We start from the raw sequence: 62,290 nt of genomic DNA, 5'->3' as shown, positions 1-62,290 counted from the left end.
GTCAAGGAACTTTTTCTCAAATGCTACAGACATGAGTTATTTGATATAAAAAATTACAAGTAATATTTCCGCAAGACTTCCTATTCATGATAAAGAGAGACTTGATAGGTCTTCTGAAGGGTGTTTTAAGAAGATTGGGATCTCTTAAATCATATCACCTCAATCAACGAGGTATGGGAGATGGACAAAGGTAACAGCAGAGGTAAGAATTTTAAGTATGATTGCATTAAGAATTTTTCTAAAACTAGTGATTTAATGATATTAGTACCAAGTATGGTCATGATTTTGAAGTACCTGTCAATCTTATTGAATCTTTTTCTTATCATATTAAGATTTGTAAAGCTAGTTGGGAACAATATCATGAAACTTTTAAAGATATTTCTAAGACAAGTAATTCTTTTGAGAAAGAAATTTGTGTAAGTAATATCAAAGAGGTAGATCTATTGCATATGCTGAAAACCCACCTTTTCAATGAAAATCAGAGAGCATGTGCTAGCTTCTTTTGTTAAAAATAAGAGTAATAATAAATGCACTACTTCTTATGAACAAATAAAGGCGTAGCCTAAACTCTCTATTGTCAAAGAATTAAACATCAAAGATCCTGAAGAAGAAATAGTGTGCTTAATGGAACCTGCTTCTAACGTGATATAATATGTGTGGCTATCATATTGTCATAGTTTGAGGATATATATGCACTACTACTAGAAGCATGCTTGTACTTCCATCTATGCATAGAAGTGTGGAATAAAAACCTAGGAAACATGTATGCTATGAAGAAATGCCATCTACACCATATGTACATAGAACATACAAAGCATTGAAGAAGCATCAGTACATATGAAGCACCTAAGATGTGGGAAGTATGCATGATTCTCTCTAGCAAATTTTTATTCCACCAAGACATAAATGCGAGTAATTAAAAGCATAGAAAATTATAAATGCAAATTTATCATACGTGACAGAACTATCCAGGTGCAAAAAATTGTTGTGTACAAATTTCATCTAACCAACTTGGAGGATCAATTGCTAACTTTCAGAACTACTAGTTACTACTTGGAGATGGCAAAGAAATAAAAATCCAGATCAAAGCTTGGAGATCCTCACTGGTTGTTTGGTGGTTGGACTTGAGGGCGCGGGTCATGGAGTCTACGTGAAGAGGAGGTGGTGGCATTGGCAATGGAGTTACCAGGGTGCATTGGAGACTCCTGGGTGGATATGAGGTCTTCGGTGAGGAATCAACGTGCGGTTTACATCCAAAAATTTTGTAAAAGGTTTGGAAGACACCTCAAGGTCTATCACTAGTGGTTGAGAATCACATTTGTTGTGATATCTCAAGGAGAATAGGATGGGTCTTCGCGTTGTTGGTGTGCCTACGTGTAACACCCACTCCTCCAATGGTGATTAGATTCCCTCCAAGAAAGTGAACATTGGGGTACATCCTCGTCTCCGGAATTTTGGTTATCCCTAACCCAAGTACTTGTTGTCTACTTTGATCCCTTGACCTTGCACATGTTATAATATTGTGTTGTTGCACTCACCATGTCATTGTTATCATCGTATGCTAGAACTTGTCTCACCATAGTAATTGTTATGCTCATCTTTATATTCCGCACTCGGCTAAAATTGCTAATAAGTAATTAAAATTTGCAAATGTACCTATTCATGCCCTCACCCTCCCTGCACGCCTAGGTCCGTCTTGATCCTTTCACCGGATACCACCAAATCCGCATGAAAGAGGAAGATGAGGCAAAGACCGTGTTTAAAACAAACCATGGCCACTTCAATTTCGCACCATGCCTTTCGGTCCGACAAATGCGGCGACGACCTTCCAATGCATGATGAATGCCACCTTCCATGTGTACACCTATAAGTTTGTTTATAGTTATCTTTGATGACATTCTTTTCTACAACGCCACTCTCCATGATCATGTCGACCACTTGCGTCTGGTGTTCGAGCTGCTACGTGCCCACAAGCTATACACCAAGGTGTCGAAGTGCTCATTCGCGCGCGACCACATTGATTACCTCGGTCCATATGATTCCGCGGGAGGGCGTCGTCCCCAACAAGAACAAGACCTAGGTGATGGTATAGTGGCCCACACTGACGAACGCGACGAAATTTCATGGCTTCCTCGACCTCACGGGGTACTATCGCAAGTTTTTCCCATGGTGTAGGATCACCGCCAAGCCCTTTACTCAACTTCTCACCAAGAAGGGATTCGCGTGGAATGACCAAACACAGATTGCCTTGACTTCTCAAGATTGCCATATCACCACACAGTGATGGCGCCGCCAAATTTTGACTGCCTCTTCTCTATTGAAACCGATGCCTATGACACCAACATCGGTGCAATCCTAGTGCAAGATGGTCACCCGGTGGCGTATTTCAACAATGCGATGGGTGCGTGGAACCAGAAAGACAGAATTCCTCGCAGTTATGATGGTCATGGACAAGTGGATGTCGTAGTTGCAACAGGGACCATTCGTGAACTTCACTGACTACAAGAGCATTTGCACCCTCAATGAGTAGCAGTTGGAGACCGAGGTGCAGCACAAGGTGATGTCAGAGTTGGCGGGTCTCCAATTCTGCTTCCAATACAAGGGTGCTATCGACAACGGCGCGGTGGATGCCCTCTCTCACATGGGCAATTTGCTCAATGTCGCCACCCTCTCCTTGTGCAATCTGGCATGGGTTCAGGAGGTGGTCAACCATCCACCTACGAGACCAACACGGATGCGCAAGAGTGAGTCCAAAAAATCTCCATACGCAGGCCCGACGACGACGGCTACGATCTCCACATCGCACTCATCCGCCGCTGTGGGCGCCTATGCATTGGCGCGAACACCTCCCTGGCTCCATGGCAAACACCAAGCTCATCTCGGCTCTTCATAATAGAGCCATGGGATACCACTGTGGCTCCACGGCGACGTACCACCGGGTGAAGAAGCACTTCGAGCGGCACGGCCTGATGGATTTCGTCGAGGGCCTGCCAAAATCCAAGGGCTACGGCACCGTGATGGTGGTGGTCGATTGCTTCACCAAATTCGCCATTTTGTGCCGCTTTGTCACCCAGTCACGGCGACACAAGTGGCACACACATGCTGGGACAACGACGTTAAGCTCCACGACGTCCCGACTTTGATTCTTCAGCAATGACAAGGTGTTCACGAGCAATCTATGGCGAGAACTTCTCACCAGTGCCGGCACCAAACTATTCTACTCAACATCCTCATGTGAGCCTCACCAGTTTATACACTTTTTTGTGGTGCTTATGGAAAGCAAGAAATGATGCTCTTTTTGGTAGGAAATTTTGCAAACCCTCCCAGATATTTCCAGCTGCTAATGCAATTATGCAGGGTGCTAAATTTGAGAATATGGAGTCCTTTGAAGATCACCGCTCTACCTGCTTTGCAGTACATCAACTAGCACCACGACAAGACCCATCTTCGGTTCTAGGTACGGTCATTTTCTGTGACGCGGCTTGGAAGATTGAAAGGGACATGGATTCAGCACCAGCGGGCATTGGAATCATAATCAAAACTGATATCAATCAGCATTTCAAACAGTTGCATGTTTCAGCCTTATCTCCACCAGCATCATCTCCTCTTCAAGCAGAAACTTTTGGTCTGCTTTTAGCGACCATTTTGGCTGAAAAGCTTTGCATTAAGGAACCAACTTTTTTCACAGATTCCGCGATATTGGCTTCGAAGGCGGCAACTACATCCATCTTCAACACGGCAGGTCATTGGGTCATCAGACCACTTCTTGCAGCTATTCAACAGTCTGCAGTTTTTTATCCAACTAGAATAGCTCATGTTAACAGGTGCTTCAATGTAAAAGCTCATCATCAGGCCCAGTTAGCTATCAAAATTCAGTCTAGATCTCTCGCGGTTAGGTGCCTCTCTTCAGGTTCAGGTCAATGTCCAGTGAGAGATGTTCTCCCATTATTCAGTGTGAATCCCTTCACAGTTCTCTCCGTAAAATGTTGCTAGATGAATAAAATCTTTTCATGTTCAAAAAAAAAAACTATTCTACTCCACCACCTACCACCAGCGGACGGATGGGCAGAGCTAGAGGGTGAACCAGTGCATGAAGATGTACCTCCGATGCAGAACATGCCACATCAAATGGCATCGCTGGCTGCCACTGGACAAATTTTGGTATAACTCTACCTTCCGGTCGTCACTGCCATTGGAGGCGCTCTACGGCAAGGAAGCTGATCTTGGGGCCATGGCGTCCTGGACAGATGCGGCGTTGGCAGGAGAAGACCTGGACTTGGACTGGGCGGCGCACACCACCCACATTCGCGCACACAAAGGCATTTCAAGAAGCAAGCGAACCGCAATTGCACGTAACGCACTTTCCAGGTGGGCGCGCGAGTCCGTTCTCCTGAAGCTCCAACCTCATGTCCAGCAATCGGTGGTCAGCCGTCCATGTAGAAATTTTCCGGCCCCTTCACTGTCCTTGAGAAGATTGGCTCATTGGTCTACAGTTGCCATCGTACGTGTTCGGCGGATACGGTTCCGTTCGTCGCACACGTCCCCGGCTTCAACGTTTTCCTTCTGGAGCAGGTGAGGCGCAGAGAAGAGTTCACTCGCTAAGAGAAGAGTTCGCTCGCTAAGTTGGAGTATGTACAATCTGTTCAAACCGCCTGCGTTTCCTTACAGTTTTTTTTTTCCCTGCAGCAGGCGACTAGTGTAGGGTGAAACGCGGCATGCTGCGGTCACTCAGACCACGGCGCGTCATCATGGACCGGTACGTGGCTTTCTCTCCCACTCCCAGTCAAAATGTCGATCGACGGACGGGGAGAGCCGAAACAGGGCCACAGTTTACTCGTACTGACGAAACATGATACATCGAAGAAGATGGCGAAAGCTCAGCACCTTTTAAGAATGGCATGTCCTATCCCGTTCCCGTGAGGTTAACCATGTCCAGCGTGATATACTACTATACAAGCTAACCAGGTGTTTTCCCAGCACCGACCCTCGTGTCTGCTAATTTTTAACTACAGCAAGTACGTATACCACCTGGCGCTCCAGTCACATATGTATGCAAAATTATCATCACAGCTAGAATGGTAGTACCACTAGCACAGATAAGTTTGGGAATATCCTCAGCATTATCACCGACTTCATTTGCTTGCCCTACAACCAGCTCGCTTCTTGTGTTAGTTATCTATACCACCCACTGCATTTGCTCCTCCCTATGTCGCTTCATTTGCTTCACCTTAATCAGTCTTTGACAGGATCAGCCACCCCTCACCAGTGTCCTTGTCAAGGTATGTCCTGCAATGATAGACATGTGTAAACTGGTAAGTAAATACGTAATGCACTTGATCACATTTGATCAATAATAAAGGGCAGTTACTCAACGTTCATTTCTCAGTTAGATACTTCTTCGGCAAATACATGCATGCTCTTCACGTTTGTGTCTCTACAGCATAGTATCCCTATCTAGAGACAACAGGCTGTCAGCATGAGCACAACTATTGCTAACAATAATGCCCTATTAAAGGCTTTATTAAACCAGGGAAGGGAATGACTAGACAGTTTCCTGAGGAGAACAGGACGCCAGCTCACAAGACCAGCCATACTAAACAGCTAGAAAACAGCAGAACGGCTACACTCCCACACTACAGCAGGGCTCAGAGATCAACAATACAGCCCGCTACTCTCCAACTCTGAACATCCTCAGAAATGGCCTCAAAAAACACGGTCAGGACTACAGCAGCGCCGAGAGATCAACAATACAGCCCGCAGCAGAACGCAGTGCTGGAATGGCGCAGGTTAAGGATCCCCAGACCACCATGCTCCATGGGCATAGAGACCTGCGACCAAGGTAGGAGACAGTGGCCGTCGTTCAACCTCCGGTTCACCCTACCAAATGAAACTACAATATCACTGGTTGATAATTTCCATAACCCACACCGGGAGATGCAAAAACCAAATGAAAATGCAACTGAAGCGCCGTCAGAACTGTTGAACCGGTATGGCTCTTGCCCATCCTCACTTAAGCCCATGTGGACCAGGCCCATGGCCATGACCTAGAAGAGGTTGTGCCAGCCGCCAGCCAGTGTCTGAGAGGCAGCACCGCCACACACATGCAAGACAGAAAAGGTCCGATCCCTCTCAAACCCTCTCGATTCAACATGGTATCAGACGCCAACGATGGCGGGCCTGAGGAGACAGCGGCGGCGGCTGGCAAGGCGGCGGCAGATCTGGACGAGCAGTGTGCGAGACGAACTCATGGCATGGAAGGGTGTGCAGGTGACAGCCGTGCTAGTTCTTTGACGGTCGGGCTGGTTCTCCCTCTCTGTTCTGCTGTGCCTCTCATGGGAGAAACGAGGAGGAGAGAGGAAGAAGCGGGAGGTAGAAGAAGTGGAGCGGCTGGGTGAAGTGGAGCTGCTGGAGGGCTGTGTCTCTCGTAGAGGAAAGGAGACGGAGAGAGGAAGCAGCGGGAGGAAGAAAGGAAGCAGTGGGAGGAAGAAGTGGAGCTGCTGGTGCTGGATGCTGCTGACTGGCTGCATCTGCGCATAGACTTGCTGCTGTAACTGCTGTTGTGGCTGCATGTGGAGGCTGCTGCTGCAGATTGCTGAAGGAGAAGGAGGCAGCGACTGGAACTGCTGCTGTCGCTTATTGCAGAGGGAAATGAAGCAGCGACTGGAGCTGCTACGGCAGCTGCTTACCAGGGGGAGAAGGCGACGTTGCTGATGCATGTAGCTGGTCAGACAGATGGGTGAACCAAAAGGCCTTGCTGAGGCTGTCGAGAAGCTCACTTCGTTGCTCGCGGGCTCGAAATCTGGGGCCATCGTTCCTCGGCAGGAAGTGGCTCAGAAGGTCGAGCTGTCACCCACGGACATCAAGCTAGAGGGGCTATCAATTATCTGAGCTGGTCTCGGAGGGCATTGCTGGCTGTGGAGCAGAAGGAGCTTGATGGGCACTTGTTGGGTATTGTTGTAGAACCAGGAGACAACACTAGTGCAGACGGAAAGAGGTGGAAGGTCATCAACTCTATGCTTATTGGGTGGTTGTTAAACTCGGTGGTGCCCTCTATTGGACGCTCTGTGGAGGGGCTATCCACATCTGCTGAGATATGGAAGAATCTGTCCACCCAGTACTCTGGCAAGGGCAATGCCATGCTCATTGCTCAGATTGATAGGAAGATTAGTCGGCTGCGCCAACATGACATGTCAGTGATGGCATATGTGGCAGAGTTGCAGGCTTTGTGGGTAGCCCAGGATAACTGTGACCCTCGGCTTGCATCAAGTCAAGGCACAAGGGGATGGCACACAGGTGTGTGCTGAAACTTTTGGAGGGCCTCAAAGGGTGCTTTCATGGCAGGAGGCATCCCTGCTGCACCAAACTCTCCTGCCTACTATTGATGAGGCTATTGCGGTGACTCAAGAGGAGTTGTGGGCATCTCTTGAGCAAGCAAACATGAAGGTTGTAGCGGCTTCGACGATTGCAATCACAGAGCACATGGAGTGGAGAGATTCCAGGGGCTGTTATACCTGTGGGGAGGCATGTCACTTGAAGTGGGACTGTCCAACTCGTGGCAGAGGCAGGATTGCTAGAGGCAAATGTGGACATTCAGGGAACTCAGTGGGTCAAACTACTAGAGGCAGAGGTGGATACTTGGCAAAATCAGGGGGCCAAAGGGCACACATGGCAGTTGAAGGAGACCATGGGTCATGGGATGTCGAAGGGCAAGGAAGAAGTAGATGATACTGCCTATGGAGACTTTGCTCACTGAGCCTCCATTGATGAAGGTAATCCGGAAAAAGGCATCTCTTGCTACAAATAAGAATGTTCCAGAGTTGGTGCCATGGACTAACTTGAAGTTCTCCTGGCTGCCACGATTGCAAGTAAAAATGCTCTGGGCCGGCAAAATTAGAGCAAGCGGCAGGGGGGCGAGGCGAGCAGCCAGCAGCGTGTCAAAAAAATTGGAGAAGCCATGGATCAGGGAGATGGGCCTGAAGTAATTAATATTAATATCCAAGGGGTTTCCCGTTTTGGGCAGCAGCATCATGACAAAGGAATTTAGGTGACTCAAGTTAAGGAACGGTCCCTTAAGGAGATGATCAATAGCCCTCAGAAGATCATGGGCGATTATATCCCAACGCAACTTGAAGAAGAGACAAGAGAAGCCATCAGGGCCTGAAGCACAGTCAGAGGGCGTGGCAAGAATGATTCTCTTGATTTACTCACGAGAGAAGGGACTTTCAAGGGCATGGGCCTCCTGAGCCAAGAGTCGCCGTAAATTCAAACCATCAAAGTTCAGCAAGTGTTGACTGGCAGGAGCAGTGCCCATGATGTGCGAAAAGAAACAACGAGCCAGGTTGAGCTTATCGCCCACCGTGGATGCCAATCTGGCTTCCCTTTACAGGTGTTTTTTTTTGACAGGTGTGTTGCTGTTTACTTACTTGTGATGTCCTGCTATAACTATTTAGCAAATGATTAATACTTTAGTTCATTAATAACTGTGCTGCGACATGGCTATAATCTGCTATATAGATAGCTTGAAAGGCTTTAGTATTGATATATTCCTATGTTATGCCTACTGAGAACAACTTCCCAGCCATCCCAACTGCACCTCCTATGCCTGCAAAATCACCCGCCGTTAGAGACGGCCAATTCGTGGTGACAGTTGAGTGTTACTCCAAAGCAGTATGTCTACACCATGCATCTGGTGCTCTGTCGCTGTCCGGCCATCCATCAAACTACGTGCCAACTGCAATGAACAATGTTGCGGCACAAGCGATCATATATATGGATATCATTACTTATACCTGATCAAGGTGCGAAAAGACTACAACTACGCCTCGCTGAAAAAAGACAAAAGAGACAAACTTACAGCTAACCGTTTTGGTGAACAAGAAAGAGAAGAAAGGCAAAGGGCAGGATATAAAGATTAGAGAGATCAGTGAAGGCTGGGCTGACAGCTTGGATGATGTGATGCTTCTGGCAAAATCCACCGACTAAAATCAGTCTATCCCCAACCAGTTCTACTGATGACAGTGCCCTAAAAAAGGCTCTACTCTATATCCATGATGCTATTGGTGACCTTATTATAACTCACAGTCGTGCTCATGATATTGGTAGTGATCATTTTGTGGTTCAACTTTACTGAAGCAGTATAGGTCTGCATTTCTAACTTTTATAGTACATGAACAGTTCATCACTACAATAACAAACAATAGTATCTGTATCGTGGAGCACGACCACAATGTTCAGAAAAGAGACTTTAGGGGGCAGGGTAGCATCAGTAGAAGGAGAACATGCATGACAAGGAGTCATGGATGATCCACCTCTATTTACCTGAACATGGATAACTTGTTCATCGATCCAGAAGGCATGTCTCTTCAGAGAATAATATTCAGTTTCAGCGGTTAAAACTGTTTCTTTCTTTTAACTGCATTTTGCTCTAATCAGCCTAACCTCAGAACAGAGAACAACTCGGTCTACTGCTATTGCAGCAAGCAAAATGAAATTCAATCAAAGACAGAAGATGGTATAGAGAGCAAACATGACATGATAGATATAATGCGACAGATCGGATAACTGGTACAAGGTAACCACAACCAATGTTAACGCCTATCCAACTACAGATGACAGTACTATAAAAGTGCAACTTTCCTTGACTGCGTTTTGCTGCAGTTAGCCTACTTTGTATTTAGCATACACCCTCAGAATGGCTTGGTCTACTGCTATCGCAGGAAGCAAAACGAAAATTCAATGACAGACAACAGACAACATAGAACAAAGATGAAAGGATGGATATGATGCCAAAGATTGAAAACCTGGGTCAAAGTGATACAGATCGCAACAAATCTTAACACCTATCAAACTACACATGGGCAACTCCCAGTTTGTCGACACACGAAGTATACCACAACCATATAATGTACAAATGATGCAATATATAAAGTTACATACCTCGAGGTGTGGTTCATCCGTCTGCAATATCCTGGTCCCAGAAACCATTTTTGAACAGAAGAAATATTGCTCCGACAAAATCCACAGCAAATGAAAGAGTATGCCCCCACAAGATGCGATTGCATAATAACGGAAACTCTTTAACCGCAAAAAAGCTTATCTTCGAAAGACTGTTGAGAAGAAAGTTTGCTGTATCATTGCTTCTATATGCCATCAAATTAAATTCTTGCCTGATAACAAATGATTTCACAGCCCAAACCACGAACATCATCAGAGTTGGGGCAGCTATCTTCTCGATCCCCCATATCAAGAACTGGTCTGGCTCCCGTGCATTGGGTGGGGCCGGAGCAGCTGCCGATGGGGCCGGAGCGGTTGCCAAATCAGAGCTGCCACTTTCTGTGAATCGCATAGACAGGAGAAAGAGTATCCAATGCGACAGAAATGAAACAGTCACGTTGCAAGCGAAGGACATCATCATTCTCCCTTTGGATCTACGGATTTGCTCCATTCTCCTCTCCACAAGAAGATCTTCCAGTTCTAATTGATGCTCCTCCGGTAAACGCTCATGGAACTTAGTGAACATCGTCCGCACATGTGACCAGCGCTGATCATTCAGCTCCACGATTCCTTCAGTACTCACCAGGAATGCAACTAAATTATTGACATGCTCAATCAAAACTCCCTGTTGATCATTTATGCTGCAATATAGTAAACAGAACACTAAAATTAGCAATGAAAATAACACAAGACCTGCACAAATGATATAGCGGGCATTGCTAAAAATAATATAGATGGAATGTTATAATGCTTCACTGCTTCTCCTGATTGCAGCCAAAGGCAATTCTAGAAGTACCATTAGACATGGTTGAGAAGTGAAAGGTACACTAGCAAACATGTAAACCACTTTACACATTGTCACCTCCATGTTTTTTTCTCAGATATGAATCTTTGATGATGCCATTTCCAGTTTATTGTTGCCCATAAGATTGTATCATGTTCTTAGACTCTTCCTTTTCCATTATATTACTTATTTAATTATACATGAGCTACAGTTTTCTGTTCTTTAGTGAGACTAGCACCGGTGGCATGTGGATTTTATCATGTATTACCCCCTTTACTGACAAGCATGTCTTGAAATTTGATATTCTCTAATTTTTCTTTTGGTCTGCCATTAGACCGAAAGATAGGTAAGGAGTAAATTGACTGCATTTTGGGAGCAACGTTTATCTTCTGGAATCTGCTACCATGTGATGAAAGATACATACAATAGATTTGAACTAATGGGAAAGGATGCTAAGAGACAGAAAAAGTTAGGGACGCTACTCTGAAAATGTGGCGTCTACATGCTTACACACTTCAAAAGGTCTAGTCTATCATGGGTGATAGGACATACTTTCGCCTGTTGTTTCCGCCGCCAACTGCAAGCTGGTCCTCGGCAAGTGGAGGTAGGTACTCTTGAGCATCCCCATCACTACATTTCAACCAGCAGACAGGATGAGTAAACCAGCGATACGTAGAGAATGAGAAAATCAGCAACCAGCGATATGCAGAGAATGAGAAAATCAGCAACCACTGCATTCATGTCCATTTGCAGGAAAGGGAAAATATAAAGTAATCTAACTAGAATGAATAAGTTGGCTCAACAATTTGTTTTATCATAAACAAACTTTCCTAACAACATAATAGGCATGCACACAGTCAGTCAAGCACAAATCATGCACCCAGCCAGGTCCTCCGCTGGTCCGCCTCTGTGGTATGAATCAGCGGTAGGAACTCATCAGTTTCCCCATCTCCCTGTTACCATGAGTTCACACCATACTCCACTAACCACTAATACCATGACCACTTCTACGCCCACTAACATACCAACTCCACGCGTGAAGCTAGCTAACAAACGACATGCATCTAACAACTAACTAACTACTGCCATGTTCACCACTTGCGTCAACCTCTCAACGGCCACGACCCAGCCAACATAGTATGCATGCAAACTAACACAACAGGCCAGAGCTTACTGGATCACCCAGCTCAACCGGATCGTATAGGCTGTCACGCTTCGACCTTAGTCACGGCTTGCCGCTTCTAATACTCCCCATGTCCTCCACGTTGTGAAACATAGGATTTCCTTCCCCATCCTCCAAAATTTCTACAACAATTCCTATGAACCAACTGCAATGTTCCAGTGGTAACCCAAGCCGCACCTCTCGGCCAATACTCTGAAAAATGTGGTGTCTACATACTTAAACATTTCAAGGAACTAGTCTGTTAATGTGGCATGGGTGATAGGACATACTCTGCTACATTGTGGCCACCCCCAGCTGCAAGCTGGTTGGCACCAACTGGAGGCACATCCTCTTCATCATCTCCAGCATTTGAGCCGTGCTCGCTGCATTTCAACCAGCGCACAGGATAAGTAAACCAGGAATACGCAGGGAATGAGTAAATCAGCAACCACTGCATTCATGTCCATTTGCAGAAAAGGAAAAATATAAAGGAATCTAAATACAATGAATAAATCGGCTTAACAAATTGTTTATCTGACACAAACTTTCCTAACAACATAATAGGCACGCGCACAGTCAGTCAAGCACAAATCATGCACCCAGCTTGCCACTTCATGTTGGAGCTCAATCGGTCAGCCCCTCTTCTTCTCTCTCAAACACCCTATCATCTCTCATGGTATCTCTCATGAACACGAACACATGGTGAGAAACCACACACACACACACACACAATGCATGCATCCACCAGGGAAGAGGATCACAATGGCTTTGCCAAAAGGACTTCCCTGGTGACCAACCATGGCTACATGGTTTCTTCAGCCCTCACAGCTCCTTCTCACTAACTCAAAAGTGACTATTTGTACAAAGTTTGGCACCTGGCCACACAACCCATGAATTCACGCCATACTCCAGTAACCACTAATATCATGACCAGTTCTACGCTCACTAACATACCAAGTCTTCAGCCTTAGGACTTGAGTGAGAATAGCAGATCGGGATGGGATCGCTTTACGGCCAGGGGTGGGCGTAATGGGATTCGTATAGCAATGTAATTCGCTTACGCGGTATTCGATAACAGCCTAACTCAACCAAACACGGGGAGCGGATTTGGATAGCGCTGTAATCAGGTACCGGCCCAAAAACCATGAAACAAACACGTCCTTAGTCACGGCTTGCCGCTTCTAATACTCTCCATGTCCCCCACGCCGTGAAACATAGGAATTTCTTCCCAGTCCTGCAAAATTCCTACAGCAATTCCTATAAACCATCTGCATTAGTTGTTCCAATGGTAATTCAAGCCGCACCTCTCGGCCAATCCAACTCCCCAAAACCTAACCTCTACCCAACCCCCTTCCCTTAGCGAGACGATGACAGACCATTTATTCCCACGGCACCTTGCCCAGAGCCACCGCCCTGGCATCCCTGAGCGGGGGCTACCACCGTTCTTCTTCGACCTACCCCTTTCCTCTCCCGCAAGACAGACTCCTACCAAGTACTCCAGATCGAGCACCTTGCCTCCCATCACTACTCTTACACACTGCCATGGCATCTGGTGAGCAGCCCCTCGCCGCCCCAGCCGAGCGAGGCCACCCCCAGCGCCCCCTGTAGCAGAAACAGAGCCAAATGACTAAGAGGACATACCTCGCATCAGGGACAGGGAAGTTGTCTGGGATATCGATGACGATGTAGTCTACATGGATGGCAGGAGCTGGTGGTAGGCCTAGCAGGAGAGGGGCCGGTGCGGGTGCAGCGGGATCAGGGCGGCGTACAGACGATACGACGAACACATGGCGGATGTTCTCTCGGGTGGCGTGGTCCACCGTATCGAAGACGGCGACCAGGCGGAGCAGGACGCCGTCCCGGTCGATGTTGAGGAAGGCACGGGCGCGTCTCTCGCCGCCGCGGTCGACGAAGTCGACGGCGACCACCCCGGCGGCGGCGTCATCGACGCGCGTCACCGTCATATCCCAGGAGCCGTCCCCGTAGCCGAATGCCACCGCGGCCCGAATCGGTCGGTCGCGGTCAAGGAGTAGACCCGCTAGGAGCGGCGGGCCTCCGCCTCCGGTCGCGGCGGCGAGAAGCCACGAGCGGTCCATGGCGGCGCCGCCGTTCGCCGCGCGCGGCCGGCTTGATTTTGGGGAAAAGGGCGCGGCGGGCGGGCGGATTTTTGGGGGGCTTTTCCCTTTTCTTTTATTATTATTATTATACTGCCGGTGCTCGCAGGGACTTACATGTGGGTCGGCTCGGTGGACTTTGTCAACCCGCCGCCGTGGCCGTGGCCAGCGTACCTGGATGGGAGTATGCGTGATATTTTTTAAAAAAAAAACAGAGGCAAAAAGGCTTGCCTCATTCACCAGAACATAGCCTGTCCCACAACAAAACATCTTTTTTTTTAGCATCAGTCCAGAAATAATGCGAGCACCAGGATTTGAACCCTGGTGGGTTTCACCTAACCATCTCAATCACAGGTTGGTTCGCGCAACAAAACATCTTGAATAAGTTTTTCAACTATCATTTTTCTCGTTTCAAATGACCCAACTGACAAGCATGGTAAGAAACGCATGTCCTTCCGGTTTGTCATATTGGACTTCAACATGTTAGTCAACCACCGACTTGACGTTGCGTTCCGCCGCGCATTGATTAATCTCCTATAAAAAAATGCCAACGGGGGTTAGCCCTTGGGTTGGTCTCATTTTTTTTTTAATCTCCAGAGCCCCTAAGCCAAGCCACTCCTTGAACATTCTCCGGCTATGCAACGTGTACCAGGACCGAAAGAAAGAGGTGTGCGGCAGTCTCGTTGGCCCTTCTGCAAAGGGTGCATAGCCCAAATTTTCCCAACCTCGCTTCTTCAATATGTCCGCCGTCCAAATCATGTTTTGAATCGTCAACCATGAGAAGAACTTGATCTTAGGAGGAGCCCAAACCTTTCAAGTAGTATTGTTCATGGTGGTCGACATGGAACTAAGCATAGGCCGCTGAATACTCTTTATTCGCTTCAAATTTCCAAGAGATGTCATCATCAATGCCCGGTTGAAGTTGAAACTGTTCAAGACGAATCCAGAGGTCGACAAACTCAACAATGTGGGTGATTGAGAGGTTGATGGAAGGCTTGATCTTGCGCACCCAAGCATTATCTTGCAGGGCATCCCTCACCACCCACTTCTTGCGCTTGGAGACCGCCAAGATGATGGGCTGATATCTTTCGGCTTTTTTCCTCTCAACCAAGGTGCCTCCCAGAAAGGCGTCTTCCCTCCATTCCCCATTGTAATGAAGGTGGAAGCGTCGAAGAGTTCCATATCCACATCTGAGTATAGATTTCCCAAGCCCACCACAGTCTAGTTGGGTCCTTCCACGCAACCCACGACCATCTCAACTTGAGAGCCCTAGCAAATTTTTCGAAGTGTAGGATCCCAAGCCCACCGAGATGCGTGGGGTGGCAAATAGTCTCCCAGTTGACCTTGCATTTCATGCCTAAAGTTTTTTCCTTAGTTGACTAGAGGAAAGCACGCTCAATCTTGTTGATGATGTGTAACACAACAGGGATGATGTGATAAATGACTTGCGAAGTGAGGACCGATTTAACCAAGGCCGCCCGGGCGACTGTGGTGACGTTTCACCCTTGCCAAGAGGAAGCTTTGCAGCGACCTTATCCTCAAGGTGTTATAAGTCAACCCTCTCCAGGTGAAAAATGGATAGGGGGAGGCATGGGTACTTCAACAGGAAGGACGTCCGCGAGACGGGCAAACTATGGAGAACGTCGTCAAGGTTTAGGAGCCCACATGAAAATGCGACTACGGAGCTCTTCTAAAAGTTATCACTCTCCAACATTTCTATAATTTTTTGACTATTGAATGCTATTATATTATCACTTTTGTATGCTTTCTATATCACTTTTACAGACTAACCTATATCATTTTTTGACTATTAAATGCTAGTAAACCTTCAAACGACCTTCAAAATTGTGTCTTCACCAATGCGGACATAGTTGTCAACGACATCGGCGAACACCCATAGGCCAAGACTCGAACAGCCGCAATGCACTTCATCAGAAGGCTTGTACTTATCTATCCACTTGCATTTCTCCGGAGCTTGAACCAGTCATCATACTTTGTAACGACTTTTGCAATGGTTAGAAAAAGACTTGTGTGCATCTGAAAGCGCCGAGTAAATTACTTCTCCGGATAGGTTAGATTTGGAGCAAAGTAGTCTCTTATGATCTTGGCATGACCATCCGCTCTATCACGGTTAATGTGTATGCGGCTAAACTGTGATCCTCTCCTAGGCATTGAATATCATCATTGAAAATCATGCCTAAAACAGTTTCGAAGTCTCCGTCATCTTCTTCCTCTTTGAATGACGATGAGTCCTCGAAGACCATCTCTGTCAACCTCTTCATCTATAATTCAAATGGCTTGGTTCAATCCAAACGGCTCGGTTCAAAAGGAAACGAACGAAAAACTCACCTAGGCAATACACTAAACACTTGCACTATGGTGGTGATGCACCGGCCAGCGTGGGAGTGACCTGCAACGGCGCGCAAGCAAGGTCAGATGCGGCGGCCGCTAAAGAGGAAGAAAATAAGAAGCAATCCGATGAGTCAGTAATGGTGACGGCGGCGGCATTTCACCTTGATTCCGGCCGCGGTGACGAGGGTGGAACGGGTTCGGCGTCGTACAGAAGAGTGGCGAGGGCCAAGGGAGGCAACGAAGTAGCGGCGGGGCCAACGGGCGGTCGCCGACGAAGAGGCAGCGGTGGAGGGAGAGGCGAGAGTTTTTCCTCCGAGCGGTAGCGTCAGAGTAAATTTAGGGACGGGATAGGCGCGGGAGGATAAATTATCTTCCGCTATTCGGTTTAGGGATCGGTTAGGTGCCGGCTAAAGGAGAAAAACCGAAATTATCCTCCTCTAACACCGAATAGGGGATCAGTTAGAAATGCCCTACACGTGCATGTTTTCGTTAATTAGCATGAATTGGTGCATCATGCCTACATGTGACGTGTATATCTGCACAACCATTCCGATTAAGTGAATGTTTTCTCACTTTTTTGACTAGATGATGGTACAGGTTGCATTCCGTAATTTTATATTAAGACATGTAATCCATGTTAGTTTGAAACAAAAAACATGTAGTTGGATAGAAAAATCAGATACTAAAAAAGAACCATGTTCACACATACTATAATTTTAACTATTCTCATAAAAATCCAAATTATTTTAGTGCCGTTAGAAATGACTAGCAAAAGGACCTGGCCCGTGCATTGTTACAGGTGAAAAAAATAAATCATAATCTCCAAGGACCATGATCACATTTTACTGCATCACCGAGATACATTATCACTCTCAATTCCATGAAATCACGAACATTTTTTAAACTCGTGAACATATTTGAAATCATGAACATTTTTCAATTCATGTACACTTTTACAAATTTTCGACCATTTTCTAAAATCAAGCACATTTTTGAATTTGTGAACATTTTATACTATTTGCAAACATTTTCTTAAAATTGTGAACATTTTGTTAACATTTTTTCTTGAATCGGCGAACATTTTTAGAATCGACAAACATTGTTTTGGAAATTGGTGGAACAAAATTTAAAATTCATGAAATTTTTTTGATTTAACGAACATTGTTTTAAATGCATGATCATTTTTTGAATCAGCGGACATTTTATGAATGAATAAACTATTTTGTAAGTCATGAAGTTTTAGAATTTTTAGGATATTTTTCCATTCATGAACTTATTTTGAATTGGTAAAATTATGTTCAATTTCATTAAAATTTTCTAATACATGAACTTAAAAAATAATGAATATTTTTTATTCCCCAGACATTTGTTTTCAAAATTTTGAATATTTTTTGAATAAGCAAACATTTTTTTATAAAATCGTGAATATTATTTGAATCAACAAACATTTTATGATTTACTAAACATTTTATTTTAAAATTATCATTTTCTAATTTTTGAATTTTTTGGAACTCCCACATTATTTAAATTAGAAAAATAGAAAATAGAAAAGAAAAAAACTTTAAAATAGGCCGCCTGGACATGGGCTTCCCCGAACAGAAGTGATGTGTCTTCTCCCAGCGTGCAAAACGCAATACAGGAGGTCCCTACTGCATGGGCCGGCCCAGGTTGGGGATTCCCCTGTGTGAAACGTTTTGTTATCACTTATAGGTGGCATTGATGGGTAATATTTTGCAAATTTGAGGAAAATTTCCATGACGTACCGCAAGAAGAAATAGCCCATTTATTATTATTAGGTATAAATAGATTGCATGAAATGCTTCTCAACACTAATTTAGAATTCCTGTCGAACAACAAGGTTTGAACAAACTCAAAAGAAATAAGATATCTAGGAGATAATATCCGTCTACACAAATTTTGTACCATATATAGATACTTGGGAGAAAATACCATTTTACACAGTTTAAGATTTGGTACTAATATGTTTCTTTCCATCTATATTGATCCTTACCATTTATTTCCAAATAACTAGTGGAACCTGTCAAAGTGGAAACACAATATTAGTGCAGTCTTTTGAACCGAGCCTTCGTGGTTTATAAAGTTTTTGCAAAACAAGTTCTATACAACTGAAGTTAAGACAAGTTCTATAGATCTAGAAATTAGACACATGATATCGTTGAACTTGTCCCTTTCAAGTTGTACTATAAGAGTATATTTGTTATGTGCGGATTTGCCATGGACCATGAAGTTTACAAACGGGACCCGGCCCACTAGTTCTTTAGTCATAGATTGAGGCGTTAAGTTTTATATCTCTGAAGTATATCATAAAATTGGTAAGAGTATACATGTCTAAAAGACAACTTTCGAGGGATAAACCCTAAATCCTAAATCATAAACCCTAACCTCTAAAAAACCTAAGCCCTAAACCTTAAACTCTAAACACTAAACCCTTAAAATTCCAAACCCTAAAGGCTAGACCTTATACCCTAAACCCTAGACTAAACAAAGAACCCTTACCTAAACCCTCAACCCCAATCCTAAAACCCTAAATCCTTACCCAAGCCCTAAGCCTTAAACCCTAAAAAGCCTAATCATAAACCCTTGACACTAAAAGATAACCAATATCAAAGAAGAACATATAGTGTCAATCAGTCTTACATGGATAATTGTAGAAAATAGAAGTTTGCAACACCAATGTATTAAAAAGTATGACGGTTGAAGAATTAAACAAGACTAAAGAAGAGCATATACTATAAAGTAGTCTTATTTATAACCCTAAAAATGCTAAACCGTAAATCTTAACCAAAATCCATAAGCCCTAATCCCTAACTCGAATGTATTAAAAGTGCCACTTGCTAATAGTTAGGTAAAAATTCAAGAAATTAATGTAGGTAAGAACAACTTTTAGCACAATATGGTGCTATAGCAAATTCTGGCGAGCACCTCAAAGATAAGAGAAACCCTAAATCAATACTTCAAAATCAATGGAACCAAGTTTTCAGTTGATGAACTTAGGTTTGACCAACTTTGGCAGATCATAAAATTACGACAAAGCAAGTTCTGTAAGCCTGAACTTAGGACGTGTTTTATCGATCTAGAAGTTTGACTTTGGGAATTTTACAATACATGATAGCTTTGGTAAGACTATAAGTGTGGAGTCGACATGATTATGACATAAGTGCTACTATGGGGATCCAAAACAATTAAATTTGGTGTATCATTGTTCATGAATAAATATTATCTATATCTATATCTATATCTATATCTATATCTATACTACTTATAGTGTACCAGTTTTGAATTGGGCATGATCATCAATCCTAGCCATTCGTGTGCTAAATCCAACGACTGAAAAGAGTGGGATTCGCAGTGAACAGTACATCGTTGCTCCATCCACAATGTTCCAGAACGATCCCCTCATCCTTCTCAAAATAAGTGGCCTATACTGATTCCTCTTGGCCCATGTTGCCGTTTGAGGACGTGTTGAGCCCAAAAAAGATGGTTTCGTTGAGGAAAGATACAGTAAAGTTATACTCTCTCCGTCCCACAATATAAAACATTTTTGGCAACCAATTTTATGAATTATTTTCTTTCTTAACAAATTGCGGGGATTACATATATTAACTCCTACTATTTTATAATGTATTTTCTTTCTGCATCCGTACATAAACAATATTTTCTTTTTGCCTTGAATCTATGGGCAAGTCTATGTTTTTTTTCTACCAAAAAATCACTCCATAATAATGTTAAAACGTGCGTTGCATGTGCATACATACTAGCATTATAGTAGAAGACCATATTTCGAAGGATGCATTATGTTCCGATGGTAGCGAGCGCGATGCACACTCGACATACCACGAGGAGTGTAGGTACATCACGAACATATCATGGGTGCGGTTTCACGATAGTGAGAGGAATTGCACGGTCGGAAACTCTTGTTCAACAAGTTTAACATATGAGAAACTCTGTTTTCGCTTAGTTTTTTTTACCGTAAAGCTTAGTTCTAACCGAGATTTTGCAATTTAGAAAATGGGGAAAACTTATTTTTTTGTTATACAAAATTGGGGATACTTCTAAACACATTTTACATTGAAGAATTTAATCTTACCAACTTAAATAACGAAAAAGTTATATCTATGTGATAGATTTGACCAAGTTTTGTAGGTTGGAACTTAGTTCAAACCAAGTTTTGAACCGCATGACTTATTTTGACCAAGTGTTGCAATTTGGAAAAAGTTATAAACTTAAATTTTGTATTATACCTAATTTAGGAATTTTCAAGCTTACCAAGTTTGATGACAAATAACTTGTATCTATGTGACAGATTTGACCAAGTTTTGTAGTACCTCAGGAATTTAGTTCAAACAGAATAATTCTGCCAAATGGCACTCCGGCGCAGTTTCACAATCATGAGAGGAATCGAACGGCCAGAAACTCTATTTTAAGCAAGTTTTACGTATAAGAAACTTATTAATGTTGGCTTAGTTTTTTTTACCATGAAATAAAGTTCTGACCAAGATATGCAATTTTAAAAGTATAAAAATCTTAAATTTTTATTATATATAATTGATGGCATTTTTAACACATTTTATATTGATCAGCAATTTAATTTTAACAACTTTGGTAACGAAGTAGTTATATCTACATGATATTCTTTATCAAGTTTTGTAGGTTGGAACTTTGTTTGAATCAAGTTTTGTAACGCGGAATATTTGACCAAGGGTTGCAATTGTGGAAAAAAAATTGTATTATACATAATTGAGAAATTTTTCAACTTTTCCAAGTTTGATGACAAAAAACTTGTAACTACGTAATAGATTTGACCAAGTTATGTACTCGAGAAACTTAGTTGAAACAGAAAAAATGGCGGCCACGGTCGTGCAAGCACCCTCTAGCGTGTGCCGTCCCACGCAGTCGACCCCCGGCCGATATCCGCGCGCTCCAGCTGCAGGCTCCCCGGACGGCAGCCGGAGAAAGTTGGACACGGCGCCGTTGGATGCTCACGGTGGGCACACTGCAGGAGCACGGCATCAGGGGCCGTCCAAGGCGAGGAGACTGGTGCAGCTCCAGCCCCAGCTCCTGCCAGACGGCACACAGGCGAGAGCAAACTGTTGGTTGCCGGCAAGGATTAGACTGATTTAGCCTAATCGAATTTGTAGGTCTAGCTTGCCGTAGAATCCTGTACATGGACCTGCTTGGGCTAGCTTCGTTCAGATTGATCCAGTCATGTACCCCAGTCAGACTCAGAAACTCGGTGATGTAGCTGCACCCATGTACCAGAGTAAACCATTGTAACAACGTTTTCCCGTTAGTTTCATGATGATGATGTGAAGCCGCGACTTCCTTGAAACCTGTCATCATCTGAAATGACAATAAATACCTCAAAACAGCCCTTCAGGACCAAAAATGTTAAGACTGATGGCAACAGCTATTTGGTTCCTGTGACAGTTCAGTCTTCCTAGGATACAGACAGTTTCTTCCTGGATTGGCAAATGATCAAACAATTGCAAAATACCAAGAAAAGAACAGAAGCATGCGAATGGACCGGTGAGAAGAACATAGGCTTTAATAAACTTATTCATTAAAACGAAGGTTCATTACATCATGCCCGCACATCAACATAATTTAACTGAAATAAAGCAAGGGGGCACTTCAAGTCTTGACACAACCCCAGCAGAAAGATACGTGAAAGTAAAATGCATGTCCCAGTTACAGGAAAGAATAAGCAACCACCAAACCTGATTATATGTTACATCAACACAAAGCACAAAATTACACATTCAGATGTCTACACCTGCCAGTTCAACCACAGATTCAACAACACAAACTTCTATAATCCAATTACCAATGTGAATTTTCCTAAGATGTAAAATGCAAAACATGCCATGGAACCTCAAATTTACCATTGACAGTAATTGTAAATCACTGAAGAGAGAAAAATACCTCATGGCATACTTGAGCAACATGTATAATCCCAAATCTCCTATTGTGAAGGAGAAGAAATGATTTAGGGTTAGTAAGCATGTGTATGTTCAAAAACATCACAAAAAAGATAATCTACCTAACAAAAATTACGCAGGTGCAGTCATCTCGAATTTCAACTTATTCAGGACAGAAGTTCTATTTTTTATTCCTAAAAAGGAAGTTCTATTAATCTATTTTCAAAACCTTGTTTGTCTATGTTATATGAGAAGAATATGGAACAAAATGTAAAAGATAGACAATCTCAAAGGAGCCATGGATCATTTTTTTTCTGTTGGCATTAAGTGTAGCCTCAGTGGTCAGGCATTCTCTACAGAAGTTGTTGTCATGGTTTCACTTGTCCTGAAGATGAATTTGGTTTTTCTATCTCGTTTATTTATGATTTCCTGCCAGGAAATCCTCTAGTTGCCTTTGTGGATCAGCATCGTGCTGACACACTGTGTGACCCATCTCTGCATTTTGTGACCCATCCAAGGTAATGATAGGTAAGCTTGCCCAGTTTGTTTTCTGTTATGTTGAATGTAAATAATCAACATGGCCTATCAATTTGGTAAGTAATTGTGCATATATAGCATGCAGCTGATGGCGTTGCAACATGAGCTCGCATGTACAACTACAGTGCTGAAAGTGAAGACTTCAAAACTCAAGGTATGATGAGCGAATTGTTCTAGTGTTTCAAAGGCGCATATCAACAAACAGCCTGAACACGCACCACAAAAACATGACCAAGCAGCACGTCCTGGCGCCCAAACTGCAGCAGGTTCAACACCATGGGCAAACATCCATAGTAGGCATGAACTAGAACCACACGAGCAGACGAACGGATGCGGGAAGTGCAGGGACGCTGGATGGTTAAGTGGGAGGAAACAGCGGCAGAAGGGGAATATGAGAACAGAACTGCAGGGAAAAGGGAAGCTCAGAGCTTCAGTGGCAGCATGAGCACAAGATACTGAAGCGAGGCGGAGAGGAGAGCATACCTCAGGGTCGACGACCAGCCAGGCAAGAACACAACGAGCCGAGCATGCAGACTGACAGATCCACCTGCTCATGACCAAGAAGAAAGAACAGGTGTGAGAAACCAAATGCAAAACTGAAGAACAGTGAAGAAATCCGACAGGCAAATACCTTAGGCCACACCATGGAGCCACCAAACCCAGACCTACTACATGGAGGCCTCGACAGCAAAACTGACCAACCGTTAAATAAGCAGAGAACTATAGTCGATGACCTACAAAGAGCTGCTGAATAATCATACAACTGTGCAAGATGAATGGTACTTTGCTAGTTTACTTTAGCCAGCTCACAGAAGACCTGGATGGAGCAACTAATGAGTTGGTTGCAGAGGCATGGTTCAGAAAATATTTGAGTTATCACATTGCATTGATGCCCTCAACTGTGTGTACATACTTTGAGACCATACTTTATGCTACATATATATCGTACTCGGCTACATCTCAGTCTTGGCAGCAAAGCCAATTGTATAACCCAATGACTGGAGAAGAGCATTGATGAAACCAGACAAAGGAAGATATCAACGTTCTCGGCAAGGTGTACTCTTACCATAGAGAAACCACTTACCATATGTCTGCACATCAGTTGGAGCCTGATCAGTATGAGAACTCGGTGCGTGGGCTTCTGAAGTTTAAGCTCAAATTTTCATGAACATGGTGGGCAAGGGTCAGTGCATGTACAATATATCGCTGACTTGGTGCTGTGCGCTGCCAAGATGTTCAGTGAGTTTCTTCCAACCTTGCTGCATACCTTAATCGAGAAAATATAATTCGGAACAGAAGCATGCGAATGGAGCCGTGAGGAGAACATATATGCTTTAATAAACTTATTCATTAAAACAAAAGTTCATTACATCATGCCCGCACATCAACATAATTTTACTGAAATAAAGCAAGAGGGCACATCAAGTCTTGACACAACCCCAGCAGAAACAGACAATAAGACTGAAAAATAAACAGACTAACACCAGCTAACCGGCCATCAAACCAGACACACTTCCTTTCCAGTGGTACAAATCCTATTTGGCACCAAAGCAGAGCCCATCCTTGTGGTATGCTGAAAGATTGCTGCTTTTGTTGTCCAGAGATTAGAATACAACTGAATCCCCATGTATAAATGTTTATTTCCCCTGTGTATAAGCAGATAAACCACAATCAGGTCTACTAGGAAAGATGTTACATGTGCATAAAAGTACAAGTGTTCTAGCCACCATAAGAATGCATTAATACGAGCAACATAATATTTGACGAAAAGAAAATGCATACCTTTCTCTTTTCAGTTCTCGGTGACATAGAGGCTCATGAGGTACATGAAGCAGGATATGCCGACTAACAGGACTAGCTTTTCTATAATCCACAAGGTATTGGTACGAGTTCCTTTTTTCCCGAGGAAGTTCTTCTTCTGTTCACCATCCATCAACTCAACTGGGGGAGTATTTTTCTCTTGTGCCCGACGGAGGATATTGAGTTTGAAATCAGCAATCAGTTGATCCTGTAGACTCTCAGGTAGATGCGGGTACACTTTGTTCATCAGCTCTGCAAAAGCTTCCTTAACTCTAGTGTCAGTAATCAGATCATCAGTCTTAAGAGCTTGTGCACACTTCACTGCCTCAGCCAACACTTTGGTTAAATTCTCTGGATTATCTCTAAAAGGAAAAAGAACAAACAGTCAGCTTCCTTAACATATTTGTAGGCTCAAAAAAGAAAAGAAAGAAACATGGAGGCTTGGTTCCTCAAATCGGGCAAAGTTATGAAGAAGTGATTGGATCAGTAAACCCAATCACAGCACAAAAGACCTATACAGATGAAGCAACCGCGGATCAGAAAACCTGGGCCTCAGAGCTACTCCAGGATCAACTGACGGCTGACGAGTGGACGAATCAGGAGGCGAGCTATTCCCTATATAGATTATGCAACCAACCATCAAGACCTATATACATCAGGAGTACCTTCTTATTGATGGCTGACGAGTGGACGAATCACCATGAGACGCCGGCGGCTTGTGGATGGAGGCGAGCGCGTTGTCGCGTGAGGCCGGGCCATCGGAGAGGCTCGGCGGCGGCGGCGGCGGCGGCGGCATGGTTGACTCGGGAGGATTGAGGGAGGAATTGTGCGAGATGAGGGATTTGGGGAACGAACACGGACCGCCCGCCCTGTGTGTGTGTCATGGACGGTCTCCTAGTGCTTTGGGCTCTTTAACTATGGCCCGCGGGCAGCACATTATGGGCCTGGTGGAGGACCAAACATTTTTTCTAATAATGTGAAAATATAAGATGAAAACATATTTTTTAGTAGATGACCCGTTTGTTATCCCTGTAAATTTGAAAACTCAGTAATAAATTAAAGCCTTTTAACCCTACAGAACTAAACATTTTTCTAATGTGAACATTTTATAATATGCGATGAACATATTTTTAAGTACACTGAACTATTTTTAAACTCATACTGAACAACTTTTACAAATGTATATTTTCAAATAGCGTTTATAAAATTCATGTATAATTTTATAAATTCCTCTCATTTTACAAAAATTGTAAAAACAAACTGAAATTCAGAAAACAATTGAATATCTAACACTTTTTAAAATGTGTGAATGGTTTTAAAATTTTAGAACTCCTGTCTGAATTCCGAGAATATTTTTTGACTTCGCGAATTTTATTTGAAATCCAAATGTTTTTTTTAAATAATGAAAAATTAAACAGAAGAGGAAAGGAAGCGACAAAAGTTGGCCCCAGAATTAGCCGGCCAATGGCCGTCGCTTCCTTTTTTTTCAAATTTGTAACTATTTTTCAAATTCATACACAAATAAATTTCATGAATTCAATAGGTATTACGAATTCTGCAGGCACCTAGAGCGCCTCGCTTTACCTCCCCATGTAAATGAGCTAGGCCCGATGCGGGACAACACATGCCGCCACACTTTTCTTTATATTTCAATAAAAAAATACATGCCAAAACTTACTTTACGTAAAGTTTCAAAATTCTACAACTCGTTAAAAAATGTGAATGCAGTGTTCAAACAATGTTCGTGACATTTAGAAAATGTTCCCACGTTTCACAAAAATCCACGTGAAATTTTTAAGAATTGTTTATACAATGTAGAAATGTTCGCATAATTCAAAAAATTGTTTCACACCATTCAAAAGGATGTACGGGGACCTTCAAAAAGATGTTCATGACTTTCAAAAAAATTGTTCTTGGCATTTTTTTGCCAAGGAAAGTTCACGTTGTTGAAAAGGATGTTTTATATCATTCAAAAAATGTTCGACGTCTACTTGAAAAAATGTTCAGCACATATTGAAAACATTATATATAAAAATGTTATAATGTGTTTGAAAAACGTTAAACGTATATATAAAAAGTGTTCCTGGTGTTTACGAAAAATATACAATGTGTATGAAAAGGAGTGGACATCAAAACATATACTCCCTCATTTCCTAAATATAAGTCTTTTTAGATATTTTAATATGGACTACATATGGAGCAAAATGTGTGAATATACATTGTAAAGTATGTCTATATACATCCGTATGTATTCCATATTGAAATCTCTAAAAGAATTTATATTTAGAAATGGAGGGAGTATTTGAAAGTGAACTCGGCGTAGCTCGGATGGTTAGTTCCCTTGCGGTAGAACCAGGCCACTGCTAATAACCCATAAGTATATGGATCGTTTGGAACCTTTTTGATCAATAAGAGTATCAAACCCAACGAGAAGCTAAAGGTAAGATTTATATTCTTTTCAAGTTCTATCGATCACTGATACAAACTCTATGCACGCTAACGTTTGTTTTATCTAGAACAAGAATAAAATTACTTTGCAAGAATAAAACCAGGAGAACTTTGCAATATAATAAAAGTTAGTTGTTGTTTAAACTTTTTGGAGAATGATTACAAAGATTTATCCATAGGCAATTGAATATGACGCATGTGATATTTATCATATACATGAGGGAGAGGCATAACCAAATTAAACATCCAATTACACGAGTGACTACACACATAACATTTGCACACACCAAAATAATAATTACATGCATAATAAACTAGGGGAAATGATCATCAAATCATCTACTTGTTGTGACGACGCTTGCCATTGATATTCTTTCGGCTGGATCCCTCGCCATTTTGGGGAAGGAGTCACTTCCTCATGTCAACGATCCGTCTATACATCTCGTAGCTCGTGTACGCCACCTTGGCCGTGTACACGACGTGATCTTCGTCCAGTTTCTTCATCCAGGCCGAGTGGCAGGCAAGCTTGTCCTCGTTGCAGCATCCTTCATGTCTCTGTAGTAGGGGTCGATGGTAGTCCCAGCGAGGTGAACCAGTGAGTCCTTCTCGTGCTTCTTGCTGCCCTACATCTTGTATTGGCCCTGGATGTCGACAAGATTCTGGCAGGAGATGCCCGAATTCTTAAGCACCTTTACATCGTTGGTGGTGTCCACCATAGTGAACCTGTAGTGGGGGTTGTTGACAAACCTGGCGAAATGCTCGCAAGGCCTTGTGGCTAGTCAGTACTGATAGACGAGGACGTGATAGTGCACACACATCTGGGCAACGACGACCTTCTAAAGATACCCGACACGAGCGCGGGTGTACTCAAGGTTGAACCCGACCACTTTGTACTTCTCCACAACAAGCAACACATTCATAGTGTGGATGGAGTTCTCCACCCATATCAGGTTGTTGGTGTACAACACCGAGAGCTCCATGAACTTTCTGTAGGTGTCCACTACGACATGCATGGTGAACCGCCGCTCGTCGTCCGCAGGCACTGTGAGCGCCATTGGAGCCACAGAGGATACCCTCTCTGTATTTGTCATCGTGGGTGTGCTTCTTATAAAATTGGGGCACGGTCGAAAGGTTGAAGAGACACAAGAGTTTAATGGCTGATGTAATAAATGGGGGCCGAACAGTTTGTAATCGTCACATCTTGTCACCGTGTTCCCAGCAGAGGATCCCAGTGCACGCTTGAGCACCCCACACGCGTTTAGTTTGACCACACATGGTCTTGAAAAGGCGCCAAATGTAACATTGGTGAGCCTGTTTCCACACAATCGCGCAGGTTACCATGCATAACCATGCAATCTTCCCTCCCGGCTTTGTTTGGCCACGTGTCGGCTCGAAGAGGGGCCAATCGACAGGGGAAACACATTCGAGAATGGTACTCCTATCGTTCCCTTATATAAGGCCACAAACTCAAATTACAGGTACCAAGATAAAATTAATGAATGCTTTGCGAGCCTATTTTTCTTTTCGTTAACTGGCATCATTAATACTCCATATGCATGCAAGGAAGGAATGAGAAGGAACTAGCTGAGTGTCAATATGACTACATGTATGCAAGTATTAAACAAGTTGCTAATACGAGGAAACATCATTACTTTTTGCCTTGATTACTGTTGGTGGCCTTGTATAAATAAAAAATATATATTTCATAGTGGCCTTGTATAAGGGAATGGAGGGAGTAAATGAAATCAAGTCCACTAAGGTCCAGATATCATTGCATATTAAGGTCAAAATAGTACTACCACTATATGAGTCTCATACGATGCCATTTTAAGGATTGTACCACAAAAGCCTGAAATATTACAAGGTTCAGATTCCAGAATCTCAAGGATTAAATTTGAAGATTACAAGATTCAAACCGACGTTAAAATGATATTTACCTCATGCAGCTGTAGACACCCGCGTTGATCCGTTGAACATGAACATATGAGAGGCTCAAACTGATTTTACAAGTAGTTTCGCCACCAACATTTCTACAAGGGGATCAGCCACTGACAAGTCATGGATGAGCTTGACATAATGACTTCTGATTACTTTGTCAATTGAACTTGCAAAATAAAATTTAGCTTTTGCAGAGCCTTTTCCATTCTGCCGTAGCCGCCGGCGCTGATCAACAAACCATTCAATTTTGCGCAATAAATGTAGGGCAAACCTCATTAACTTTAGCACACTTGCTCTCACAACAAGGAACCTGGCGAATATAATCTGTAGTAAGGTCCCTCGGTAGGAGTTCAAAGTTATTTCTGAGAGATGGAGATCAAGGCATTCGATGAGATTGTTATATTGTATCACATTATCCACTACCGTGCCATACGTTATCTACAAAGGAAGAGAACGTATTAGTGCCTACATGCAGTTTCACTACTAGGGTTTTCCCTAGTAGTGGCGTGGGTTTTAGTGCTATGAGTAGCGCGGGTGGCCGCGCTACTACTACGTCGCTACAGGTAAGTGGTAGTAGTAGTGGGGTCTAACCCAGCGCTACTACTAATAACTGTATCAGTAGTGCTGGTCAGTCACGCACTACTATTAAGTAGCTGTAGCGCTTTTCCTGCCTCACGCTGTTGCTGTATCTTTCAACATTTTTTTTGCTTCCTATTAATGTAGAACAACACCCGTTTCAATAAACTGCAATTTCACATATACCACAATACCAGATACTCCTATATAGTCATACAGTAGTCATACAATATCATAAAGCATTATAGGTATTCATATGTAGTCAACATGCATCCTCACATGAATATAGCATATATGATAAGCATTACTAGGTAGTATTACAACCACACATATATAGCAATTCTACTAGGTATAGTCATACAGCCACACACATATGTAGTTCTAGATGATATCGACGACGATCATCATCCTCAAGTCTGGGCGGTGGGTGTTCCTGATAGTAATTAGGATGGCCTGTCCAACACAAAGATTCTTGCCAACGAGGAAGCTCTTCCATCCAACCGAGTTTAAGTGTGTGCGACCGTCCGTGTCCATACCGTACGCGCAGGTGGTGATAGAGCCCCTTGCGGTAAGGCGTATTCCAGCCAAGCCTTCTTCATCAGGCTCGATACCACAACTCACAGATAGGCTCTTTGGCAATTTCTGAATAAGAAAAACATATCAATTAATAAGTAGCCTCGCACATACTCTTGCAAATATATTTCTACTAAGTATAGATTTCCACACTATCAAAAGACACAGTACTACACATTTCTACTAAGCATGAATTCCACTAATAAGTATGGATTATCTACACTATTAACAGTCCCTTGGATTCTACACTAATAAGCATGTCATCGGACTCTACACTAAAGCATATCATCGACTAGATTGCACACAGCATATCATTGGACTCTACACTAAGCATTGTTGGGGAACGTAGTAATTTCAAAAAAATTCCTATGCACACGCAAGATCATGGTGATGGCATAGCAACAAGAGGGGAGAGTGTTGTCTACGTACCCTCGTAGACCGTAAGCGGAAGCGTTATGACAACGCGGTTGATGTAGTCGTACGTCTTCATGATCCGACCGATCCAAGTACCGAACGTACGGCACCTCCGAGTTCAGCACACGTTCAGCTCGATGACGATCCCCGGGCTCCGATCCAGCAAAGCTTCGGGGATGAGTTCCTTCAGCACGACGGCGTGGTGACGATGATGATGTTCTACCGGCGTAGGGCTTCGCCTAAACTCCGCGACGATATGACCGAGGTGGAATATGGTGGAGGGGGGCACCGCACACGGCTAAGGAACGATCCGTAGATCAACTTGTGTGTCCTAGGGTGCCCCCCCGCCCCCGTATATAAAGGAGCAAGGGGGAGGCCGGCCGGCCCTAGAGGGCGCGCCAAGGAGGAGGAGTGCTCCTCCTAGTAGGAGTAGGACTCCCTCTTTCCTACTCCTACTAGGAGGGGGAAAGGAAAGGGGAGAGGGAGAGGGAAAGAGGGGGCGCCGCCCCCCTCCTAGTCCAATTCGGACCAGAGGGGAAGGGGGCGCGCGGCCCATGCTGGCTTCCCTTCTCTCTCTCCACTAAGGCCCATAGGGCCCATTACTTCTCCCGGGGGGGTTCCGGTAACCCTCCGGCACTCCGGTTTTCTCCGAAAACGTCCGGAACACTTCCGGTGTCCGAATATAGTCGTCGAATATATCAATCTTTATGTCTCGACCATTTCGAGACTCCTCGTCATGTCCGTGATCACATCTGGGACTCCGAACAAACTTCGGTACATCAAAACTTATAAACTCATAATAAAACTGTCATCGTAACGTTAAGCGTGCGGACCCTACGGGTTCGAGAACTATGTAGACATGACCTAGAACTATTCTCGGTCAATAACCAATAGCGGAACCTGGATGCCCATATTGGTTCCTACATATTCTACGAAGATCTTTATCGGTCAAACCGCATAACAACATACGTTGTTCCCTTTGTCATCGGTATGTTACTTGCCCGAGATTCGATCGTCGGTATCCAATACCTAGTTCAATCTCATTACCGGCAAGTCTCTTTACTCGTTACGTAATGCATCATTCCGTAACTAACTCATTAGCTACATTGCTTGCAAGGCTTATAGTGATGTGCATTACCGAGAGGGCCCAGAGATACCTCTCCGACAATCGGAGTGACAAAACCTAATCTCGAAATACGCCAACCCAACATGTACCTTCGGAGACACCTGTAGTACTCCTTTATAATCACCCAGTTACGTTGTGACGTTTGGTAGCACCCAAAGTGTTCCTCCGGTAAATGGGAGTTGCATAATCTCATAGTTACAGGAACATGTATAAGTCATGAAGAAAGCAATAGCAATATACTAAACGATCAAGTGCTAGGCTAACGGAATGGGTCATGTCAATCACATCATTCTCCTAATGATGTGATCCCATTAATCAAATGACAACACATGTCTATGGTTAGGAAACATAACCATCTTTGATTAATAAGCTAGTCAAGTAGAGGCATACTAGTGACGTTGTGTTTGTCGATGTATTCACACATGTATTATGTTTCCGGTTAATACAATTCTAGCATGAATAATAAACACTTATCATGATATGAGGAAATAAATAATAACTTTATTATTGCCTCTAGGGCATATTTCCTTCAGTCTCCCACTTGCACTAGAGTCAATAGTCTAGATTACATAGTAATGATTCTAACACCCATGGAGTCTTGGTGCTGATCATGTTTTGCTCGTGAGAGAGGCTTAGTCAACGGGTCTGCAACATTCAGATCCGTATGTATCTTGCAAATTTCTATGTCTCCCACTTGGACTTGGTCCCGGATGGAATTGAAGCGTCTCTTGATGTGCTTGGTCCTCTTGTGAAATCTGGATTCCTTTGCCAAGGCAATTGCACTAGCATTGTCACAGAAGATCTTCATTGGTCCCGATGCACTAGGTATGACACCTAGATCGGAAATGAACTCCTTCATCCAGACTCCTTCATTTGCTGCTTCCGAAGTAGCTATGTACTCCGCTTCACATGTAGATCCCGCCACGACGCTTTGTTTAGAACTGCACCAACTTACATCTCCACCGTTTAATAAAAACACGTATCCGGTTTGCGATTTAGAATCGTCCGGATCAGTGTCAAAGCTTGCATCGACGTAACCATTTACGGCTAGCTCTTTGTCACCTCCATATACGAGAAACATATCCTTAGTCCTTTTTAGGTATTTCAGGATGTTCTTGACCGCTGTCCAGTGATCCACTCCTGGATTACTTTGGTACCTTCCTGCCAAGCTTATTACTAAGCATACGTCAGGTCTGGTACACAGCATTGCATACATGATAGAGCCTATGGCTGAAGCATAGGGAACATCTTTCATTTTCTCTCTATCTTCTGTTGTGGTCGGGCATTGAGTCTGACTCAACTTCACACCTTGTAGCACGGGCAAGAACCCTTTCTTTGCCTGATCCATTTTGAACTTTTTCAAAATTTTATCAAGGTATCTGCTTTGTGAAAGTCCTATTAAGCGTCTTGATCTATCTCTATAAATCTTGATGCCCAATATGTAAGCAGCTTCACCGAGGTCTTTCATTGAAAAACTTTTATTCAAGTATCCCTTTATGCTATCCAGAAATTCTATATTATTTCCAATTAATAATATGTCATCTACATATAATATTAGAAATGCTACAGAGCTCCCACTCACTTTCTTGTAAATACAGGCTTCTCCAAAAGTCTGTATAAAACCATATGCTTTGATCACACTATCAAAGCGTTTATTCCAACTCCGAGATGCTTGCACCAGTCCATAAATGGATCGCTGGAGCTTGCACACTTTGTTAGCACCTTTTGGATCAACAAAACCTTATGGCTGTATCATATACAACTCTTCTTCCAGAAATCCATTCAAGAATGCAGTTTTGACATCCATTTGCCAAATTTCATAATCATGAAATGCAGCAATAGCTAACATGATTTGGACAGACTTAAGCATCGCTACGGGTGAGAAAGTCTCATCATAGTCAACCCCTTGAACTTGTCGAAAACCTTTCACAACAAGTCGAGCTTTATAGACAGTTACATTACCATCAGCGTCAGTCTTCTTCTTAAAGATCCATTTATTCTCAATAGCTTGCCGATCATCGGGCAAGTCAACCAAAGTCCATACTTTGTTCTCATACATGGATCCCATCTCAGATTTCATGGCTGAGGGAGTCCTGGACTAGGGGGTGTCCGGATAGCTGGACTATCATCATCGGCCGTACTCCAAGACTCTGAAGATAAAAGATTGAAGACTTCGTCCCGTGTCCGGATGGGACTTTCCTTGGCGTGGAAGGCAAGCTTGGCAATACGGATATATAGATCTCCTACCATTGTAACCGACTCTGTGTAACCCTAGCCCTCTCTGGTGTCTATATAAATCGGAGGGTTTTAGTCCGTAGGACGAACAACCATTACAACAATCATACCATAGGCTAGCTTCTAGGGTTTAGCCTCCTTGATCTCGTGGTAGATCCACTCTTGTACTACCCATATCATCAATATCAATCAATCAGGAGTAGGGTTTTACCTCCATCGAGAGGGCCCGAACCTGGGTAAAAACATCGTGTCCCTTGTCTCCTGTTACCATCCGCCTAGACGCACAGTTCGGGACCCCCTACCCGAGATCCGCCAGTTTTGACACCGACATTGGTGCTTTCATTGAGAGTTCCTCTGTGTCGTCACCGATAGGCTTGATGGCTCCTTCAATCATCAACAACGTAGTCCAGGGTGAGACTTTTTCCCCCGGACAGATCTTCGTGTTCAGCGGCTTTGCACTGCGGGCCAATTCGCTTGGCCATATGGAGCAGATTGAAAGCTACGCCCCTGGCCATCAGGTCAGATTTGGAAGCCTAAACTTCACGGCTGACATCCGCGAAGACTTGATCTTCGACGGATTCGAGCCACAGCCGAGCGCGCCGCACTGTCACGATGGGCATGATTTAGCTCTGCTGTCGGACAGTGCCCTGGAGGCCGCACATGAGTCCGCTCCGACCCTTAGTCCGGAGCTGACCGCGCAGATCGAGGACGGGTGGCTAGACACCGCCTCGGGGGCTGCAACTTGTACGGTGATGGAGCCGAATACTGACCTTGTCCCTTGTAAAGCTCGTGACTCCGAGGTGCCGGACTCCTCATCGGACTCCGAACCTCCTGCGCCCCTACCAATCGAATCCGATTGGGCGCCGATCATGGAGTTCACCACCACGGACATCTTTCAGCACTCACCCTTTGGCGACATCCTGAATTCGCTAAAGTATCTCTCGTTATCAGGAGAGCCCTGGCCGGAGCGGTCAGGACGGTTGGGATGCGGAGGACGAAGAAATTCAAAGCCCACCACCACCCACTTTGTAGCCACTGTCGACGATCTAACCGACTTGCTAAACTACGACTCCAAAGACATCGACGGTATGGACGACGATGTCGGAGACGACCAAGAACCAGTGCCTACCGAGCACTGGAAAGCCACCTCAACTCATGATATATATATGGTGGACACCCCAAAAGGGAGCGATAACGAGGAACAACGGGACGTGGCGAAGGATAATTCCCCCAAAAAACAACCAAAACGGCGACGCAAGCGCCGCCCCAAGTCCCGCCTCGATAACAACAACACCCATAATGACCCAGCCGTAGAGCAGGGCAAACCAGTGGACAACGAACATGCAACCAAGCAACTATCCGAACAGGATGAGTCGGACAATCAACCCATCCTCGGCGGAAACAACAGTCCAGACGATCTCACGCCGGACACACCACCGGAGCATAAGAACCTTCACAAAAGGCTTGTCGCCACTGCAAGAAGCTTGAAGAAGCAGAAACAGAAGCTCAAAACAGCGGAAGACATACTCAGAATGAGGTGGAGCAAAGTACTCAAGACCGCGGACAAATACGGCAATAGCCACCAAGCAAAGAGCTACTCGAAGCGCAAGCTGCTGCCCGAATTCGACGAGGAGGCCGTAGAGCCCCCACAATCAAAAAGCAAAGAGGCTGCCTGGCCGGATAGACGATCAGATGACAGGCCAAGAGCGGCAAGCGGAGCCGCACACAAGCCGGCACATGACACACGTGAAGATCCTCGCAAAAAGGATGGCCCGGTCAGGTCCATTTATGGGCCAAAGAAGAGGGCCCCAGGAAGCAACACAACACGCCGAGTGTTCGAAGATAACGACACACCCAAATACAGGGGCGCCGCACACCCACTATGTTTCACCGATGAGGTGCTGGATCATGAATTTCCAGCGGGATTCAAGCCCGTAAACATAGAGGCATACGACGGAACAACAGACCCCAGAGTCTGGATTGAGGATTACATCCTACACATACACATGGCTAGAGGAGACGATCTCCACGCCATAAAATATCTACCCCTCAAGCTCAAAGGGCCAGCTCGGCATTGGCTCAAAAGCCTCCCAGAAAATACCATTGGAAGTTGGGAAGAGCTCGAGGACGCGTTTAGAGCAAATTTTCAGGGGACTTATGTCCGCCCTCCAGATGCAGACGATTTAAGTCACATAACTCAACAGCCCCGAGAGTCAGCGCGCGAATTCTGGAACATGTTCCTCACCAAAAAGAACCAAATAGTCGACTGTCCGGACGCCGAAGCCTTAGCAGCTTTTAAACATAACGTCCGAGATGAATGGCTCGCCAGACACCTCGGCCAGGAAAAGCCAAGAACAATGGCCGCGCTAACGAGCCTCATGACCCGCTTTTGCACAGGGGAAGATAGCTGGCTGGCAAGATGCAGCACCAGCGACCCGAGTACATCCGAGATCAGAGATGGAAATGGAAAATCACGACGCAGAAAGGATCAGCGCCGAAATAAAGAAAATGGCCCAAAGAACACGGCGGTCAATGCCGGATTCAAAAGCTCGCGGCCGAACAACAAAACACTGCCTCTTAAGGACAACAGTGACGAGCTATCCAACCTCAACAAAATTTTGGATCGGATATGTCAAATCCACAGTACCCCCGGGAAGCCTGCAAACCACACCCACCGAAATTGTTGGGTCTTAAAGCAGTCCGGCCGACTCAACGCCAAACACAAGGGGCTCGACACGCCAAGCGAGGACGATGACGAACCCCACCAGCAGAGCACCGGAAGACAAAAGACTTTCCCGCAAGAAGTCAAAATAGTAAACTCACTCCATGTGACAACACGGAACAATAGTGCGGCACCCGCTAAAGTACGCGTCGCACGGTCTACCCCGATGGAATCCCGAGATTGGATGTCAAAACCAATTACTTTCGACCACCTGGATTATTCCAGAAGCATTCGAAATGCAGGATGGACTGTTCTGATATTGGATCCTATAATCGACGGACTACAATTTACACAAGTCCTAATGGATGGCGGCAGCGATTTAAACCTGCTATATCCGGACACAATCCGCAAGTTGGGGATAGACCCTACTAAAATTCGCCATACCGCACTTCCTTTAAAGGAGTAACGCCAGGCCCTTACGCCAAGTGCACGGGCTCCTTACTACTAGAAGTTGTGTTCAGATCACCCGACAACTTCCGTCGCAAAAAGCTAATCTTCCATGTCGCCCCATTCAAAAGTAGCCATCAAGCACTATTGGGACGTGAAGCTTTCACCCGCTTTAACGCAATACCGCACTACGCGTCTCTTACACTTAAAATGCCCGGTCCACGCGGCATCATCTCATTAAAAGGTCGTTCAAGACCCCAGACACGGCTAGGCAAGTCCGGCATAAATAAACTAGGGGCTCCCTAGCGGCATACCCCTTCACAAGGGGCTGTGTGTATGAACAATAAAGAGCCAATAAAAGCTCAACTTTATTCATTCATTCATACTTTGTTTTCAATACATTTTTTGCACGATTTCTTTTCAAGCTAAGTTCCTCTCTTTTACAGATGAACAGCGTGTGCACCCATCCAGGATACGGCACAACGGAGACACATGCGCAGACGTGCAGCAGGGACCCGTGGCAAGGATTCTTTTCAGATTAAGACCCTGCATAAACCTTTCTTACAGTCTCTTGTTGATTCACATCCCCCGGTTTTTCACCATAACCGACGAGGAGGCTGGCGTTTTGGCATCGGCCGCGTCAGAAATTTTCGCCTGTACCTGGACACTAGGGGCTTAGGGCATTGTTCTGCCCGTTATTATAAAGATCGAATACCTTAGGGAGTGTTCGGTGTGTCGAGTTAGGCCTTATATGCATTAGCTCCGAATCATGTCTTTGGTCAAATGTTGGGTTTGCCCGGCTCCTGTGTTTTGCTGCCTTACGTTCCGTATCATCGGCTAACGCGGCACCAGGAGAACTACTGCGATTGTGCCGCGGTTCGGCCGGGCGAGCACCTCAGTAGAGAAAGCCGAAAACTGACTGTCATGATACAGTGAGAGACTGGTCAACCACTCGATCGACTACCGGAATGTTTTAGAATTCCTCCGCTTTGACGAAGGACCGTTTCCCGGTCAGGCACATACGCGCCCTGAATTCGGAGAGCGCGGTGCCCCTAGGGGCTATATCGTAGCCCCACCTTCGAACTCCTATGGCTAAGTGAAAGTGATAAAGCATCATAGCCTGGTTGCCTCGTTTGCTACGCTACCACCTCCTTCACAGGACCAAGACGTTGGATTAAGTGTTAAAATGCGCTATTTTGCAAACACCCCTGCACCATGTGCGTGGGGGATGAAGCCGAAGATTGCCATCTTTCAGGTTATACACAAGTATACATTAACGGCCCCACAGGAGATATTTCAATACTTGAACGCACAAGTATAAAAAGCACTTATATTATGAATATCATATCATAAAGATCATTTGAACATGACATTTTTTGAGCACTGCGACTCTATTACACGAGCACCCCGCAGAACTTCCCCAAAATAGTGCTCGGCGGGTAACCGGCTCTCGTTCGAACCCCGGGTTGCAACATCGGTGGCATCCATCTCCGTCCAGTATGTCTTCACATGGGCGAGGGCCATCTGTGCACCCTCTATGCAGGCCGACCGCTTCATTGCCTTGATATGCGGCACCGCCCCAAGGAATTGCTGCAATAAGCCAAAATAACTCTTCGGCTTGGGCCTATCCGGCCAGATATGAGCCACTACATCCGTCATGGCAAGTCTGGACAATCTATTCAGCTCAGCCCACTCAGCCAACCGATCGGTCAGCGGAAGTGAACGCTCCGGACTGTGGAATTGAGACCAAAAAAGCTCTTCCGTCTCGTGATCCTTTTGACTTCAGAAGTGCACAACAGCATCTGCCGCACTCGCCGCTAAATCCATATAAGGATCCTCCGGACCCCACAGTTGGCCAAGCTAAGCATACTTCGGATCTGTGAACTTCCTGCGCAGCAGAAAGGGCTTGCCAGCCGCAATATCTCCGGCCTGATGCAGCTCCTCCTTTATAGCCCTCATTGCAGAACGGGCATCCTTGGCTTCGGCGGTGGCCTTCTTCAGGTCTTCTTGCTCCGCTCGGTGTTCTTTTTCAAGAACCTCATAGCGGTCGGTAACATCCTTCAGCTTCACGACCATTCCGGCCACCTCCTCCCTGCTTTGGCAGTGAGCAGCCCTTTCGGCTTCTAGCTCTTCGGCTGCCTTTGAGGCAGCCGCATCACTCCTTCTGGCTTGCTCCTTAGCTCGAGCAAGCTCTGCCCGAAGGTCCTCTAAAGCAGCGGCACCATCTGCATTAAGCACACATGTTGTAAGGAGTGGGCCTCAGCTCCCTTACTAGGTGACCACGGAGAAACAACCTACCTTGTGACTCGTCAAGTCGCTTATTGACCAGCGCGATGTCCGCATCCGCAACGTAGAGTTGCCTCTTTAGTTCAGCAACTCCATCAGTCCGGCTGGCCACCGGACTATCCGCCACCTGTGTAGGAAAGGCGAGAATTAATACCTGAGATTATGATCCTCGGCACGCTGTCGCTTTCGACAACATACCGAGTCTCAGGGGCTACTATCTATACAGGGCGCGCTTTATGTGCAAAACTGTCAAAAGGTATGTCATTTTTACGTACCTCAAACCCCGCCAGCAAACTTCTGACGGCATCATGCAACCCGCCCTCGGCGGATGAAATTCTTTCAATCACCGTACTCATCAATGTACGGTGATCTTCTGAGATAGACGCCCTCTCAAGCAGATCCTTCAGCTCCCCCGGCTGTACACCAGTTGGTGCCGAACTCTCCGGCCCTGCAGGACTCGGGGATACCCTCCATGATGACACCTCAGGGTCGTCCGCCCCGCCTGACGGTGCAGCAGATGGAGGCGTCTCGCTCTCCATCATCTCCGGACGAAGGTCCCCCGAAGACGAGCTCAGCTGAGAAGGACGGAGATCCGAACTACAAGGTAAAAACTTCGGTTATCCTCAGAAGCAAAAATAGGGACATCCCTTGTTACAATACTCCCCCTTTTCTACTTACGGCTTGCTGGAGGGCTGATTCCTTGGGGGAGACAGTGCGGCCGGGGCCTCCCCCGGCGTAGGACCCTCTGGGGAAGATTTCTTCCCTCGCTTTGAGGCCTTAGCCTCCGGGTCTTCGGAAGCGGTCCTCTTCTCCTCATGAAGGGAGGGATTCTCGATCCCCCCTTTCTCCAAAGCCTCCTTAGTAGAGGCGGTAGTTTCTCTGTTTTCCCCTTCGCCCTCCTCTAGAGGCGCAACCTCCAGCATCTTGACCAACACCGGATCCGGGCGTGGTCTCTGGGAGGGGGGGCGGACACCGTATTAGTTTGGCTTGCGCTATCCACTCCTGTTCAAAGGATGGTTGGTTAAAAGGCAAATCCAAGAATATGCAAACAAACGGTATGTTCGGACATAGGGCTACTTACTTGAGCATCCGGGCGATTGCAGCTTAGGCCGACATCCTTGGTCAATTCCGGACACACTTCTTGTGATCCGAAGAACAATTTGTACATTTCCACGGGCGTCGCGCCCATGAAGTGTTGGAGAGCTCATGGCCCCTCTGGATTGAATTCCCACAGACGAAGGGGGCGACGTTTGCAGGGCAGAAGACGCCGAATCAGCATAACCTGCATCAGTACGACCAGATTGATCTCCCTCTCTTGGAGGTCTCGAATCTGGCCCTGCAATAGGGGTACGTCCTTTGACGGCCCCCAGTTGAGCCCTTGGTTGACCCATGACATCAGCTGTTGTGGAGGGCCCGAGCGAAAGATGGGCGACGGCTTCTGCCTGCTGCCCCTGGGAGCGGTAATATAGAACCACTCCTGTTGCCACAAGCCGAACTCCTCCTGGAAAGAGCCCTCGGGCCATGGAGCATCGGCCCTCTTGCTTACAACCGCCCTGCCGCACTCTGCTTGACGCCCCTCGATCATCTTTGGCTCCACGTTGAAGGTTTTGAGCCACAAACCGAAGTGAGGGGTAGTGCGGAGGAAGGCTTCGCAGACGACAATGAATGATGAGATGTGGAGGATGGACTCCGGAGCCAAGTCGTGGAATTCCAACCCATAGTAAAACATGAGCCCTCTCACAAAAGGATCCATCGGGAAGCCTAAACCCCGATGGAGGTGGGACACGAACACGATGCTCTCGCCGGGCTCGGGATTAGGAATGACTTGCCCTTTGGCGGGCAACCTATGTGAAATCTCGTAGGTCAGGTACCTGGCTTCTCTCAGCTTTTGCACGTCCTCCTCCGTGACGGAGGAGGGCATCCACCGGCCCTGTAGGTCGGGGCCGGACATTGTTGAAGGTCCGAGGCACTCAAATCTAGGGCTCTGGGTGTTGGAACTCGGGGCGAGGGGCAGATTCGATTGAGGATTGAAGAAAGGAAACGAGCCTTGGTCTCATTATAAAGAGGGAGAATACCAAGAGCCGTCCCTGTGACCATTTGGGACTCGCCTTAGATAGAGGAGGCGTGGCAACGGGCACAGTTGGGTGAATCCCGGAATAAGGGGAACACAATCTCTGCTTCGACAAGACGTGCCAAGGAAACCGCTTCGCTAAACGCGCTGAGGTGGTATAATAAAAACGATTCAAGTAAAGGCTTGGTAGTGGTGTGACGTCACGCCACAAAATACGTCAGCAGATTGAACTTGTGTGCATATTATTCTCTCTACGGTGGTATGTGGAATTTATTTTACAGAGCCGGACACTATCCTGGTGTTCACAATCTTCTATGAATTATTCGGAGGAAGAACCCCCCTTGCAATGCCGAAGACAATATGCGCGCCGGACTCGTCGTCATTGAAGCCTGGTTCAGGGGCTACTGAGTGAGGCCTGGACTAGGGGGTGTCCGGATAGCCGGACTATCATCATCGGCCGGACTCCAAGACTATGAAGATACAAGATTGAAGACATCGTCCCGTGTGCGGATGGGACTTTCCTTGGTGTGGAAGGCAAGCTTGGCAATACGGATATGTAGATCTCCTACCATTGTAACCGACTCTGTGTAACCCTAGCCCTCTCCGATGTCTATATAAACCGGAGGGTTTTAGTCCGTAGGACGAACAACCATTACAACAATCATACCATAGGCTAGCTTCTAGGGTTTAGCCTCCTTAATCTCGTGGTAGATCCACTCTTGTACTACCCCCGAGCCCGGCGAGTATGTCGTGTTTGTGTCCCACCTCCGTCGGGGTTTAGGCTTCCCGATGGATCATTTTGTGAGAGGGCTCATGATTTACTATGGGTTGGAATTCCACGACTTGGCTCCGGAGTCCATCCTCCATATTTCTTCATTCATCATCGTTTGCGAAGCCTTCCTCCGCGTCACCCCTCACTTCGGCTTGTGGCTTAAGACCTTCGACGTGGAGCCGAAGATGATCGAGGGGCATCAAGCAGAGTGCGGCGGGGCGGTTGTAAGCAGAAGGGCCGACGCTCCATGGCCCAAGGGCTCTTTCCAGGAGGAGCTCGGCTTGTGGCAGCAGGAGTGGTTCTACATAACCGCTCCCAGGGGCAGCAGGCAGAAGCCGCCGCCCATCTTCTACCCGGGCCCTCCACAACGGCTGATGTCATGGGTCAGCCAAGGGCTCAACTAGGGGCCGTCAAAGGACGTGCCCCTATTGCAGGGCCGGATTCGATACCTCCAAACGAGGGAGATCGATCTGGTCGTGGTGATGCAGGTCATGCTGATTAGGCGTCTCCCGCCCTACAAACGTCGTCCTCTCCGGCTGTGGGAGTTTAATCCGGAGGAACCAAGAATTCTCCAACATTTCATGGGTACGACACTCGCGGAGATGTACAAACCGTTCTTCGGATCACGAGAGGCGTGTCCGGAATTGACCGAGGACGCTGGCCTAAGCTGCAATCGCCCGGATACACAAGTAAGTACCTCTGAGTCCGGACATACCGTTGGCTTGCCTTTCTATGATTCGCCTTTTGACCAATTGCCCTTTAAATAGGAGTGGATAGCGCAAGCAAAACTGATACGGTGCCCGGCCCCCTCCCAGAGACCGCGCCAGATCCCGTGCTGGTCAGGATGCTAGAGGTTGCGCCTTTAGAGGAAGGTGAAGGGGAGAACAGAGGAACTACCGCCTCAACCAAGGAGGCTTTTGAGGAAGGGGGGATCGAGAATCCCTCCTCCCAAGGGGAGAAGAGGACCGCCTCCGAAAACCCGAAGGCCAAAGCCCCGAAGCGGGGGAAGAGATCTTCACCAGAGGGTCCTGTGTCCGGAGAGGCTCCGGCCGCACAGTCTCCCCTAAAGAATCAGCCCTCCAGCGAGCCGTAAGTAGAAAAAAGGGAGTTTTGTAATAAGGGACATCCCTATTTGTGCTTCTGAGGATAACTTAAGTTTTTACCTTGTAGTTCGGATCTCTGTCCTTCTCAGATGAGCTCGTCTTCGGGGGAACTCCGTCCGGAGATGATGGAGAGCAAGACGCCTCCATCTACCGCACCATCGGATAGGGCGGACGAGCCTGAAGTGTCATCACGGAGGGTATCCCCGAGTCCGGCAGGGCCGAATAGTTCGGTGCCAACTAGTGTGCGGCCGGGGGAGCTGAAGGATCTGCTTGAGAGGGCGTCTATCTCAGAAGGTCACCGTACACTGATGAGTATGGTGATTGAAAGAATTTCATCCGCCGAAGGCGGATTGCGTGATGCCGTCAGGAGTTTGCTGGCGGGGTTTGAGGTACGTAAAAATGACATACCCTTTGACAATTTTACACATAAAGTGCGCCCTGTATAGATAGTAGCCCTTGATACTCGGTAGGGTGTCGAGAACGACAGCATGCCGAGGATCAAAATCCCAGGTATTGATTTTCGCCTTTCCTAAGCAGGTGGCGGATAGTTCGGTGGCTAGCCGGACTGATGGAGTTGCTGAACTAAAGCGGCAGCTCGATGTTGCGGATGCGGACATTGCGCTGGTCAATAAACGACTTGACGAGTCACAAGGTAGGTATTTTCTCCGTGGTAACCTAGTAAGGGGGCCGAAGCCCACTTCTTACAACATGTGTGCTAAATGCAGATGGTGCCGCTGCTATGGAGAGCCTTCGGGCAGAACTTGCTCAAGCCAAGGAGCAAGCCAGAAGGAGTGATGCGGCTGCCTCGAGGGCGGCCGAAGAGCTAGAAGCCGAAAGGGCTGCACACTGCCGAAGCAGGGAGGAGATGGCCGAAATGGCCGTGAAGTTAAAGAATGCTACCGACCATAATGAGGTTCTTGAAAAGGAGCGCCTATCGGAGCGAGAAGACCTGGGGAAGGCCACCGCCGAAGCCAAGGATGCCCGTTCTGCAATGCGGGCTATAAAGGAGGAGCTGCGCCAGGCTGGAGACATTGTGGCTGGCAAGCCCTTTCTGCTGCGCCGAAGGTTTACAGACCCAAAGTATGCTCAGCTTGGCCAGCTGTGGGGCCCGGAGGATCCTTATATGGACTTAGCGGCGAGTGCGGCAGATGCCGTTGTGCACTTCCGAAGTCAGAAGGATCACAAGATGGAAGAGCTGTTTTGGTCTCAATTCCATAGTCCGGAGCGTTCACTTCGCTGACCGATCGGTTGGCCGAGTGGGCTGAGCTGAATAGGTTGTCCGGACTTGCCATGACGGATATCGTGACGCATGTCTGGCCGGATAGGCCCAAGCCGAAGAGTTATTTTGGCTTATTGCAGCAATTTCTTGGGGCGGTGCCGCATATCAAGGCGATGAAGCGGTCGACCTGCATAGAGGGTGCACGGATGGCCCTCGCCCGTGTGAAGACATACTGGACGGAGATGGATGCCACCGCTGTTGCGACCAAGGGTTCGGACGAGAGCCGGTTACCCGCCGAGCACTATTTTGGGGAAGTTCTACGTGGTGCTCGTGAAATAGAGTCGCAGTGCTAAAAAAATGTCGTGTTCAAATGAACGTTGTGGTTTGTAAAACGATATTTATAATGTAAGCGCTTTTTGTACTTGTGCGTTCAAATATTGAAATATCTCCTGTGCGGCCGTTTATGTATACGTGTGTATAACCTGAAAGATGGCAGTCGTCGGCTTTAGCCCCCACGCACAAGGTGCGGGGGTGTTTGCAAAAATAGTGCATTTGCACACTTAATCCGACGTCTCGGTCCTGTGAAGGAGGTGGTAGCGTAGCAAATGAGGCAACCGGACTATAATGCTTTATCACTTTCACTTAGCCATAGGAGTTCGAGGGTGGGGCTACGATATAGCCCCTAGGGGCACCGCGCTCTCCGAATTTGGGGCGCGTATGTGCCTGACCGGGAAATGGTCCTTCGTCAAAGCGGAGGAATTCTAAACATTCCGGTAGTCAATCGAGTGGTTGACCAGTCTCTCGCTGTATCATGACAGTCAGTTTTCGGCTTTCTCTGTTGAGGTGCTCGCCCGGCTGAACCGGGGCACAATCGCAGCAGTTCTCCTGGTGCCGCGTTAGCCGATGATACAGAACGTAAGGCAGCAAAACACAGGAGCCGGGCAAACCCAACATTTGACCAAAGACATGATTTGGAGCTGATGCATATAAGGCCTAACTCGAGATGCCGAACACTCCCTGAGGTGTTCGGTCTTTATGATGGCGGGCAGGTCAATGCCCTAAGCCCCTAGTGTCCAGGTACACGCAAGGTCCTCTGATGCGGCCGATGCCAAAACGTCAGCCTCCTCTCTGGTTATGATGAGAAACCGGGGGATGTATAGCAACAAGAGACAGTAAAAAAGGTTTACGCAGGGTCTTAATCTGAAAAGAATCCTTGCAATGGGTCCGTGCTGCACGTCTGTGCCTGTGTCTCCGTTATGCTGTATCCTGGACGGGTATAACACGCTGTTCATCTGTAAAAGAGAGGAACTTAGTTTGAAAAGTAATCATGCAAAAAATGAATTAAAAATTGAAATATGAATAAATGAATAAAGCTGAGCTTATATTAGCTCATACGCACAACCCCTTGTAGAGGGGTGTGCGGCTAGGGAGCCCCTAGCTTATTTTATGCCGGACTCGTCTAGCCGTGTCCGGGGTCTTGAACGACCTTTTAATGAGATGATGCCGCGTGGACCGGGCATTTTAAGTGTAAGAGACGCGTAGTGTGGTATTGCATTAAAGCGGACAAAAGCTTCACGTCCCAATAGTGCTTGATGGCTAGTTTTGAATGGGGCGACATGAAAGATGAGCTTTTCGCGTCGGAAGTTGTCGGGTGACCCGAACACAACTTCTAGTAGTAAGGAGCCCGTACACTTGGCGTAAGGGCCTGGCGTCACTCCTTTGAAGGAAGTGCGACTATGTCGAATTTTAGTAAGCTCTATCCCCAACTTGCGGATTGTGTCCGGATATAGCAGGTTTAAATCACTGCCGCCGTCCATCAGGACTTGTGTAAATTGTAGCCCGTCGATTATAGGATCCAATATCAGAGCAGTCCATCCTGCTTTTTGAATACTTCTGGAATAGTCTAGGTGGTCGAAAGTAATTGGTTTTGACATCCAACCTCGAGGTTCCGCTGGGGTGGACCATGCGATACCTACTTTGGCGGGTGCCGCACTGATGTTCCGTATTATCACATGAAGTGAGTTTACTGTTTTGACTTCTTGTGGGAAAGTCTTTTGTTTTCCGGCGCTCTGCTGGTGGGGTTCATCGTCATCTTCGCTTGGCGCGTCGAGCCCCTTGTGTTCGGCGTTGAGTCGGCCGGACTGTTTGAAGACCCAACAATCTCTGTGGGTGTGGTTTGTAGGCCTTCCGGAGGTGCTGTGGATTTGACATATCCGATCCAAAATTTTGTTTAAGTTGGATAGCTCTTCACTGTTGTCCTTAAAAGGCAGTGTTTTTTTGTTCGGCCGTGAGCTTTTGAATCCGGCGTTGACCGCCGTATTCTTTGGGCTTTTTTCTTTATTTCGGCGCTGGTCCTTTCTACGCCGTGATTTTCCGTTTCCATCTCTGATCTCGGATGTACTCGGGTCGCTGGTGCTGCATCTTGCTAGCCAGATGTCTTCTCCTGCACAAAAGCGGGTCATGAGGCTTGTTAGCGCGGCCATAGTTCTCGGCTTCTCTTGGCCGAGGTGTTTGGCGAGCCATTCGTCTCGGACATTATGTTTAAAAGCTGCTAAGGCTTCGGCGTCCGGACAGCCGACTATTTGGTTCTTTTTGGTAAGGAACCTGTTCCAGAATTTGCGTGCTGACTCTCCAGGCTGTTGAGTTATGTGACTTAAATCGTCTGCATCCGGAGGTCGGACATAAGTCCCTTGAAAATTTGCTCTAAACGCGTCCTCGAGCTCTTCCCAACTTCCAACAGTATTTTCTAGGAGGCTTTTGAGCCAATGCCGAGCTGGCTCTTTGAGCTTGAGGGGTAGATATTTTATGGCGTGGAGATCATCTCCTCTAGCCATGTGTATGTGTAGTATGTAATCCTCAATCCAGACTCCGGGGTCTATTGTTCCGTCGTATGCCTCTATGTTTACGGGTTTGAATCCCGCTGGAAATTCATGATCCAGCACCTCATCGGTGAAACATAGTGGGTGTGCGGCGCCCCTGTATTTAGGCGTGCTGTTATCTTCAAACATGCGGCGTGTTGTGTTGCTTCCTGGGGCCCTCTTTTTGGCCCATAAATGGACCTGACCGGGCCATCGTGTGTTGTCTTTTGTGCGGCGCCGCTTGTCGCTTTTGGCCTGTCATTTGGTCATCTATCCGGCCAGGCGACCTCTTTGCTTTTTGACTGTGGGGGCTCTATGGCCTCCTCGTCGAATTCTGGCAGCAGCTTGCGCTTCGGGTAGCTCTTTGTTTGGTGGCTATTGCCATATTTGTCCGCGGTCTTGAGTACTTTGCTCCACCTCATTCTGAGTATGTCTTCCGCTGTTTTGAGCTTCCGTTTTTCCTTTTTCAGACTTCTTGCAGTGGCGACTAGTCTTTTGTGAAGGTTCTTATGCTCCGGTGGTGTGTCCGGCATGAGATCGTTTGGACTGTTGTTTTCGCCGGGCATGGATTGATTATCCGATTCCTTTTCGGATGGTTGCCTGGTTGCATGTTCGTCGTCCACTGGTTTGCCCTGCTCTATTGCTGGATCATTGGGAGTGCTGTTTTTGTCGGGGCGGGACTTAGGGCGGCGTCTGCGTCGCCGTTTTGGTTGTTTGTCGGCGGAATTATCCTTTGCCGCGTCCCGTTGTTCCTCGTTATCGCTTCCTTTTGGGGTGTCCACCATATATACATCATGAGTTGAGGTGGCCTTCCAGTGCTTGGTAGGCGCTGGTTCTTGGTAGTCTCCAACATCGTCGTCCATACCGTCGATGTCTTCGGAGTCGTAGTCTAGCATGTCGGTTAGATCGTCGATAGTGGCTACAAGGTGGGTGGTGGGTGGGCTTTGAATTTCGTTGTCCGCATCCCCACCATCCTGACCGTAGTCCAGCCAGGGCTCTCCTGATAACGAGAGATGCTTTAGCGAATTTAGGATGTCGCCAAAGGGTGAGTGCTGAAAGATGTCCTCAGCGGTGAACTCTATGATCGATGCCCAATCAGATTCGATTGGTAGGGGTGCGGGAGGTTCGGAGTCTGGCAGGGAGTCCGGCACCTCAGAGTCACGAGCTTTATAAGGGACAAGGTCAGTATTCGGCTCCATTGCCGTAGAAGTTGCAGCTCCCGAGGCGGTGTCTAGCCACCTATCCTCGATCTGTGCGGTCGGCTCCGAACTATGGGTCGGAGCGGATTCGTGTGCGGCCTCCAAGGTACTGTCCGGCGGCAGAGCTAGATCATACCTATCGTGACAGTGCGGCACGCTCGGCTGTGGCTCGAATCCGTCAAAGATCAAATCTCCGCGGACGTCCGCCGTGAAGTTTAGGCTTCCAACTCTGACCTGACGGCCAAGGGTGTAGCTTTCGATCTGCTCCAGATGGCCAAGCGAATTGGCCCGCAGTGCAAAGCCGCCGAACACGAAGATCTGTCCAGGGAGAAAATTCTCACCCTGGACTGCGTTGTTGTTGATTGAAGAAGCCATCAAGCCTATCGGTGACGACACAGAGGAACTCTCAATGAAAGCACCAATGTCGGTGTCAAAACCGGCGGATCTCGGGTAGGGGGTCCCGAACTGTGCGTCTAGGCGGATGGTAACAGGAGACAAGGGACACGATGTTTTTACCTAGGTTCGGGCCCTCTCGATGGAGGTAAAACCCTACTCCTGATTGATTGATATTGATGATATGGGTAGTACAAGAGTGGATCTACCACGAGATCAAGGAGGCTAAACCCTAGAAGCTAGCCTATGGTATGATTGTTGTAATGGTTGTTCGTCCTACGGACTAAAACCCTCCGATTTATATAGACACCAGAGAGGGCTAGGGTTACACAGAGTCGGTTACAATGGTAGGAGATCTACATATCCGTATTGCCAAGCTTGCCTTCCACGCCAAGGAAAGTCCCATCCGGACACGGGACGAAGTCTTCAATCATGTATCTTCATAGTCTTGGAGTCCGGCCGACGATGATAGTCCGGCTGTCCGGACACCCCCTAGTCTAGGACTCCCTCAGCTGTGTTCTGCCAGCCTGCGTGGGATTCCTGGCATATCTGAAGGGTGCCAGTCAAAAATGTCCCAATTTTCCCGAAGGAATTCTCGTAGTGCGGCATCTACATCGGGGTTTAATTGTGCCCCAATGGAGGCCGTCTTTGTGGGGTCCGTTGGATGGACCTAGAATTTGACTATTTCGTCCGCTGGTTTAAAAGAGGTGGACTTGGATCTCTTATTGAGTATCACATCGTCCCTGTTCACCGTGGAGCGCAACGCAGTGAGTTTCTCTGCCGCTAGGGCTTCGGATAGTGCCTCTAGGGCTAATGCGGCTGTCTTGTTTTCAGCGCGGAGTGCTATGTCCGGATCACTGACAAGAGTGATGATTCCATTGGGCCCGGGCATTTTAAGCTTCATGTATCCATAATGGGGTATAGCTTGAAAAATTGTGAATGCCTCTCGCCCTAATAAAGCGTGATATCCACTGCTGAACGGGGCCACTTGGAATGTGACCTCCTCGGACCTGTAATTGTCCGGCGCACCGAACACCACATCCAGTGTAATTTTTCCTGTGCAGCGTGCTTCCCGACTAGGGATTATTCCTCTGAAGGTTGTGCTGCTTTGCTTAATGCGGCTCCAGTCTATTTCCATTTTTCGAAGGGTTTCCTCGTAGATGAGGTTTATCCGCTGCAGCCATCCATGAGTACCTTGGTAAGACGAAAGCCATCCACTATAGGACCGAGGACCAATGCGGCTGGTACTCGGGCTGTTCGGAATTTTGGTTCGTCGCTGGCGTTGAAGGTGATAGCCGTGTCGCTCAATGGATTTGTTGTTGCTACTTGGTAGACTTCGGCGAGGCTGCGGATTGTTCGTTTCCGCATATTATTTGATGTGAAAGTCTCGAAGACTGTTAATACCGTACTAGTACTGTTAGGCTGGTTTTCCGGGGCTAGAAGCTCTTCGCCACTTTTGGCCACCTGCCGCAGTATCCAACATGCTCGAAGGCTATGTGTTGGAGTGGCGCCCTCTGTACTATGAATTTTACAGGGTCCGCTGAGCCATCCCTCCAGTACGGTTCCATGCCCTTTATGGGGTTTTTGCTTTTTGGTTTTTGTCCCGGGTGCCTGAGCATGATGCACCCTTTTGTTTCGGACTAGGGTTGTGTTCGGAGCCGGATTGTCCCAAAACTTAGTTTCGATTTTCCAGGCACTCTCCATCGCACAGTACTTTCGTACTATGGACGCCAGGTCGGCGAAGTGTGTAATTTCGCGACGACTTACGGCGTTCAAGATTCCCTTGTCCGTGCAATTGTTGCAGAAAATTGAGATTGCGTTTTCCTCACGGCAGTCCTTTATCCTGTCCATAACCAGGAGGAATCTGGCCCAGTAATGATGTACTGTCTCGGCGGGCTCTTGCCGGATTTGAGATAGATCGCTTATGTTTGGGTGGGCGGGTGGGATTAAGTCCGGAACCCTGCCCAACTTGAGGCTCAAGGGCCGAAAAGTTTACGAATTTGGAAGCTTGGATTGCTGGATGTCGTCCAACAAATCTGGTCCGCTGTCTGACTTTAGGTTCAGTACTTGATTGACGTCCGTCCCTCCGCGGGAATCCGGCATGGAGGGATCTGGAATCCAGACATAACTGGTCTTTAATATAGAAGAAGAGTTGTCGCGTTGTTCCTCCAGCACAGCAACGTGGTGGGTAGCCTGGGGAGAGTTGATCTCTCTCAGATCGGTTTTAAGCCCAATCTGATCGTAGTCTGTAGTGACTCCCAGGGCGGCGAAGCGATCCAAGAACTCGTTTACGGAGGAGAGCTCCATCGGATCTAGCTGCTCGGCGGATTCCGAGTTGACGTGAAGATCGCTTTTGATGACCCGAGAGGTCATCGTCGGAGCGGCGGCCGAACAGGCGGTCATAAGAAAACCACCTAGCCAGACAGTTTGGCTGGTGTCCAAAGCTCTCTCGGCAATAGTACCGTCTTTAAAGACGGGAAGAGGCATCCTTCCTGATTGCGACGGCACAGAGGAACTCTCAATCAAAGCACCAATGTCGGTGTCAAGACCGGCGGATCTCAGGTAGGGGGTCCCGAACTGTGCGTCTAGGCGGATGGTAACAGGAGACAAGGGACACGATGTTTTTACCCAGGTTCGGGCCCTCTCGATGGAGGTAAAACCCTACTCCTGCTTGATTGATATTGATGATATGGGTAGTACAAGAGTGGATCTACCACGAGATCAAGGAGGCTAAACCCTAGAAGCTAGCCTATGGTATGATTGTTGTTGTTGATGTGTCCTACGGACTAAAACCCTCCGGTTTATATAGACACCAGAGAGGGCTAGGGTTACACAGAGTCAGTTACAATGGTAGGAGATCTACATATCTGTATTGCCAAGCTTGCCTTCCACGCCAAGGAAAGTCCCATCCGGACACGGGACGAAGTCTTCAATCTTGTATCTTCATAGTCTTGGAGTCCGGCCGATGATGATAGTTCGGCTATCCGGACACCCCCTAGTCCAGGACTCCCTCACTCATCCTTTCTCTAACTCAGCCATCGCGCGGCGGGCGAGGTGGGGGTTTGCCGATAGTCGGTTTCCTCAACTGCGGTCCCACTTGTAAGGCCAACTCCAACGCTCTATCAATATATGGATGTACTCTTCTTCCCAATACAAAAACTTGCATCCATTCTACTCCCTCCGTTGCACAATACATGCCTTCTATTTGTCAAAATATATATGTATCTAGACATGTTTTAGTATATAGGTACATCCATTTTTGGACAAATGGAAGTCAAGTATTTTGGAACGGAGGGAGTACACAATAAAATTTTTAAGTTAGCACAACTAGTCTAATCCGAGAGCACAACCGAAGATTTGGTCGGGTTCTTCCTCCTTTTACCGACACATGGGACATCCAGCATCCAGGTCGTGTCATGAAAGAAAATAGAGTGGTAGTTGAAGCCACGAGATGTGCATCTTGGGTTAAATTGTAAATAAAATCTTACTACTCTTAAGTAACTCAAAAGCGGCCACCGAAGATCTTTCTTGGATTTGTTTTTCATCGCCAACACGTCGAGGTGAAAGATGTGCAGGTTCAGTGGGTCCTCTTGCGTTTTCACAGACATGTGGGGCCGCATGTGAGCAAACAGACGATGGGCTCTGCGCGTCCGCTGGCTGGCTGAGAAGAGAGATAGAGGAGGGCTGAGCACGGACTGCAGGAAATTTGTTCTACGTAACCAACACCTTGATATTCGCGTGTGGTTGTTTCTAGAATAAAAAAAAGGAGGTACCCCTACTTATGTTACTCCCACTACGCCTAGCCTAAGGTTAGTAGGTGACCTTGCGCTTGGCTCTTCACCTCTTCCGGAAGTCGATGGTTCTACAGTAGTGCTTCTGGCAATCTGACACCAAATGAACTGCTGCACATCCATCGCTTGTAAGCAAAAGTTTTTCCTCGTGCTGCGAGCCACCGCGCACGCGTTGGCGAGGGAGAAGGCGTAATCAAGCTTCTCGTCGTTCTGCGAGTTGACGGGACACATCAAAGTTATTTACTAGTAATACGTACTCTCTCCAAAAAAGGGCTAACCATGTCATTGCTACCATCCTGTGCTCCGTCGTTGAGTACGTGCACTATTCACGTGCCATTCACGTGCCATCGAGGAGAAAAAATATTGCGTAGGTGCCATCGAAGTGCACGACTCACTTACAAAAAAGGGTTTCCCCCCGCTTTCCCCCGCACGACTCACTTACGCACTGCTTATCTGATTATCTCCATTTTCTTGCATGACACGTGCACCTTGATGCTAGATGTATCGCGTGTTGGGAAAAGGATGAACAAAGCTCACGTAAAAGAAAAGAGTTGAAGAGCATAGATTCCCGACGACCGAGGAGGAGCAAGGAACCTCGCGGTGGAGCGTCTGCAAGGAACCTTGCGCATTTTCCCCAGTCTTTTGCCGCCTGCCCACCTATAAACAACTAAAAGAACATGAACTTTTCGCTAACCACTAGAAACGGTACATCAGGATGCTAAGTTGAAGATGTTTTATACTCCCTCCGTTCCCAAATATAAGTCTTTTTAGATATTTCAATAAGGGACTACATATGAAACAAAATGAGTGAATCTACACTCTAAAATATGTCTACATACATCCGTATGTTGTAGTCTATTTGAAATGGCTAGAAAGACTTATATTTAGGAACGGAGGGAGTAGTTTATATTGAATTATTGATAACCATGCAACAAGCCACGCATGTACAGGACGCATGCATCCACGCATGTACACAAGCCAACGCACTAACTCCATCCGATCCAACTCATGCACATACGCGCACAGCATGGAGCACACAACGCACGTACACAAGACGTGCATGCACACATGCTCGGCTGCAGAATGCACGTGAATAACACATGCATGCGCACACACTCGGCTGCATGGAGGCGTGCGCCATTCGCGGCGACGTCCGGTTCGTCGTGCTACGGCAAAGCTCGCACGCAACGGCGCATACGCATCTCTTGCAGCACCTCTTTGCCGTCGTTGCTCAACTACTAGTCGGAGACGAAGACGACCGCAACCTCGGCCTTAGAGCTAGCACCGATGGAAAAACACGCACGCTGCACGCACACGAGCACATATGGAGTGCCCATGACGTGGTGGTGGTGCGTCCCCAGTCGCCTCTACTCCTTCTGCGCATGTTGTCTATCAGGGCGGCTGCATGCTAATGATGATGTGGGTGAGATCTTCTAGGACTCAGATGATGATGAGGAAAATTATGAGACACAAGGTGACGTACACCGTCAAGGTCCACGGTCAAGGGGGTGCTAGTAAGTGCTTAGATGTGCTTAGAGCAAGTACAATAGAGCTGAGTCAGTGGGCTATAAGGAATAAACTATAGTATATTTCTGCTTAGTTGGAGGAAAGAGAAGAGGAGAGAGAAGGTAAGTGGGCTCTTCGTGAAGAGCCAGCTCTAGCACGTGCTCCTAGGCACTTTGTGAGAATGAAAGGTGGGCCACAGAACAAAAAAGTAGTAGTACACTCTTTTGATCTACTATTGTACATGTTGACTATAAGATGGGCTGTAGATGACATGGCACTTGCTTATAGCCATCAGCTGGCTATACTATTAATGCTCTTTAGATGAGGTGCTAAGTGCATTAAATGGCTTAGTAACTCAAGTCTTCAATGCATATGTGCTTAGTTTATTGGTGCCACATCATATTTTATGCCTACGTGGCAGGCTTAGCAGCTATACATGGTGGAGCACTAGGAGAGGCCAAGGCTGGTCATAGTGGGGAGTAACTTGTACTGTAACATATTACTATGTTACTCTAAACATCTCTATAAATCGGAAAGGAGGGAGTAGTAACATAGACTAGTGTCATATGCAGAGTATGGGAGCACATGATATTTCCCCGTCCGGACCGATCCCAAGTTGGCTTCTCACCTTCTTGGACCAACAAAAACCCCTCCCCCCTCCTGCGTGCGCTTCCCGCCCGGCGCCAGCTAAGCCCGCCGCTCCACGTTGATGGCAAGTCAGGGCGACGTGACCTCTCACTGCTTCCGCCGTTGAAGCAGCGCGCCGACCGAGGGCACCGCCCGCTGCACGCCCGACATTTTAGACTACATAGTGGATAGTAACTTTTAGAGCAAGTACTGCAATTAGATGACATAAGCAGGCTATAAGGATTTAAATATAGTATTTGTACTTAGTTGAAGGAGAGAGAAGAGGAGAGAGAAGAGAAGCGGATTGTAAACGTGTAGCCGGTTGTACTCCAACATACTTTGTGAGACAAAAGGTGGGGCCATTATTAATGATATTGTATTTATACTAAAGGGACTAACGGACGCCTTAATTACTCCGTTTTTTTAGACAAACCTTGGTGGGGTTATTATTGACTTTTTTTGAGCCATTATTGACTTGGACGTGGGGTTTGGGGGCCAAAGGCCTACTATTATACTCGCACGACCGACCTGACATGCTCTACCCTAGCCGCCGATGTATCATATGGTCTCGCACCGTTCCAGATCTTAGCGCAGCCACGCAATTCTTCTCCAGCCCTCCTTCCGGCATGCACCGCGAGAAGGAACAACAGTCCTCCGAACCCCGCCTTTCGTGATCCTGTACGGGAGAGGGGCGATCAGGTTTTTGGGGAGCACACTCCTGTGACTGCTACCAGCGACGACTTCCTCAATGACAGCCTTCTTCCCCGACCTCGGTAACCTCTTCATCAACGACATGAGTGACAACATCAACCACATCGGTTCTGCTCCCGCTGTACAGTATGTGATTCTGTCCTCCTAGTTTAGTCCGCATCATTACTTTAATGTTTGCAATTGTCGTCATGATCTATTTGCTGCTGATTCGGATTAAATCTCATACTAAATTGCTCATATATTCAACAATCCAATCCAAAAACTGATCACAGGCAATTTACTCCGAGTGGTTTTGCTGCGCTTTTGAAGCCGCCTACTTTTAAGGGGGTGCAATATAAAAGGTGGCGCACAAGAGCAGTATATTGGTTTCAGATCATGTACTGCTATGATGCCACTAAGGGTAAGCCTGAGGGCGATCTTAATCCTACACAGCAGGAAGCTTTTCAGAACATGGATACCCTCTTCAAAGCCTCCCTGCTGAGTGTTCTTGACGATTCCATTGTGGATTCATATGTGTCGTTTGACAGCGGCAAAGACATGTGGGCAGCGCTCGAGGCCACGTTTGGGCCCTCGGGCGCTGGCAACGAGTTGTACGTCATGGAGCAATTCTGTGACTACAAGATGACTGATGAGCGCTTTATTGTTTAGCAGACTCATGAGATACAATCACTCTCTAAGGAACTTGAGTACTTTAAGTGTGTGTTGCCGGACAAATTTGTTGCTGGGACCATCATTGCCAAGCTTCCACCTTCGTGGAACGATTTTGCTACTTCTCTAAAAAACAAGAGACATGAGTTTTCTGTTTTGGATCTCATTAGCACTCTTGATTTTGAGGAGAAGGCGAGAGCAAAAGACACACGTGCTCAGGTCGCCGAGGGAGCTTCTAGTGCCCACATGGTACACGAGAAGAACTTCCAGCCCAACCAGCCCCAAAACAACAAGAACAAATCTCAAGGGAAAGGCAAGTTTGATGCAAAGAACAAGCCGTCACATTCTACCAACTTCAAGAAGAATTCTCATAACGGGAAGGGATACAAACCTCAATTTTGGTAGCACCGCACAAAATTTATATGGCTGCATCTACCTGCTGTCAGCTAACCTCATGGTGCTCCAGGTATTCCTACATTCGTAACTAGGTACAATGACCACCGCAAGATGAAATTAGCTTATTCGTACGTTGACTTGCTGAATGCAGTGCGGAACGATCCTGTCATGTGTGGAGGAGCAAACAAGCAGTGCAGCCGAAGGTGGAAATCAACCAAGGACTTATGAAATTATATGTAATCTTCCTCTGGCAGGTCAGTATCCCCTTCGTCCAGATGCTCGTGTTTTGTCATGCCGAGCTATTGATATGTGCTACTATTTTGCAACACCGTTTAAGTATAGCTACTGTTTTTCTATCTTTTCAGATTCAGGACAATGAATATGATATCAGGGGAACTGCACAATATGGACCCATGTTGAGTCATCTCTATTGCCTCATGTGTTTGCTGCAAATGTGTTAGCATCAATTGCAAGATGAGGTAGCTAGCTAGTTGTGGAGTTGCCAACATGCTCAAAGTGCTCGCAACATTGAGAAGAAACAAGCATGCCCAGGAAATTAATGCGTGCGCAGGGAGGCCCTTTGCTTAGAGAAGCATCGACCAATTTTCTTTATTTCCACACCTTCTCACAGCTTTGTATATTGGTTATAGTATGGTGAATCATTGAGATGCATAGACATGCTGAACTTTTGTTCTTCTGAATGTTAGTTTAATGTGAGTGTCTGCATCCAGTACCGCATCCTCTAATTTGGTGGATGCACACAGAGAAAATAAATCTCTTTAATTTACTCCATAACCACCCTATTAAATAGGCCTAGTAACAAACCAGGCGCATGCAATGGCCGGCGGGGACATGCATCCTGCATGCATGGCCAGTCAGCCAAGCCCATGCGCCAGCTCCAATGCAGCAACGCAAAAGAAGAGAGCGGTTCTTGGGAAAAAGCAAGTAGTTAGTGCAACGGGCCTTATAAACACGAACAGCTCGCTCTCCCGCTTCCGTCTCCCCACCCAATTCCTCCTGCTCCCCAATCTTCCTCACTCGTCCAGAAAACCCCGCTCACGAAAACGCCTGCTCCTCTTCTTCCACTCCTACAGAAATCCCCAGCCCTCCTTCTTCCCCACTCGCACTGCCACTAGGCTCGTCTCTAGCTACTCTGCTCAAACCCGTGAGCTCGGCGCGACGCCCACAAGAAAATGGAGTCGGCTGGCCCTAGCGCCAAGAAGATGAGGCTCCCGCCAGCAGCGATGCCGGTTGTAGATCCCGCACCTGGTAGCGCGGGGAGAAGCGGCGAGCCCCCCCCAGATCTGAGGAACCGGTAGAATCTCCGGTGGACCGCATCAGCGATCTCCCGGGCGTCATCCTTGAGGAGATCATCTCGCGTCTCCACACCAAGGATTGCTGCCACACACAAGTCCTCTCAACTCGGTGGCGCCCTCTATGGCGCACCGCGCCCCTCAATCTCGACTGTCGTCGAATATTTGTCCTTCCTGAATTTGATCTCATCAGAGCCATCGTCTCTTCTCACCAGCAGGGCCCCGTTCAATGCCTCTGCATCCCGACAAGCTACCTGCTGTCCGTACCCGGCAAGGTGGACGCTTGGCTGACATCCCCTGAATTCTGAAAACTCCAGCAGTTTGAGTTCTACCATTACCACGAAAGTTTCATACCACGAACATACCAAAAATTCGTACCCACACCACCGTTGTCCATCTCACGGTTTTCCTCCTCTCTCCACACCGCCACCTTTGCCCGGTGCCATCTACCAGACGATCTGGTACAAATGCTTCGACTCCCACTGCTAAAAGAACTTTCGCTTGTGGTGGTTTATCTGTCAGAGGCCCCACTGCACAGCATCATCCACTCCAGTTGCCCTGCCCTGGAGCACTTGCTGATTGTTTTGGGAATAGAAATCGGTATCAGTTGTCTCCAAATAAAGTCGCGTCACCTTAAAAGCATTGGAATTTGTTTTAAAGGACAGCAGCTGATCATCAAAGATGCCCCTTCACTTGAAAGGTTGCTCCTTCATAATTGTTATACACCTTCAGAAATAACTGTCGTCTCTGCGCCCAAACTGGAGACCTTGGGTGTAATTCGTGACCCGTTTAATAATCACAAGGAGTTGGTGTTTCGCTCCTCACTTTTTCAGGTATCGTATATTATCATCTACACATTTGTAATCATATGCTGCATTTTTCATTTATGTGCATAAGTTTTATATCATTTTGGAGTACACTTTGGGTACTAATATTATGTTATATGCTCTATGAAGAGTTCGTCCATTGATAGCCTATCAATGCTGCTGGATTCTGTCAAGATCATATATATCAGTATGTATAGTTTTGATCTGGACATAATTATTGGCTTGCTGCGATGCTTTCGATCTCTGGAAAATTTATACATAGAGGTGATGATTTCATGCACATTGAAAGCCCGTATATATTGTACTAGAATTAACTGTTCAGCTGTCGTTCTTTCGACATACTCTTTTTTCAGACCTTAACTATTTTCAATCTTCATGTCTACATAGGGAGAACCACATGGAGAAAAACATATAACCAATCATTGGCGTAATAAGCACAAGGATTTTCTCAGTTCTCATGACATTCGTTTGAGGATAATAACGATGGGACGATATGCATCCAACCAGGCAAACAGAAGCTTGGTCACATTCTTCCTGTTGAACGCGAGGTTACTATTGTCCATGAGGCTTAATTTTTACAGCAAGAGATTTCTCACGGACGAACATGTTGAACAACAAAAGAAGAAGTTTCAGGTGGACAAATGGGCTTCTAAACGTGCTCGGCTTATATTTACAATAAGTTGTAGACATCCTGAAATAAATTTTTTTGCACAGGATGTTGATTTTATGGATCAGACCGATCCATTTGTTTGTGACTGCAAAAAAGAGTGGTTGGGTTAGATGTTACTATCATGTTCAATCTGGGTTTTGTCTAAAAATTTGATGAACAATTAATCCTTGGGCTTTTTGTACCATTTGTATGCTTGACTTGCATGTTGTTGCCCTCGTACTCCCCTCCACCTGCCACTACACTGCCGCATCTTCCATGGCTGTTGTTCGTTCCCGTCCGAGGCCTTGCCGTCGTTCTCCGCCTTGGTTAGCTCGCTGTGCCCGCCGCCGTCTGGCGTTGTCAACATGGTCAACAACCAAGAGGAATCAGGAGATGATTGTACGTGGAGAGGCTGACAGTACGGACCCACCAGGGTCATTGCATTTCGCAAGCAGGTGCCTCATTATTACAAGCCAAAAAAATACTTCCTCCTAATTGTTTGACAACTAGGTTCCACGCCATTGTCAATGTAGTCAATAAACGAGAAAATTACACAACGAGCGGATAACACCAGGGACCCAGCAGCCCGCCCAGTTGTTTTTCATTTTCAGAGATGGAGCTCAACTGCGCGCTGTGCGGGGGCTGTGGCCCGTCTAGCCGACGCTTACGCTTTTATTAAGCCCATGACGAGCCCAGCTGATATATTTTTTCTTTCTGAAATTGGCTAGCCCAGTTCTTTTTTTTGAAGAATACCAAAACCGAGGCCTACTTGCTTTTCTCAGCCCTGCTGGGCTGCAAATCTTTCAAGACGAGGAGGGATAAGAAATGGGCTTTCCTAGAAAATGGGCTATAAGTTGTAAGAAATGGGCTGTAAATTTTTAAACCAAAGCCAACTGGCAATTGCATTAAAATATAATTTTTTCAGGATTTCTCTACTCTCTACTCTTATAAAAACCAAATCCAACTGGCAGTTACATTAAAATATCATCTTTTCTCCCACAAGATAAACTACTCATACAAATGCATCTTCATGTTCCGTGCAACGAACGGGCATCTTGCTAGTTAAGATTCTAAATTTCATTCATCTTTTTTGCGGAGAATTGTTTTTTGAATTTTATTTTGATATAATTTTTTGAAAACTATTTTTAACGTGACTCAAAATTTCGTGATTAAAAGAGTTCGGACCCCACCAAAATATGCAAAATTTCGTTGAATTTTTTAGCAGTGCCCAAAATATATGGTCTGTAATGCTAATAAAAAGAATATGGCCTTCAAATATCCTTAAGAATTAGCAAATGGGCTGTAAATTATTGAAAATAATGGCTAATGGGCTGTATGTAGATTTGGAGGCTGACTTCTGGGCCTACTAGGTTGACGATGATGCTGTCCTAATTTTTTTTGACGTGTACGCAAGGCTTTGTCAACTTAGACAACACACAACAGTCACTGTTGGATGTCCATCCAACGGCCGCCGTGCTTCTTCAATCTCGGATCTTCCTGCTCCAGCCGCCCAAACCACCGCCGGCGGGACTGCCTGCTCCCTCCTCCCGTGGCTGGTTGTGCTGCCGTCAGGCCATCCCTCTAACCACCCACACATCCTGTTATTTTCCGGCGACGTCAGCCTCACCCCATAGCCGACCAGTCAGCGCTCGTTCTCCCCTCAGCGTGGGCATCCGCTGCGGTGGCTTCACCGGCTCCGGGTGGTTCTCTTCCTGGGCCTCGCCCTCGTCCACCGCATTTGTGCTCTCGACGTGGCGAGGTCAACATGGTCAACAAACAATAGCCATCGGAAGAGGCTGACAGTAGGGGCCCACATAGGAAAATGCCTCCTTATTACGCGCAAAATAATGATTCCTCCACCTGATAGCTGGGACCCACCGGAAGGGTCTCTGTATTTCATGAAAAAAACGTTCCCCCCGCTGTCAGCTCGGACCCACCGGAAATGCCTCCTTATTATGCACAAAAAAAAGAATACTCCCCCTGCTAGCTGGGACTCACCTTGGTGGGAGGCTAACTTGTGGGCCTACTAAGTTTACGGGGACGGAGGACTGTGTCAACTTAGTCAATATGAACGACTCTAGCTCCAGTGACCGTACGATGTCCATCCAACGGCCGTAGTGCTTCTTCAACCTATGGTCTTCGTGCTCCAGCCGCCCAAAGCAGCGCCGGTCGTGCCGCGTGCTCCTGTCTCCCGTGGCCGGCTGTGATGCCACGGAGGCCTCACCGCCCCCTACTACTCCCACCGCTGGCCAGGCATCCCTCTACTCACCCACACCCCCTGTTATTCTGCGGCGATGGCAGCCTCATCCTCGTACTCCTCTTCTCCTGGGCATCCACAGCTGCGTCTTCCCCAGCTCCGCGTCGTCCCCTTCCTAGGCCTCACCGTCGTCCACCGCCGTGGTGCTCTCGGCGCGGCGTGGTCAATGTGGCCAACGACCGACTTCCATCGAAAGAGTACTGTGCGTGGAGAGGCTGACAGCTGGGTCCACGACGGCCGCAAGGAAGTGCCTCCTTATTACGCGCAAAATAATTATTCCTCCACCTAACAGCTGGGACCCACCGGACGGGCCACCATATTTCGCAAAAAAATGTTTCCCCCCTCACTGCTGCGACCCACCAGCTACACCTTCGCACGCAAGGAAGTGCGTCCGGGCAAAAAAACAAAACGATTCGCCCCCCTGACTGCTGGGACCCACCAGCTACATCTTCGCCCGCAAGGAAGTGCGTCCGGGCAAAAAAAATGATTCCCCCCCTAACTGCTGGGACCCACCAGCTACATCTTCGCACGCAAGGAAGTGCGTTCGGGCAAAAAAAAACAAAA

General features: G+C 46.6%; 3 protein-coding genes across 3 annotated transcripts; all 3 read right to left on the bottom strand.

Moving 5' to 3' along the window:
- Window positions 1-4,837: 4,837 nt before the first annotated feature.
- On the bottom strand, window positions 4,838-14,127 carry LOC123047399 (uncharacterized). Its single transcript, XM_044470939.1, has 5 exons — window positions 13,581-14,127; window positions 12,230-12,322; window positions 11,330-11,407; window positions 9,937-10,634; window positions 4,838-5,286 (listed from the first exon to the last, which is right to left on the bottom strand). Exons 1-4 carry the CDS (start codon window positions 14,033-14,035, stop codon window positions 9,950-9,952), a joined length of 1,311 nt encoding a protein of 436 aa, XP_044326874.1. The 5' UTR covers window positions 14,036-14,127; the 3' UTR covers window positions 4,838-5,286; window positions 9,937-9,949.
- Window positions 14,128-21,146: 7,019 nt separating this feature from the next.
- Window positions 21,147-23,482, bottom strand: LOC123047397 (uncharacterized). The gene is made up of 3 exons (XM_044470938.1): window positions 23,100-23,482; window positions 22,349-22,388; window positions 21,147-21,766 (listed from the first exon to the last, which is right to left on the bottom strand). The coding sequence occupies exons 1-3, from the start codon at window positions 23,434-23,436 to the stop codon at window positions 21,763-21,765; spliced, it is 381 nt and encodes a 126-aa protein (XP_044326873.1). The 5' UTR covers window positions 23,437-23,482; the 3' UTR covers window positions 21,147-21,762.
- A 714-nt stretch (window positions 23,483-24,196) lies between these two features.
- On the bottom strand, window positions 24,197-25,566 carry LOC123047396 (uncharacterized). The gene is made up of 3 exons (XM_044470937.1): window positions 25,347-25,566; window positions 24,664-25,043; window positions 24,197-24,527 (listed from the first exon to the last, which is right to left on the bottom strand). The coding sequence occupies exons 1-2, from the start codon at window positions 25,475-25,477 to the stop codon at window positions 24,674-24,676; spliced, it is 501 nt and encodes a 166-aa protein (XP_044326872.1). The 5' UTR covers window positions 25,478-25,566; the 3' UTR covers window positions 24,197-24,527; window positions 24,664-24,673.
- Between the last annotated feature and the right edge of the window lie 36,724 nt (window positions 25,567-62,290).

This window comes from Triticum aestivum, chromosome 2B (assembly GCF_018294505.1).
Source record: "Triticum aestivum cultivar Chinese Spring chromosome 2B, IWGSC CS RefSeq v2.1, whole genome shotgun sequence".
NCBI classification, from domain to species: Eukaryota; Viridiplantae; Streptophyta; class Magnoliopsida; order Poales; family Poaceae; genus Triticum; species Triticum aestivum.
Note: the sequence above shows the minus strand (reverse complement) of the source record. Positions and strands in the feature narration are given on the sequence as shown.

Excerpts from the sequence above, each read along its gene's own strand:
- LOC123047397 (XM_044470938.1), bottom strand. The coding sequence starts at position 23,436 with ATGAGCAGGTGGATCTGTCAGTCTGCATGCTCGGCTCGTTGTGTTCTT. Across the intron at positions 22,389-23,099 it reads TGCTTGGTCATGTTTTTGTG|GAGATTTGGGATTATACATG; the intron begins GTGCGTGTTCAG and ends CCTTCACAATAG.
- LOC123047396 (XM_044470937.1), bottom strand. The coding sequence starts at position 25,477 with ATGCCGCCGCCGCCGCCGCCGCCGCCGAGCCTCTCCGATGGCCCGGCC. Across the intron at positions 25,044-25,346 it reads CGTCAGCCATCAATAAGAAG|AGATAATCCAGAGAATTTAA; the intron begins GTACTCCTGATG and ends TTTTCCTTTTAG.
- LOC123047399 (XM_044470939.1), bottom strand. The coding sequence starts at position 14,035 with ATGGACCGCTCGTGGCTTCTCGCCGCCGCGACCGGAGGCGGAGGCCCG. Across the intron at positions 11,408-12,229 it reads GGTGGCCACAATGTAGCAGA|TGATGGGGATGCTCAAGAGT; the intron begins GTATGTCCTATC and ends GTTGAAATGTAG. Across the intron at positions 10,635-11,329 it reads GGCGGAAACAACAGGCGAAA|CATAAATGATCAACAGGGAG; the intron begins GTATGTCCTATC and ends ACTATATTGCAG.